This window comes from Phyllobates terribilis, unplaced genomic scaffold, assembly GCF_046119375.1.
Source record: "Phyllobates terribilis strain yellow unplaced genomic scaffold, ASM4611937v1 Scaffold_35__1_contigs__length_13245226, whole genome shotgun sequence".
In the NCBI taxonomy this organism is placed as follows: domain Eukaryota; kingdom Metazoa; phylum Chordata; class Amphibia; order Anura; family Dendrobatidae; genus Phyllobates; species Phyllobates terribilis.
This window is the reverse complement of record NW_027362795.1, coordinates 4,810,248-4,882,336: the sequence shown is the minus strand read 5'-3', so window position 1 is coordinate 4,882,336 and position 72,089 is coordinate 4,810,248. Positions and strand designations below refer to the sequence as shown.

The following is a 72,089-nucleotide window of genomic DNA, read 5'->3' as shown; positions in this document are numbered from 1 at the left end:
TTGATAACCACAAGAGAACTCACACAGGGGAGAAACCTTTCTCATGTTCAGAATGTGGGAAATGTTTTAACCAGAAATAAGATTTGATTAAGCACCAGAGAACTCACACAGGGGAGAAGCCTTTTTCATGTTCAGAATGTGGAAAATGTTTTAATCATAAAATTATTCTTGATAATCACAAGAGAACTCACACAGGGGAGAAACCTTTTTCATGTTCAGAATGTGGGAAATGTTTTAACCAGAAGTCAGATTTGATTAATCACCAGAGAACTCACACAGGGGAGAAGCCTTTTTCATGTTTAGAATGTGGAAAATGTTTTAATCGTAAAATGATTCTTGATAACCACAAGAGAACCCACACAGGGGAGAAGCCCTTTTCATGTTCAGAATGTGGGAAATGTTTTAACCAGAAATCAGCTTTGGTTAAGCACCAGAGAACTCACACAGGGGAGAAGCCTTTTTCATGTTCAGAATGTGGGAAATGTTTTAACCAGAAAGCGCATCTTAATAGCCACCAGAGAACTCACACAGGGGAGAAGCCTTTTTCATGTTGAGAATGTGGGAAATGTTTTAATTGTAAAATGATTCTTAAGAGACACAAGAGAACCCACACAGGGGAGAAGCCTTTTTCCTATTCTTTTTTTTTTAATCCAAGACATTTTTATTGAGATTTTTTCATTAGTTTTTTTTTGCAAAACAATAAACCAGTACATACAATAATAAAATAACATACCATAGGGATGACATACATGCATCTCTCCTGTATATCCTTTCAGCTTGCCCATTACCGCCTGATAACTTGCAGTTACTATATCTAACAATTAACATTCTACATTCTTGAAATCTCTTATATAACCATAATATTGTAATAAACATTATAATCCTATACACATATAGGTGTGCTATATTACCCATACCACATGTTAGAGAATTCCAATACACATTACAATGAAACATTAGACCTCGCCAATACCCCCCTTCCCCCATAAGTCATTGTCTCTCCTACAATATCCCCCTTGATGGCATTCCAGGTGTTTCCAACCATAAGCCCCATATTTTCTCATATGTATTCATTGAGTTTTGTTTTTTATATACCCCTTTTTCTAATCTGATAATATTATTTATCCTATTTTTGCGTTCACTAATTTCTGGAGGCGAGGGGTTAATCCATTTGGATGCAATATGTCTCCTAGCTTGAAATAAAATATGTGAAATCCCTATTGAAATTGGGTCAAATTCCATATCATCCTCTAATATACCTAATAGGCATTTTTTGGGGTCTGGTTGAATATCTATTTTATATACCCTCTTTATAATAGACAGAACTCCTTTCCAGTATTTACCTAACTCCCGGCATTCCCATAGCGGATGTAAAAGGCCCGCAGCATCCATTTTACATCCTGGACATTCAGCAGCAGTCCGGTATCCTATGTTACATAGGAATCTAGACGTCTTATATTTCCTATGTATTAATATGATCTGGGAAAATCTCTGCGCCTCATGTAAAGATAATTGGGGTACCAGTTCTAATACCGCTCCCCATTGATCCTCAGAAATTGGACCTATATCTCCATCCATTTTTGTCTAGCTGGAGAAGGAAATATTTTTAAATAATTATCAAGAAGGACTCAGTAAATATCAGAAATACGACCCTTAGGATTTCCCTTCTCTAATACCAACTTAACAAAAGTATTATTTTCTACCCAAAAGGGCGTCCATCTTGATTGTGCATTAAATGAATGCCGAAACTATAGATATTTATACAATTGTTTATTTGTCATCGCAAATCCCCCCTTTAATTGATCAAAGGACTTAAGTATTCCTTCAGACAATATGTTTTATATCATATATATGTGTTATATTGTATATATTCCTTTATCCACTCAACTCCGGAATCCCTCTAATTTATAGACCTCTGCATATTTATTATTAAACCATATAGGTGTAGATTCATTGCAGTCTCCTATTTCCATTATATCTTTACCCCTATCCCAGACCTTGTAGAGTAGAGCAAGTGTAGGGTATATTGATTTCTTGTGTGCGAGGTCATTCAGTTCCACTATATGAATAGGAATATTCCACGGTGTCCTGAGGTAATTAACCCCTTAATACTATTTGGGTTTGCAGCGCTTTGCCACCCACCCAAATGTTGCAATTGCGCTGCCATATAATACTGTGGGGCAAGAAATTCTTTAGTCAGCCACCAATTATGTAAGTTCTCCCACTTAAAAAGATGAGGTCGGCCTGTAATTGACATCATAGGTAGACCTCAACTATGAGAGACAAAATGAGAAAACAAATCCTGAAAATCACATTGTCTGATTTGGAAAGAATTTTTTTTCAAATTTTGGTGGAAAATAAGTATTTGGTCAATTACAAAAGTTCATCTCAATACTTTGTTATATATCCTTTGTTGGCAATGCCAGAGGTCAAACATTTTCTGTAAGTCTTCACAAGGTTGGCACACACTGTTGTTGGTATGTTGGCCCATTCCTCCATGCAGATCTCTTGTAGAACAGTGATGTTTTGGGGCTGTCGCTGGGCAATACAGACTTTCAACTCCCTCCAAAGGTTTTCTATAGGGTTTAGATCTGAAGACTGGCTAGGCCACTCCAGGACCTTGAAATGCTTCTTACGAAGCCACTCCTTTGTTGCCCTGGCGGTGAGCTTGGGATCATTGTCATGCTGAAAGACCCAGCCACGTTTCATCTTCAATGCCCTTGCTGATGGAAGGAGATTTGCACTCAAAATCTCACGATACATGGCCCCATTCATTCTTTCATATACACGGATCAGTCATCCTGGTCCCTTGGCAGAGACACAGCCCCAAAGCATGATGTTGCCACCCCCATGCTTCACAGTAGGTATGGTGTTCTTTGAATGCAACTCCGCATTCTTTCTCCTCCAAACACGCCGAGTTGTGTTTCTACCAAACAGTTCTACTTTGGTTTTATCTGACCATATGACATTCTCCCAAAACTCTTCTGGATCATCCAAATGCTCTTTAGCAAACTTCAGATGGGCCCGGACATGTAATAGCTTACGCAGAAGGACACGTCTGGCACTGCAGGATCTGAGTCCCTGGTGGCGTAGTGTGTTACTGATGGTAGCCTGTGTAACGTTGGTCCCAGCTCTCTGAAGGTCATTCACTAGGTTCCCCCTGTGTGGTTCTGGGATTTTTGCTCACCTTTCTTGAGATCATTTTGACCCAACGGGGTGAAATCTTGTGTGGAGCCCCAGATCGAGGGAGATTATCAGTGGTCTTGTATGTCTTCCATTTTCTAATTATTGCTCCCATAGTTGATTTCTTCACATCAAGCTGCTTGCCTATTGAAGATTCAGTCTTCCCAGCCTGGTGCAGGGCTACAATTTTGTTTCTGGTGTCCTTCGACAGCTCTTTGGTCTTCACCATAGTGGAGTTTGGAGTGTGACTGTTTGAGGTTGCGGACAGATGTTTTTAATACTGATAACAAGTTCAAACAGGTGCCAGTACAACAGGTAATGAGCGGAGGACAGAGGAGCCTCTTAAAGAAGTTACAGGTCTGTGAGAGCCAGAAATCTTGTTTGTTTGTAATTGACCAAATACTTATCTTCCACCAAAATTTGAAAAACAATTCTTTCCAAATCAGACGATGTGATTTTCAGGATTTGTTTTCTCATTTTGTCTCTCATAGTTGAGGTCGACCTATGATGTCAATTACAGGCCTCTCTCATCTTTTTAAGTGAGAAAACTTGCACAATTGGTGGCTGACTAAATACTTTTTCTCCCCACTATATATTAGTGCATTAAAAATCGCCAAAACACCAGATTCCTTGTCACTTTGTAGTTATTCACATTTTATCCTAGCCGATTTCTTTTTCCATATAAGAGAATGAAACTTGCTATGAATTTTTTGAAAATGGGAATTATGGATCCAAATAGGGGCATTATGCAGAATGTATAAGAGTTGGGGCATCAATATAATTTTTAATAAGTTCCCTCTTCCTACAGCTGATAATGGTAATCTCCACCACGCATCGATTTTCTTTTTATACTTTTCCAGAAGAAGATATACAGTACAGACCAAAAGTTTGGACACACCTTCTCATTTAAAGATTTTTCTGTATTTTCATGACTATGAAAATTGTACATTCAAACTGAATGCATCAAAACTATGAATTAACACATGTGGAATTATATACTTAACAAAAAAGTGTAAAACAACTGAAAATATGTCTTATATTCTAGGTTCTTCAAAGTAGCCACCTTTTGCTTTGATGACTGCTTTGCACACTCTTGGCATTCTCTTGATGAGCTTCAAGAGGTAGTCACTGGAAATGGTTTTCACTTCACAGGTGTGTCCCTTCAGGTTTAATAAGTGGGATTTCTTGCCTTATAAATGGGGTTGGGACCATCAGTTGTGTTGTGCAGAAGTCAGGTGGATACACAGCTGATAGTCCTACTGAATAGACTGTTAGAATTTGTATTATGGCAAGAAAAAAGCAGCTAAGTAAAGAAAAACGAGTGGCCATCATTACTTTAAGAAATGAAGGTCAGTCAGTGCGAAAAATTGGGAAAACTTTAAAAGTGTCCCAAAGTGCAGTTGCAAAAACCATCAAGCGCTACAAAGAAACTGGCTCACATGAGGACCGCCCCAGAAAAGGAAGACCACGAGTCACCTCTGCTTCTGAGGATAAGTTTATCCGAGTCACCAGTCTCAGAAATCGCAGGTCAACAGCAGCTCAGATTAGAGACCAGGTCAATGCCACACAGAGTTCTAGCAGCAGACCCATCTCTTCAACAACTGTTAAGAGGAGACTTTCTGCAGCAGGCCTTCATGGTAAAATAGCTGCTTGGAAACCACTGCTAAGGACAGGCAACAAGCAGAAGAGACTTGTTTGGGCTAAAGAACACAAGGAATGGACATTAGACCAGTGCAAATCTGTGCTTTGGTCTGATGAGTCCAAATTTGAGATCTTTGGTTCACAACCACCGTGTCTTTGTGCGACGCAGAAAAGGTGGACGGATGGACTCTACATGCCTGGTTCCCACCGTGAAGCATGGAGGAGGAGGTGTAATGGTGTGGGGGTGCTTTGCTGTTGGGGATTTATTCAAATTGAAGGCATACTGAACCAGCATGGCTACCACAGCATCTTGCAGCAGCATGCTATTCCATCCGGTTTGCGTTTAGTTGGACCATCATTTATTTTTCAACAGGACAATGACCCCAAACACACCTCCAGGCTGTGTAAGGGCTATTTGACAAAGAAGGAGAGTGATGGGGTGCTACGCCAGATGACCTGGCCTCCACAGTCACCAGACCTGAACCCAATCGAGATGGTTTGGGGTGAGTTGGACCGCAGAGTGAAGGCAAAAGGGCCAACAAGTGCTAAGCATCTCTGGGAACTCCTTCAAGATTGTTGGAAGGCCATTTCCGGTGACTACCTCTTGAAGCTCATCAAGAGAATGCCAAGAGTGTACAAAGCAGTCATCACAGCAAAAGGTGGCTACTTTGAAGAACCTAGAATATAAGACATATTTTAAGTTGTTCACACTTTTTTTATTAAGTATATAATTCCACATGTGTTAATTCATAGTTTTGATGCCTTCAGTGTGAATGTACAATTTTCATAGTCATGAAAATACAGAAAAATTTTTAAATGAGAAGGTGTGTCCAAACTTTTGGTCTGTACTGTATATTCAGTGCAATGTAATCCGGAGATCTTTTTGTTATACTTATACTTGGTATTAGAATTTCTCAACCATTTGTATTTGTGTATGTTCTAATATGCTTGAATCAGGGATATCCTCAAATGGTAGAATAACCGACTTATCCCGATTAATGGACAGTCCTGACCATTCACCAAACTCTCCAATAATGTTCAGAATAGGATCAATAGTCTTCTGGATATCACCTACTGTACATATAACGGTTTGTGTATTATACAATCACTGTATTTTATGTAGTGTGGGCACCCGCTTCTGCAGTGCCACCATGTAACCAATTGCTTGTGAAATAAAGGTTTTTGACCAAACTAGTGTTTGGTGTTTCTGCTTTGGGTTTCTGATTATTCCCAAATGGTCTGCCATTCATATCCTAGCATAGATATATCACCATCCTATTGGTACTAGACAATTGTCTGATACGTAGATACTTTCCTTTGGTTTGATATATATTACTTGCTTCGTTCAATTTTTATTTTTGTTGTGTTAACTCCTTTACCCCCTAACGTGATTTGCACGTTAATGACCAGGCCAATTTTTACAATTCTGACCACTGTCACTTTATGATGTAATAACATTGGAACGCATCAACGGATCTCACTGATTCTGAGATTATTTTTTTGTGACATATTGCACTTCATGATAGTGTTAAAATTTCTTCGATGTGACTTGCGTTACTTTGTGAAAAAATCTGAAATTTGGCGAAATTTTAATTTTCATGCCCTTAAATCAGAGATTTATGTCACACAAAATAGTTAATAAATAACATTTCCCACATGTCTATTTTACATCAGCACAAGTTTTGAACCCAAATTTTTTTTTTTGTTAAGTTATAAGGTGTAATTCAGCGGCTTGTTGCATTGCTAAAATGTCCAGGGGGTGTGTTCTGGCTAACCATTTTACCTCCCCCCTCAGGTGACTGATCAAATGACTGTGACATAATCACAGGTCCTGTGTGTACAAAAGGATATATAAATCCTGGTGGGTTTTTTTAATTAGTAGAGAGAGAGGGAGGCCTGGTGAGGCAAGAAGCCTGGTCCCTGTAACTGGGACACCATTAGCCTGGAAGGCAGAGGAGGGATCCCTGTGTCTGGGATACCAGTAGCCTTGGAAGGCAAGATGCCTGGTCCCTGTGTCTGGGACTCCATTAGCCTGGAAGGCAGAGGTTGGATCCCTGTGTCTGGGATACCAGTAGCCTTGGAAGGCACGTGGCCTACAGACTACGTCTGGGAAGCCTTAAAGCCACAGCTGTGGCAGAACCAAGCTGATAGAAGCAGTTGAGACCCGTCAAAGGTAAATCGGCGCTTTAAGTGAATATTGTTGCTGTACCTTGCTGAAGTCTGTATTTGAAGCCAAGCGGGCATAGCTGCCACTGAAAAGGCTCTAGGATACATGTGTAACATTCCCGCGAGCCACTGAGATGGACTATGTTATGATGTGTAATAAACTGCTGGTCTTCATATTACCGGAAAATGTTGCATGTGTGCTTTAATTGATCCGGTGAAGCGAGTACCCCCAGCGTGATGAATAGCGCTACCCTACAAAGAGTTAAAAGATGACCAGCGATTTCTCATATTTCCTACATAATTTAAAAAAACCTTTTTTTTAGGGACCACATCACATTTGAAGTGACTTCGAGGAGCCATTATGACAGAAAATACCCAGAAGTGACACCTTTCAGGTGCTTCACAAGAAGTTTTGGTATGCGGAAGAAAACAATGAACATTTAACTTTTTTTCACAAAAATGTTACTTTAGAAACATTTTTTTTTATTTTTGCAAGAATAACAGGAAAAAATAGACCTCAAAATTTGTAGTGCGATTTCTCCAGAGCACACCGATACCCCATATGTGGGGGAAAAACACTGTTTGGGCATATGGCAGGGTTCGGAAGGGAAGGAGCGCCATTTGACTTTTTGAATGTAAAATTTGTTTGAATAATTAGCGGATGCTATGTCATGTTCTGGGAGCCCCTGCTGTGCCTAAACAGTGAAAACTCCCCATAAGTGACACCATTTTGGAAACTAGACCCCTCAGGGAACTTATCTAGATGTGCGGTGAGCACCTTGAACCCCCAGGTGCTTCGCAGAAGTTTATAACATTGAGCCATAAAAATAAAATTTTCTCATTTTTCCCACAAAAATGTTTTTCATCCCCCAATTTTGCATTTTCGTAAAGGTAACAGGAGAAATTGCACAATACCATTTGTTGTGCAATGTCTCCTGAGTAAGCCGATACCCCATATGTGGGGCAAAACCACGGATTGAGTGCATGGCAGGGTTCGGAAGGGAAGGAGCACCATTTGACTTTCTGAATTTAAAATTTGCTTGAATAATTAGCTGATGCAATGTCGTGTTTGGGGAACCACTAATGTATCTAAACAGTGGCAACCACCCAATTTTGGAAACTAGACCCCTCAAGGATCTTATCTAGATGTATGGTAAGCACCCTGAACCCCTTGGTGCTTCACAGAAGTTTATAACGTAGAGCCGTGAAAATAAACAAAACTTTTTCCACAAAAATTATCTTTTAGCCCCAAATTTTTTATTTTCACAAGGGGAAGAGGAGAAAATGGACTGCAAAAACTGTTGTGCAATTTCTTCTGAGTACACCAATACCCCAAATGTGGGGAAAAAACACTGTTTGGACGCACGGCAGGTTCAGAAAGGAAGGAGCACTGTGTGACTTTATGAACGCAAAATTGGCTGGAATCGAGAGCTGACGCCATGTCGCGTTTGGAGAGCTCTTGATGTGCCTAAACAGCGGAAACCCCCCACAAGTGACCCCATTTTGGAAACTATACCCCTCAAGGATTTTATCAAGGGATATAGTGAACATTTTGAACCCAGATGTACGACACAGAATTTTGATAGCACTAGGTCATCATATTGAACAAGTTGTCATTAGTCTTGAGCGCAAGTGCTTGCTACTAGAGTTTGCACTGGGTACTCAGGTATGCACCAAGTATCGTGGGTTCTCGAGTGACATGCTTGAGTCCTCGCCCCGCATGTTTCACGGTTGTTAAACACCCAAAAAAACATGCGGGGATTGCTCGTGTATGTGTAAGGTGCCCCAGCGAGGTAGTTGTGGGCGAGCTGTAGCCCCCTCTCGCTATGGCACCCTACAGACAATACGTGTCCTCCCTCTGAAGTGTGGCTGTGTATGTAGTGCTCTTCACTTACTTCAAGCCATCCGATCGCGGCTGTCTCGAGGCAATTTCTTCTGGGACCAGGGCAGCAATAATTTCAGAGGACACGAGGTTCTTAACCAGAACTTGGACTTTACTTGGGGAAGAGGAATATATACAATATTTACAGTCAGATATAATGGATAAGACCTGACAGGCAATCATCTCTCTCACAGGCGCTGTTAACTGCTTCAGCCCTGGTTCCCTCTTTAAGCGGAGCATCTCTGTGGCTATAATTCCTGGCCCAAGAGACTCCTCTGTATTGACAGTGACCGGATCCGATATCTCTCCCCCACGTCTTAGCTTGGAGTCCTATTTAGCTTCCTCTGCTTCCTGCAGACTAGAAGTGCCCCGTGTCCTCACTACGCTTTGATGAGTTTCTCTGGCGAGCGAACAGGACTCGTGCTCTTGTGTGGGGAGAATTGCGCACTGGGATCTCACTGTCTGAGGGTTCGGAGCTCCCGTCTACCCTAGCAGCCACTATAGTCAGGCTGTCTGATCAACTTGCAATCTCAACTGGTACTGAAGAATCACTTCCTGATTCTGGAAACTAAACAGAGACTTTCCTAATATGCCCACCCTCAGTGAGCTGTCATCACAGAACTTTAACCCATCACTGTCTATAACTTTGCTGGCAGACTCAACCTGACATCTACACCCAGAACAGTGGCATCTTGTGGCTGTTTTCAGGTACTACAGCCCAGAAGGAATTATACCAGGAACAAGCTCTATATCTCTCTAGGCTTGCTAAGGGCACAAAGTTCCCCCTCTACTCTACTAACTGGACCGCTAAAGCTAACCCCCTTAGCTTGGTCTACCACAGTTAGGGAGGTCTGACCTCAGGGACACTTCCTTTAACTATCTCAGTACCAAGGGAAGGCTACGCCCTTCCCCACTATTACATATGGCCGGCAATCCCCAAGTGTTTTTTTTTTGCTGTATAACAGCCGTGAAACATGCAGGGTGGAGACTTGAGTATGTCACCACAGTACCCACGATACTCAGAGCATACCCAAGCACCTGATGCAAACTCAAGTAGCGAGCACTTGCGCTCAACACTAGTCGCCATATCCTCATTTTTTTTCTTTTACTTTTGAAAAAATCCCAACCCTAACCTTAACACAACCCTAATCCTAACCGTAATCCTAACCCCAATCCTAACCCCAACCCTAACACAACCCTAACCCTATGCAGAGGGATCCATTCACTATAAAGAGGCAGCAGAGTTACTCTGGACTCTATCTGGCCTCTGTTTAGTGCTGTCCTTTTTTTCAGAGGTTCACAAAACTGTGGCTAACGGCACTTTTATGCACATCTAATTAAAAGACAGACTCCGTGGGATCACAGGCCAGACTGCATCCACGGTGCCTCCATCTGACTCATTACAGGGAGTCTTCCGCCGGGGGTTCCGTCTGAATCACGTATTTCAGAGATTTACACAGAAACCCCAGTGTAAGAACTCAGTGCGGAAAGCAGGATAAATGTGAGCCGAGCCTTACTTCGATCTTTGGGAAGCAGAATGAACAAATGGCAGCAGGTGAAGAATTGATTTTATTTATTTTTTATGCCGTTCCTCATGTGGTATAAGTGATTAGATTACTTTATTCTTTGGGTGGTGCGATTACAGTGATACCAGATTTATATCGGGTTTTTATGTTTGGCTGCTGTCACAAACTAAAATACACTTATTTTTGCAAAGACTAGTTTTTGCATCGCCATATTTTCATAGCTATAATTTTTCCATATTTCGACCGACAAAGTCATGTAAAGGTTTGTTTTTTGCAGGACTACTTGACGTTTTTATTGGTGCCATTTTCGGGCATATGACATTGTTTGATCGCTTTCTATTCCAATTTTTGAGAGGCAGAATAAACAAAAACCAACAGTTCAGGAATTGTTTTTTTTTATGCTGTTCCACATGTAGGGTGACAGCACTGGACTTTTTTTGATATATGAATTATTTCTGTCGTTACAGAGTGTCCAAGTTAAAAAATGTTTGATTAAATTCAAAATAGATCGAAGGCTATAGAAATATTTAAAAAAGGTAGTACATGTGGTTTTAGTGACACCTCCACCTCAAATAAAGAAACCATACGTCAATACAAAAATCTATTATTCAAGAAAACCAAACTTTGGTGGACCAAAACTTCACTTGAGAATTATCTAGATCAAAAATTAATTCCTGGGAGTCTGAGAATCCAGCTTTTTCCCACTTTTGAACTTGAAGATGAAATCCTTGTTAGTAAAGGGATCACAGTAGCAACTACATGCTCCATGTTGTTCATTAAGATCAAAGTGGACAAAAATACCTCCTTATTGGTGGAAATAGATAATGAGATTTAAAAAATAGAAAAAGTCATGCATAAAGATATGTCAACTGAGAATCTTGAAAAATGCCATAAAGATATTGAGAAGGACTTGGAAAAAATGGGTACATAATATGAGTCAAGGCAAATTCAATAAATTCACCAGACATCAGGCGGATTATGAATCCAATAAAGTATACAGATGTCAATTCAAGAAATTGAATAGAAAAACATCCTTGACGCGAAGTATATCCTCAAATTCGCTGTCATCCGCAGCAGAAAGCACATCATCCAATAGGGACCAGGATGGACCGGATGGTGCCAATTATAGTGGTCAGAAAATGAGATAGTTTGATAAGAAAAAGACATTTGGAGCCCCTACTCATGGAGGAGGTAGAAACCAAAGGAATGATAAACTTAAGGTGATTAATCTCTTGACCAATATTCTCACTGAGGCACAAATAAATGTGTTAGAAAAATGATTAACCTTTTCTCCGTCTCAACCCTTAGACCCATTTCTAGCAATCAAAGATGTTCATTTGTTCACCAGAAAACTTATATTGAAAAAACTTCATCATAAAACCAACAATGAAGAAATTTTTACCACTAAAGAAGAAATTGAGGCTTTACAGATCTTGGAATCACTAGCAGTAGAAAACATGACTATTGCAGCAGAGGTACTTTCCCCATACAACTTTTCAATAAATCCAAAACATTTTCGGCTCTAAATTTATGTCCAGCAGTAGACATTTTCACCAAACTTGTATCAGCAGAAATTGAGCAACTTAACACTAAAAAAACTTACTCAAATTTGAGCAAAGCAGAAGGAACAGCATTAAAATAAATGCAAGATTGGAAAGATGTTGTATTTAAGGGACAGATAAAGGTGGTAATTTAGTTATCTGGCCTAATACTGTGCATGAAAAACAGGCATATAAATTGTTGAATGATACCAACTGTTAGAGGAAATTACCAGCTAATCCTATGTCGGCCTTTCAGATGGAATTAATCAACATTCTAGAGAGAGCTCACCAAGAAGGAATTATCCCTAAAAAAATGGTCGATGTGATCAAAGAACTAAATCCCAGATTGCCAACTCTATATCTAATTCCGAAAATTCATAAGGATCTAATGGATCCCCCTGGAAGACCCATTGCAGCGGGCATTGGAGGCCTTTGTGAGGTAATTGGGCAAACCATTGATTATTTTTTAAAACCTCTGGTAACCACTTTACCGTCTTATATTAAAGACACCACAGCGGCTTTACGGAAATTAGACCACATGCATCTGGCTGAGAACATGATTATGGTAACAGCAGATATTGAATCTCTGTATACCTCCATTAGGCATACCGAGGGGCTAACTGCAGTTGCGTGGTTTCTGAGAGAGGTTAACATTGAATATGACATGGCGGAACTGTGGCGCCCCTGCGGGTCCAGTTGCCACAGAGGTACTGCATCTCACCCAGAGGTGTGGTACCCCACTCTCAGGTAAGGACGGAATACTACCCCGGATCCACACACCCACATCCAATACACTCCACTTCAGGAGGGAAGTGCGAGATTGCTCCTAAGGGAGAGCACAGTCCCTGGTCCCTAGCTGGAGGGTGGAACTAGGTAGAGGAGGTGGGTGGAGGAATAAGATCAGTGGAGCACAGACAGAAAGGGTATAAAAGACAGGGAGAAATATCTAGAAGGGTTCAGAGGCTCAGAGGAGAGACAGTTGGGAGTGGGAGCTCAGGAGAAACTCCGTTCAGGAGAGCAAGGAAGGAGAGAGAGGAGTCGGGCCTAGTAAGACAGGCCCAGGAGGAGAATGAGAGAGGACAGGGGCAGAGTTAAAGGCTCCAGTGGGACAGAAGGTATCCCAGGGGCACGGTGAATGCAGGAAGCCACCCGTGCGCCCGAATTCACACTTACGTGGAGGGATCAGGCCGCAGAAGGCGATCGGCCCCAAACTAGTGGAGAACCACCAGGCTCAGCTAGCCAACCGGAGGCTGCAGCATTTTCAAGGTGTTGCAACCAAAACCCACAATTATATCGCTGAAAAGGTGGCCACATAGGGTCCAGGGGATTGCAAGTCGCCCGACAAGGCCCGAGGCCATTGGCTTGTGACACTGATTTTGAGGCGCGGGGCAGGAGGGTGAGAGCCAGCGCAGTGAGACGACCAGGAAAGGTACATAGAACGGGGTGCCGTCCAAGTGCTCCTGAGATACCTGAGAGTTTGCTGGATCACTACCCCGGAGGACACAGGACGACGGGGGCAGTTGCACACCAGTGACTGTAACCTGAGGAACTTAACAACTGTGAGTAAAACCTGAAGATTGCACCCCACTGTGTCCTTGAATAATTGCTGCGCCATCACCTGCACTACACTGCACCAACAACATCTACCTCATAAAATCACCATCTACTGCCCTGGAGCTAGGCACTGCCTGTGGAGAGCTGAACCAACTCTGCTACGTCACCATCAGCTCCAGTGGATCTGCACCGCAGCGGTGGCCCCATATAGCCGCATACCACAGGTGGCGTCACAAACATTATCTCTAAAAACTTTATTCCCCTTTTACTTTTCCTTCAATTATTTGACCGCCCAGGGCCAAGGACCGGGTCACTGCCACCTTGACATCCCCAGCACCGACCGGCCTGGCTAACGAGTACCCCACGGCCCCAGGGGGCGCGTCAGAACTAATCTTGATTCTCCTCGATTTCGTTTTAACCCATAACTGTTTAATTTTTAATAATAAAGTGCATTTAAAACTACAAGGTACAGCTACGGGGGCCACATGTGCCCCTTCATACTTGAACTTATTTTTAGGGGCATGGGAGCGAGAGATTTTTTTGGACGACTTGATACCAGGCATAGAAAATATACATCACTGGATGCGTTTTATTGACGATGTGTGGTTTATTTGGGAAGGGTCATTGTCCGCCCTGAATAAAGTAATGTCCAGACTCAACCATAACAAATTAAATTCAAAACTTTACTTATAAAACAGGTCGAGATGTTGAGTTTCTGGACATCAAAATCCACACTGAATCAGATGGAAATTTGTCAACGGAAGATTACAGAAAGAGTACTGCTACAAATTCATTACTTCATGCCAGTTCATCTCATCCTAGTTCTACCATTAGGGCAATCCCAGTAGGCCAGTTTTTACGGATTAAAAGAATTTGTCCTGAAGAGAAAGCCTTTGAGGAAAAATCAAGAGATCTACGATGTAGATTCCAGGTGAGAGGTTATAGTCGGAGAAAAATTAACCAAGGCTATTTAAGAGCTAAGAAGATCTCTAGAAACTAACTATTTCACCAAAATCAGAAAGTTAAGGATAGTGACATGGACAAAAAACAGGTACAATTGATTGCTAACTATAGTAACCAATGGTTTGAATTTGTAGTAATTATTAAAAAACATTGGCGAGTACTACAAGTTGATCCCGTTCTGAAGAATTACTTACCTGCAAACCCTGCAATAACAGCACGACGTTCCAAGAACTTGAGAGACCTACTAGTACACAGCCATTATGAGGGGGATCAGAGGAAAAAGAGTGAGACATGGTTGGCAACCAAAGGCTTTTTTCCTTGTGGCAGATGCAAAGCCTGTCCAATATGGTTAAAACTTAACAATTCCAAAATGCCGATGGCACTAGGGTATATGATATTCAGCACCATCTCACATGTACAGTACAGACCAAAAGTTTGGACACACCTTCTCATTTAAAGATTTTTCTGTATTTTCATGACTATGAAAATTGTACATTCACACTGAAGGCATCAAAACTATGAATTAACACATGTGGAATTATATACTTAACAAAAAAGGGTGAAACAACTGAAAATATGTCTTATATTCTAGGTTCTTCAAAGTAGCCACCTTTTGCTTTGATGACTGCTTTGTACACTCTTGGCATTCTCTTGATTAGCTTCAAGAGGTAGTCACCGGAAATGGTCTTCCAACAATCTTGAAGGAGTTCCCAGAGATGCTTAGCACTTGTTGCCCCTTTTGCCTTCACTCTGCGGTCCAGCTCACCCCAAACCATCTCGATATGGTTCAGGTCTGGTGACTGTGGAGGCCAGGTCATCTGGCGTAGCACCCCATCACTCTCCTTCTTGATCAAATAGCCCTTACACAGCCTGGAGGTGTGTTTGAGGTCATTGTCCTGTTGAAAAATAAATGATGGTCCAACTAAACGCAAACCGGATGGAATAGCATGCTGCTGCAAGATGCTGTGGTAGCCATGCTGGTTCAGTATGCCTTCAATTTTGAATTAATCCCCAACAGAGTCACCAGCAAAGCACCCCCACACCATCACACCTCCTCCTCCATGCTTCATGGTGGGAACCAGGCATGTAGAGTCCATCCGTTCACCTTTTCTGCGTCTCACAAAGACACGGTGGTTGGAATCAAAGATCTCAAATTTGGACTCATCAGACCAAAGCACAGATTTCAACTGGTCTAATGTCCATTCCTTGTGTTCTTTAGCCCAAACAAGTCTCTTCTGCTTGTTGCCTGTCCTTAGCAGTGGTTTCCTAGCAGCTATTTTACCATGAAGGCCTGCTGCACAAAGTCTCCTCTTAACAGTTGTTGTAGATATATGTCTGCTGCTAGAACTCTGTGTGGCATTGACCGGGTCTCTAATCTGAGCTGCTGTTAACCTGCGATATCTGAGGCTGGTGACTCGGATAAATTTATCCTCAGAAGCAGAGGTGACTCTTGGTCTTCCTTTCCTGGGGCGGTCCTCATGTGAGCCAGTTTCTTTGTAGCGCTTGATGCTTTTCGTAACTGCACTTGGGGACACTTTCAAAGTTTCCAAATTTTTCGGACTGACTGACCTTCATTTCTTAAAGTAATGATGGCCAGTCGTTTTTCTTTACTTAGCTGCTTTTTACTTGCCATAATACAAATTCTAACAGTCTATTCAGTAGGACTATTAGCTGTGTATCCACCAGACTTCTGCACAACACAACTGATGGCCCCAACCCCATTTATAAGGTTAGAAATTCCACTTATTAAACCTGACAGGGCACACCTGTGAAGTGAAAACCATTTCCGGTGGCTACCTCTTGAAGCTCATCAAGAGAATGCCAAGAGTGTGCAAAGCAGTCATCAAAGCGAAAGGTGGCTACTTTGAAGAACCTAGAATATAAGACATATTTTCAGTTGTTTCACACTTTTTTGTTAAGTATATAATTCCACATGTGTTAATTCATAGTTTTGATGCCATCAGTGTGAATGTACAATTTTCATAGTCATGAAAATACAGAAAAATCTTTAAATGAGAAGGTGTGTCCAAACTTTTGGTCTGTACTGTAGTTCTAAAGGGGTAATCTACCATGCTCTCTGTCCCTGCGGAAACATTTTTATAGGCCTCACTGCGAGAGAACTTCGAACACGTATCAGAGAGCATATAAGAGATATAGAAAAATCGAATATGGAAGGAGACATTGAGAATTTAAAGACATTACCCAAACACTTCCGCATGTGTCATAACGGGGATGCCAGTTTACTAAAAGTTAAAGGCATTGATCAGGTACATCTGGGTTCGAGAGGGGGCAATATTAAGAGGATACCGGCCAAATAGAAAGTAAGTGGATTTTTCGACTAGAGACCTTGGCACCATCTGGGTTAAACGAAAGTTTTGATTTTGGTTCATTTTTGTAAGGGTTGAGGCACTGTAACTTAATGATGTTGTTTTTAAGGTTTTTAATATGTTTTTAATCATGATTTTAATTACATCTTTTTTCTATACTATAATAGAATAATAATAATAATAATAATAATTCTTACCTGTCTCCCTGTGCCTCCTCCCTTCTATTCACATCTGCTTTCTTTCATGTGTAATTAGCTAAGAGGTATAAATTTAGAGGGCCTGGTCTCTGACCATGCATGGTCTCTGAGGAGTTATCCTAAGTAGCAGTTTCCAAAGTAGCTGACGGAAATATGCCCGAAATGGGACCAGAAGTGACCAGAAGGTACGAGTAACTATTTATTAAATGTGCTTAGTTTCTCCTTCTCATTCACACTTAAACCTTCATTATGCTTACATTTGCCCTTGCTGTCTTTGCACCACTAATCCTTACTCTCCTTCGCTATCCCTAAACCCCAGCACCCTCTAACCAAACAATCATCTCTCCTTCCCTCTTACCTCCCCACATGACCTCATCCGTAGACATGCTCCTCAACCTCAGATCTATCCTACCAAAACACAAAACAAGCCGGACACTCTACTTCTCCCACCTGCTCTCCCTCTCTCTGCTTCTCCTCACTGCTAGTGACATATCTCCCAATCCTGGACCCCCATAACTTGCAACTCCCACCAATTCCACCTCGTATTGCTTCCAACCAACTGCAAACTAACGCAACCTCTCCTACGTAAAACCCGTGCCCCTGATGGCCACCCCCATGCTCCCTCTCTCTGGAGCACTCTGGAACGCCCACTCTATCTGCAACAAGCTCCATTTTGTCCACGACCTGCAATATGTTTGTCAAGCGTTTTTGCATGCATTTCTGCATGCGGGTTATCAAGCGCTTTTCCAAGCGATTTTAGCATCACTTGGAAAGTTCTTGACAACTTGGTCACACTATATAAATCCATGCAACCGGCATGGATTTATATAGTGTGACCAAGTAATAGTTAAAAAAAAGAATAAGAATGGTAAAAAATAAATATTATACTCACCTTCCGATGGTCCCCAGTGTTTTCTCCAGTGCGTCCGGTGTTTTGTACTGCTCGCGGTGGTCTAAAAGGACCTGCGGTGACGTCATTTAGTCATGTGACAGGTCACACGAGCGCTGACGTCGGCAGTCGTGTGACCTGTCACATGACTAAATGACGTCTTCGCAGGTCCTTTTAGACCACCGTGAGCCGTACAAAAGACCGGAAGCACCGGAGAAAACACTGGGGGACATCGGAAGGTGAGTATATGTTTATTTTTTATTTCAAATTCTTTTTTTTACAGGTACTATGGTACCTGCGTCTGGAGGAGAGTCTCCTCTTCTCCAGACCCGGGTACCATCCGCACATTGAATCGCTTAATATCCGCATGTGCACATGTTGTCATGCGGATATTAAGCGATTCAATGCAAGTCAATGGCGGCAATTACGTTGCGTGTCCGCAAAATTAGTGGACATTTCCGCAGCATGTCCACAGCACATGCGGATTATCATTGGGGACCATGGGGCACGTATTACCAAGCGTTTTTTAAGCGTTTTCGCAGCGGAAATTCCCGGCAAAAACGCTTGAAAAACGCATAGTGTGCATGCAGCCTTAAGGTAAATAAAATGCCAAATTTGGTATTGATTTATTATTTCTAATGCATGCTACATAAATTTGATTGAAATACTCAGTCACTGTGTGTACAAGCATAAAGAGGAGCACAATTATGATAATATAGCACATTTTTATATATTTTCTGTTTTTTTTGTGTTTTATAACAATTCTTGGTGATGACATTTACTCACTATATGGCATCAAAATACACAAGACCGGTAATCTAACAATAGACTGCAATGCATACAGAACAGAGGTTTAGACAATGATTAAAAATTAGCGGGATAAGAAAAATCTCCTATTAGAACAACATGTGTGGAAGCCACACGCTAACAATCGCTGGGTATCTAAGGTGGAGACAAGTTGGCGTCAGCCATATGCTGCGGAAGGAGAACAGATCATTCGGGGGGAGACAGACTTGTCACAGCGTGGATTTACGGGCCGTCTTTTCAGTAAACTTGTATACAGCCCCCCATAAAGAACTGAATTTTTCCGTATATAAAGACCCGAGGCCGCAGTGTTTCAAGGCAGGTGGAGAGACTAATGGAGGCTCTAATCCTAGTGATCAAGAGATGGAGAACAGCAAATGGCGATAAGAAGTGTGAGAGGAAGAGGAGGGTGGAGATGAAGATGTAATAGAAAAGCATGATGTTCCTTCTCAGATTTACACCATGCGATACCCCGGTGTTTAGCTGACAGACCACCATGCCTCTTTGGTTCCCAGTATCTTATCCGTATCACCACCTCTAAGGGGTTTATGTGTTTTATCAATTACATAAATGATTAATGTGCCGCCGAGATGACTTTGATGTTCCTGTATAAAATGTTTGGAGATTTGTGATATGTTTCTATTTGCACCTTTGTTCTCAATATCATTAATACGTTCTCTGATTCCAGCTTGTAACCGGCGTTTTGTGCTGCCAACATATTGTAGATTGCCGGCCGTGCGTCCATCTTGTATATTACACTGCTCGTGTTGCAATTAAGAAACATTTTGATCTGATCGGTGTTTTTGTTACTTCAGTTAGTAAAATTCTGACATTTGTGAGTATTTGCATGTTTTGCCGGATGTTGTTCCACACTTGAAAAAACCCTTAAAGTGTAGAAAACTAGAGGAAGGAGCTTGTGTAGTTGTCAAAAATCTAGGGGAGAGGCTCGATCCAAAGATGGTGCTTTTCTGGATACTACTACACCCACCTTTGATTATTTTAGCTATATCTGGGACCTCCTTCAAAATGGATAAATTATTATAATCGATTCTTTTAATTATGAAAACTGACTGCTGTATTGCAGGACAAGTGTAGGGGGATGTCCTTTTGATCGAATTGATTAGATCTATGTTTGAACCGGGTTTTGTCCTCAACTATTTTTTCGGCTCTATTTAGCCTCCAATTGATATAACCCCTCCTGGATAGTCTATTTCTGATGTTTATTACTTCTCTTATATAGTCGGTTTCCATGCTACAATTACGTTTTGCCCAGATCATCTCCCCTACAGGTATACCCCTAGTTGTGTGTTTTGGGTGATGACTCTTTGTGTGCAGGATTGTATTACCTGCTATACTTTTCTGAAAGTTGAGGTGATAATAGCTTGAGGGAATGCCAACCAGATTTCAATACAAAAAATCTGTGTGTGTCCGTTCTTGATGGAAAGTAAACCTTAAGTTAAATGGGTTGCAATTGAAATAATTAAATTTGTACAGCAGATACATCGGAATTCCATATGATGATCATATCATCGATGTATCTGCCGCACCACCATATAAAGTCTCTATATGGATTGTCCACTAGAGATGAACGTTGTTCTACTCGAACTGTTCGCCAATTTCAAATTCGAGCTGTTTTGGGCGGTGCTCGAGCCGTTCGGCGAACACGAACAATTTGAGAAAAATTCAGCTGTTCGAGGTTATGTTCGATAACTGTTCGTGCACCAAAATCATAACTGGATTTTTTCTCAGTAATGATGAAAATTAATGTTAATACGCAGTTTGAGTGTACAGCGGGGCGGGGGGAGGGGCAGGGGATGGATCTCTGCAGGAACAATGAAGATCTCCATTTTTTTTTTCTCTTTCCCGCATTTACAGTGGGGAGGTGCAATCTGTCAGCCTATCAGCAGCGCACACACGGAGCGAAGTGCTTTTTTTCACACAAGCAAGGGCATGTGTCATTGGCAGTGTATGTCACATGTCCTTGCCCTATAAGACCAAGCCATTTTCCCCGTCGCCACCATTTTCTCACTGCTGCAGCTGCGTGTTAGACGGCACCGCTGTTGCTGTGTGCGCTATACCTTGTTAATTTCAAGCCAATTTTCGCACAAATCTACAGATAGCTTGGGAGTAGGGAACAGTTGTGATTGCAGTCCTTTTCAGGACTAGGTTACAGCATTTCCTACGACTTTTATCAGGCAGGTCTGTGCTCTTAAATAGATAGATTGTGGGAGTAAAGACTAATTGTAATTGGAGTCCTTTTCAGGACTAGGTTACATCAGTTCCTATCAGTTTTTGCCAGGCAGGTCTGTGCCAGTGCTGTGCAAGTTTTTTTCACAGCATTTGGCTGAATCTAGCAAAGCTAATCCTTTTTGGCCTATTGCAGAGTGTGTTAGTCAGTGGAGTAGCCTATCTGTGTTGCAAGATATACCACCTGTGTATAGAATACCAATTTTTTTACTGCACCTAGTGAAGTAAAATCTTTTGGGCATAGCATCATTCTATTAGTCCATCTATACTGACCTCCATCAGGTTGCAAATTGAATATAATTTTTTTCTGCATCTAGCTCTGAAAAAATATTGGGCTTCTAGCTGTGTGTGGGACTTGTTGTATTAGTCCATCTATACTGACCTCCATCAGGTTGCAAACTGAATATATTTTTTTCTGCATCTACCTCTGAAAAAATATTGGGCTTCTAGCTGTGTGTGGGACTTGTTGTATTAGTCCATCTATACTGACCTCCATCAGGTTGCAAACTGAATATATTTTTTTCTGCATCTACCTCTGAAAAAATATTGGGCTTCTAGCTGTGTGCGGGACTTGTTCTATTAATCCATCTATACAGACCTCCATCAGGTTGCAAACTGAATATATTTTTTTCTGCATCTACCTCTGAAAAAATATGTGGCCTTCTAGCTGTGTGTGGGACTTTCTCTATTAGTCCATCTATACGGACCTCCATCAGGTTGCAAACTGAATATATTTTTTTCTGCATCTAGCTCTGAAAAAATATTTGGCCTTCTAGCAGTGTGTGGGACTTGTTCTATTAGTCCATCTATACTGACCTCCATCAGGTTGCAAATTCAAAATAATTTTTTGTCTGCATCTAGCTCTGAAAAAATATTTGGCCTTCTAGCAGTGTGTGGGACTTTCTCTATTAGTCCATCTATACTGACCTCCATCAGGTTGCAAACTGAATATATTTTTTTTCTGCATCTACCTCTGAAAAAATATTGGGCTTGTAGCTGTGTGTGGGACTTGTTCTATTAATCCATCTATACAGACCTCCATCAGGTTGCAAACTGAATAAAAAATTTTTTCTGCATCTACCTCTGAAAAAATATTTGGGCTTCTAGCTGTGTGTGGGACTTGTTCTATTAGTCCATCTATACTGACCTCCATCAGGTTGCAAATTGAATATAATTTTTTTCTGCATCTAACCCAGCCAATAGTTTTGGCCTAATACCACAGTTTGGCCACTCAGCTCTGCTCGGTTCCCATCCATTGTTTTTTTGTGCAAACAACTCCAGAGTTGTGAATTAGTTAACCACCAAAATGAGTGGAAAAAGGCCTGCTGCTGGTGGAAAGGGGAATAGGCATGTTGGGAAGGGGAAAAAAGGTTGTGTCCGTGGGGTAGGTGTTAAAGCAACAGTAACATCTGCAGAAGAAAGACCATCTTCCAGCCAAACTAAAATGTCTACTTCTTTTAGCGGACAATGTGATAAGATCCCTTTCTTACGGCCACGCCAATCGCTACAAATTCCAGATGAGGCACAAAAACAGCAGGTGCTTCAACGGATATCAAGTGCTCCTTTAAGTGGGCTCTCCTCCACATCAACTTCAACATCACAAATACTCCAGTCCTCAAAGGTGTCACCCCAATCGCACTTGCTTCCTCACAGCTCCCAAATCTCCAGCTGCCCATCTGAGTATGAGGTAGAACAGATGGTTGAGTCTGCAGAGCTGTTTACTCATACTATAGCCTGGGAATCAGAGGTCGACTCCAGCGCTTCTGTGAATCCAGACGAGGAAATGATCTGCACTGATGCCCAGAATCATTGAGTCGGATCCAGGACCAGACGCAGAAGGTTCTGACCATAATGTAGACCCTCATTCCCAAACTGTAACTCCTGTTGGTGGAGACAATGAGGAAGACGATGATAAGACTCAAATACCTGATTGGAACGACAACTTTAGTTTTTTGTCAGGGCAGGAACAGGTTGGCTCTGAGGACGACGGGTGTGATAACGCACAGGGTGATGATGATGAGGTTGGAGATCCCACTTACTGTCAACCCACAGTCAGCCAAGAGATGAGGTCAGCAGAGGAGGTGGAGGAAGATGCTAGTGACGACGAGGTCAGGTTGCGCCTTCCTGGACAGAGACGTAGTACTGGAAGCACGTCAACAACTGCATCCTCAAACACAACTCTGCCTCTCACCACAAGTTGTGGTGGCTCTTCAGGTCGCATGGGTGCTAAGCCTTGCATAGCCTGGGCATTTTTTCAGATCGATAAAGGTGACCCAACTCGTGTTATCTGTAACATTTGTCAGCAAAAGCTAAGTAGAGGCCAAAAAATACATAGTTTGAGTACTTCATGCATGAACCGGCACATGGACTTGAAGCATAAGTTGCAGTGGGAAGCTCAGTGTGCTACAATGCGGCCTAGCCGGCCGGGCCAACCACCGTCTGCCATATCTTGTGCATCCGCGGCCTCCTCATCCTCTGTGACTGGGGGGACAGCAGTCACACCTGTTTTGGGGCGCAGACCTGCCACCTCTTTACCCGCAACAGCCAGCGTGATTGGCAGGTCATCATTTTCTTTGGAGGTGGTAACACCAGCTGGTGTTGAGCGCTGTCCGACATCGATAGCACCACCTTTGGATCAAGGCAACCTAACATGCCCGCCTGCATCTTCCTCACAGACCGGCAGTTTGCCGGGGACACCCTTATCAACCCCGTCTAAGCACAATAGCCAGCCCTCGGTCCCTCAGATGTGGACAAGTAAAAGACCATTTCCTCCTAGCCATGAGAAAGCTAAGAGGTTGAATTTCACCATCTGCAAGCTCTTGGCTACAGAAATGCTGCCTTTCCGCCTGGTGGACACAGAGGATTTTCGAGACCTTATGTCCGTCGCAGTGCCCCAGTACCAGATGCCCAGCCGGCACTACTTCTCAAAGAAAGGTGTGCCTGCGCTCCACCAGCATGTCGCACACAACATCACCGCTTCTTTGAGAAACTCTGTGTGTGACAGGGTGCATTTCACCACAGACACTTGGACGAGTAGGCATGGACAGGGGCGTTACATGTCGCGGACTGGGCACTGGGTAACTATGGTGACAGCAGGACAAGGGGCTGCTGTCCAAGTCTTGCCGTCCCCACGAGTTGTGCGTCAATCCTCTTTATGTCAAAGTTCCTCCACTGCTTCTGCCTCCTCAACCTCCTCTCGGTCCTCCACCTGCACCCAAAGCCTGTCTGGTCATGCCACAAGCTTTCTAACTGCGCAGAAGGGATCCTGCACACCTCCTTACTATGCTGGCAGTAGGGCTCAACGTCATCAGGCGGTTTTTACATTGAAATGTCTGGGAAATGTGAGTCACACAGCTGAGGAGTTGTGGTCAGCTCTGGAGAACCAATTTCATGAATGGTTGTCTCCACTGGACCTGAAACCAGGGAAGGCCGTGTGCGACAATGCTGCAAACCTGGGTGCGGCCCTTCGCCGGGGCAATGTCACACACGTGCCTTGTATGGCTCACGTGTTGAACCTGGTTGTCCAGCAATTTTTAGCCCACTATCCCAGACTAGATGGCCTTCTGCAGAGGGCACGGTCGCTGTGTGCTCACTTCCGCCATTCGCATCCCGCAGCTCAGCGACTTACATCTCTACAGAAGTCGTTGGGCCTGCCACTTCACCGGCTAAAATGCGATGTGCCTACCCGGTGGAATTCAACTCTGCACATGTTGCAGCGACTGTGGCAGCACCGACAAGCCCTGGTGCAATACGTTCTGACGTATAGCCTGGGCCAACGAGATCCAGAGGTGGGGCAAATCACGCTGGAGGAGTGGTCTCAGATCAGGGACCTATGCACCCTTCTGCACAGTTTTGAAATGGCGACGAAGATGTTTAGTGCTGACGATGCCATTATCAGCATGACTATTCCGGTGATCTACATGCTGGAGCACATGTTAAACAGAATTCGGAGTCAGGTGGTGGCACAAGAGGAGGTGGAGGAAGTAGAGGAGGAGGAGTTGTATGCGGAAGGGCTAACATCTGCAAGGTCCAGATGGTCGGCAGCACCAAGGCGGCAGGCATGTGAGGGTGGGGGAGATGGTTTTACCAGGGCGCATGGTAGCAGCCAAACTAGTGAGGAAGGTGCAGGAGCCCAGGAAGAAGTGGAGGACGAACTGATGGAAGACTCATCAGATGAGGGAGACCTTGATCACATTTCTGTTGTGCGAGGTTGGGGGGAGAGGACAGAGGAAGGAAGCATGATTGTTACCTCGCCACCAACACAACAGGGACTTGGTGCTCCTGGATGCGCAACACACATGAGTGCCTTCTTGCTGCACTACCTGCAACATGACCCTCGAATTGTGAGAATTAGAAATAATCCTGACTACTGGGTTGCCACACTGTTAGATCCCCGGTACAAAAGTAAATTTGCAGAAATTATTCCTGCCATAGAAAGGGATGCACGCATGCAGGAGTATCAGCAGAGACTGTTGCAGAATCTTACATGTGCTTTTCCACAAAATACCAGTGGTGCACGTAGTGAATCTCACAGTTCCAACTTGCCAACCGTGGGACCGTCAAGTGTTCAGCACTCAAACCGTAACAGAACCACAGTATCTGCTGGTAACATCAATTTTGTGGAATCATTTCACCACTTTTTTAGCCCATCCTTTGCAAGGCCACAGGAGACAAGAAGTCTGACACATAGTCAACGCCTAGAGACGATGGTACAGGAGTATCTCCAAGTAAACATTGAAGCCATGACTGTGTCACTGGACCCTTGCTCTTTTTGGGCTTCCAATCTGGATAAATGGCCGGAGCTAGCCACTTACGCCTTGGAGATCTTGTCATGCCCCGCAGCCAGCGTTCTGTCTGAACGTGTGTTCAGCGCTGCTGGTGGTGTGCTGACAGATAAGCGCACGCGGCTCTCCACTGATAATGTAGACAGACTCACGTTCATAAAGATGAACAAATCATGGATCCGAAACGACTTTTCTACCCCTGTGTCATCCTGGGGAGAGTAAAAGCTTGATGATTGGTTAAAATCACCCTACCAACCGTTTTAAGCTTTCAAATTACTAATCATGTTTATCTGTATCTTGGCTGGAAAATAATTTGGGCTTTGTAGCAGTGTGCAGCACTGATTCTATTAGGCCATCTATAATAAGCTCCACCAGATTTAAAATTACTAATCATGTTTATCTGTATCTTGACTGGAAAATAATTTGGGCTTTGTAGCAGTGTGCAGCACTGATCCTATTAGGCCATCTATACTAAAGCTTCACCAGATTTAAAATTAATAATAATTTTTAGCTGCATCTAGCCCGGAAAATAATTTTGGGGCTCCGAGATGCGCAAGACACATAAGTGCCTTCTTGCTGCACTACCTGCAGCATGACCCTCATATTGTCAGAATTCGAAGTAATCATGACTACTGGGTTGCCACACTCTTAGATCCCCCAAACTTTTCGATCAACCTTTTCATTTTAATAAAGACCAAAAAAATGGTCATTTTTGAAATTATAAGCATTAGCAGGTTGTTAGAAACTGAAATCAAACAGTTTTCAACTCAAAACTTTATTCTAGGTGATGTTACATTTTCACATACGACCCCTTGTTCGAAAGGAGCTTCTGAACTCTCTCGTCCATTGAATTTGTCAGGTTTTGGATGGTTTCTGCTTCAATTGTTTTGCATGAGGACAGAATACCCTCCCAGAGCTGTTGCTTAGATGTGAACTGCCTCCCGCCATCATAGACACTCCTTTTAATGATGCTCCAAAGGTTCTGAATGGGGTAGAGGTCAGGGGTGCATGAGGGTCACACCTTAAGTTTGTCCCCTTTTATGCCCATATCAGCCAGAGATGCAGATGTTTTATGTGCAGCATGAGATGGTGCATTATCATGCAAAAAATGATCTTGCTGTGAAATACACGGTTCTTCTTCTTGAACCATGGCAGGAAGTGCTGTTTGAGAAAATCCACATACATTATGGAGTTCATCTTTAGCGCCTTCAGGGATCCTAAAGGGGCCGACAATCTCTCTCCCCATGATTCCAGCCCAAAACATTACTCCACCTCCTCTTTGCTGGCGCTGTAGCCGTGTTTGCGTGGGGTGTCCATCAACCAGCCATCCTCCACTCCATCCATCTGGACCATCGAGCGCTGCACGGCACTCATCCGTGAACAAAACAGTTTTGAAATCAGTCTTCATGTAATGTTTGGCCCACTGGAGCCGTTTTTGCTTGTGTGAAGTGGATAGAGGAGGTCGACAGGATGGCGTATGCACAGCTGCAAACCTCTGAAGGACCCTGCATCTTGTTGTTCGGGGGACGTTGGAGGCACAAGCAGCTTCAAAAACTTGTCTGCTGCTATGACAAGGCTTTTTTGCCGCTGCTCTTTCAACCTGACGTAATTGCCTGTAGGAAAGAGTCCTCAATTTGCCCTTATCAGCACGCACACGTGTGTACTGTGAATCAGCTACATACTTCTTGATTGCCAAGACACTTCATCCTGATCATCGCACAATGTTGATTGTAGTCATGCCTTGACCTAAACACTCCACAATTTGTTGCTTCTCAGCAGCCGACACCTCCTTTTTCTTTCCCATTTTGGCAGAAAATGTAGGCTGCTTAATAATGTGAGACAGCCTTCTTAAGTAGTCTTGCCTTTCATTGGACACACCTGCCAAACTAATTAGCACAGGTGTCTGCAATTGCTTACAGTGATATAAAGAGCCCTGACACACATCACCATCAATGAGTTTAACTGACAAACAAACAAATTCTTCCCTTGTCACTCCTAAACACTTTTTGCATAATAATTTGGAACACAGTGTACATGTGCTTTTCCACAAAACACCAGTGGTTCACGTAGTGAATCTTACAGTTCTAACTTGCCAACCGTGGTCTGTATGGAGTTGTTCAATAAAGGGCCCAAAATTAAGATAACATAGATGGGAGAGGTCTCTATGAATAGGAATTCCTAAGTATTTGATACCCTGTGAGGGCCAGGCAAAGGGAAAGTTGGACTGGATGGAATCCTATATGGATTTGGGGAGGGAGACATCGAGGGCCTCAGACTTCGCTGCATTGATTTTAAAATTTGACCATGTAACAAAGTGATCTATTTCAGCCATAACAGCATGGATGGATATATGTGATTGAGTGATATATACTAGGACATCATCAGCAAATAGAGAGCGCTTGTACTCGGTGCCTCCCACCTCAATCCACCTAATATTGGGGTTATGGCGAATTGATGAGAGCAGGTGCTCCGTCACTAGGATGTATAAGCGAGGGGACAGAGAACATCCCTGCCTTGTCCCATTGGTGATTGTGAAAGGTGATGAAAATGTTCTGACGCGCCCCCTGGGCCTTGGGACACCCAGAGCCGGACCCTTTTTGGTGGATGCTGGTGGTTGTAGTCTCCGTGGCGGCGACCCGGTTCCCTGGCTCAGGGCGGTCAAACCAGTGGCGGAACTATTTATGTGGTTTTGATGTTTAAATGTCCGACTACGCCACCCGTGGATTGCGGTCAGAGTGAACCGCCGCTCCAGGGCAGACCGCTGAGGCTGGTGTTGTGGGTGCAGCAGAGCGTAACATAACTCCCCACGGGAGGAGTATAGCCTCAGGGCAGTGTATGCGGAGGATGGGGGTGATGGTGCAGGGCAGCAGCAGTAACGACACGGAGTCAGTGATGCAGTCCAGGGCCTTTACTCACAGTTCTTATTATCCAGACCACGTCTGCAGGTAACGGCTGCCCACGTCGTACTGTGCTCACCAGGTGAGGGGCTCAGACAACTCCCAGATAACTTTGGAGCGCTTCACAGGACCCCCTTTGTGTGTCCTTTGTCTGGCCTTTCTTACCAACCCTTCTGTACGGCTGCCTCGGGCCTCCTCTTGGTAAACTTGGCGCCAGTTTCCCTGACCCTATGTGGTGCCTTCCTAGCGGGTGTAGCGAGGGGCTGCGCCACATAAAATGTCACAGCCTCCTGTTTCTAGCTGAGGGTCGTTTCCTGCCTCCACTAGTTTCGGGGACCGGTCTCCCCCTTTGGCCTGACCCCTCCACGCAGGTGGATTCGGGCATGCGGTGGCGACTCGCCCGTCCGCACCCCTGGGATCCCTTCGTTCCTCGTTCCTGGAGCCTTCTCCGCTCCTCTTCCTTCCTTCTCCCTCTTCCAGGCCTGGGCCTCTGTTACTAGGCCCGCCTCCGGAGCAGAGCTCATGCAGAGCCCCTGCTCCCTGCCACTTCTGCTCAGACTTCTCTGCACTGAACTAAGATGGTGCCCACCTTTTATACTCCCTTCTCAATGCACCCAGGAACTGCTTCCTCCCTGCTCCTGCACTACAGGGTTCCCCTTCCTCAGTGTTCCCTCCCCCCACTCCAGCCAGGGACAGGGACTGTCGTGCCCATCTCAGGGGCATATTGGTCACCCTGCCCCACGGCAATGTGGTGTAATGCATGCAGGTGTCGGGTCCTGATCCACACTACATCCTTACCTGAGAGTGAGATATCACACCTCGGGGTGAGGTGCAATACCTCTGTAGCAACCGAGCCCTCAGGGTGCTACAGTTCCATTTATCTTCAGCCTAGGTGACGTATTGCGATACAGGGCCGTGATTTTGGCTATAAAAGGGTCCCCTAGACCCCTACCCCAAGCTTTTTAAGAGAATCATATATGGCGTGCCAGGAGACTCTATGGAATGCTTTCTCAGCATCCAACGAGAGTATCTAATTACAAATTTTTAACTGCATCTAGCCCAGGAAATACTTTGTGCCTAGTAGCAGTGTCTGCTAGTCAGCGGATTATCCCGGCTGTTAAGCAAGCTACACCACCTGTAGTTTGGACACTTAATTTTTTCAAAGGAAATGCTTCGGGACCACGGGATACTCAGTGAAGAGCATCAGGAGGCACCCCAAGGCATAGGGGCTGGGACTGGCAGTAGGATGCCTTGCTGTGGACAGCCGAGCTCGATCCTTATAAAAGCTTTTTAACTGCAGCAGCTTTAGTGGACGCTACTGGAGCTGGAATTACGCGGCTGCTGGCATGAGACTTGCCCTCCAATAGATCCTTGTAAATGGATTTAAAGTGTATTCATTCAAATTAGAGAGACAATTTAAATTAAAAAGCTTAGAGCTGCCTCCACATATGGGGGGCTCGCTCGACCCACCAGCGGACAGGCACCAGTATTGGGAGAGGGGGGCTGGCCGTCAGGGTTCACCGTGGCTCTGGCACAAACCCGGCGACGCGGAGGTGGCACGGGCAGGAGCGGACTGAACGTGTCGGCTTCTCACTTTTTGGATTTTAGAAGGGCATGACATGCCTATATCTGTGTCTCCCCCTCCCCCTCCTTTTACTCCTCCACCTCTTTTCTTTTCGCATGACTATATGTACTTGTCACTTTTCCATGTGTTAGTTGTGTCTTCTGAGCAGTTTGTCAGCTTTTGGACACCTTTGAAGGTGTTTTCTATGTGTTTCTATGTGTTTTTGTTTGCCTGCCATTGGTTTTAACGGTGTTCGAAGGTGTTCGACGAACAGTTCGGCGAACACACGGGTGTTCGACGAACCGAACCGAACTCGAACACTACGGGGGTGGCTCAACACTATTGTCCACGCTGTATACATATGACTCCTCATCTCAGCTCAAAACTAAGTTGGCTAAAGAGGGGGGAGTATTTTGCCCCCATTGAAACTCCATTGATTTGCATGTAATGTTTCATTAAATGAAAAATAATTGTTTTGTATGAGCAAATGTACAACATCCAAAACAAATAATTGTAAATCTGATGAAAAATTACTGTATTTTTTCATGTGAAAAGTGAAAATTTAGAGCATAAAGAGCTATTTTGTGGGGGATCGATGTATACAGTGAGAAACTATCCAAGAAAAATTTGGACCGCTCCTTCACTGTGTCTTTTACCAGCTCCTCTTCCCTTCCCCTTATTGTCGGGGTCCCTCAAGGATCAGTCCTAGGCCCCCTTCTTTTCTCCTTATACACTGCTCCTATTGGACAAACAATCAGCAGATTCGGTTTTCAGTACCATCTCTATGCCGATGACACCCAATTATACACCTCTTCTCTGGACATCACCCCTGCATTATTACAAAATACCGGTGATTGTCTTTCCGCTGTCTCTAACACTATGTCCTCCCTCTATCTAAAATTGAATCTGTCCTCCCTCCACTAACCTACCTGTGCCCGATATTGCCATTTCTGTTTGTGGCTCCATCATTACTTCCCAGCAACAAGCCCAAGAAGAATGGGCAGCACGGTGGCTCAGTGGTTAGCACTGCAGCCTTGCAGCACTGGGGTCCTGGGTTCAAATCCCACCAAGGACAACATCTGCAAAGACTTTGTATGTTCTCCCCATGTTTGTGTGGGTTTCCTCCCACATTCCAAAGACATACTGATAGGGAATTTAGATTGCGAGCCCCAGAGGGGACAGCGATGATAATGTCTGTAAAGCGCTGCGGAATATGTTAGCGCTATATAAAATAAAGATTATTATTATTTACCATCTGTGAAAATAAAGAAACTCATCTACAACAACTTTTATAGTTGTTTTTTTTTTCCACTTTTTCTACTTAGTCCCACTATGGGACTTTCATTTTCTGCTGTCTGATCTCAGCTATAATATATAGCAGTGCAGGATCACTGCTGTACATTATAACCTGTCAGTGCTGCAGACATAAGTTACTTTGATCATGCCCCGAGCATGATTCAAGTAACTTGCTGGTGTCCCGGATGTCGTCATGACGACATTGGGTCACCATGGCAACGATCGGGACCCTGTGCTGATGGCGCGGGGTGTCCGATCCAAGAGCAGAGGGGCTTCTGTCCCTCTGTTCGGTCTCTAAATGCTGCGATTGCCGGGGTTAAAGTGCCGGGAGCCGTGCGCGCACCACTCCTGGCACTGAGTGCCAGGTGTCAGCTGTCAGAATCAACTGACACCCGGCGTGATCGCCATGTTGTAATAATACGTAGGTGCCATTTAACGAGTCACTCTGACTTCCTGGCGCCTGCGCACAAGATCCCTGCAGTACAATGAACATAGACGGCAGGAAGAAGTGCGCCTTTGGTAAAAGGAGAAGTGCGCAGGTGTGTGGCTTGGCCGCGGCAACTGCATGTCACAGGGCACTAACGTGCAGGGCAGGGGGGAAACATTATAATTCACGCATGAGGCGGGATTTCTTGCAGGCCCCAGGACAGGAACGCATCAGAAACTTGTAGGAATAAAAAACATTTCACAGCAAACAGACCTGTAATATGAGGCATACAGGTAGGTATAGATTTACATTTCTATCACCTGTATCCCCATATTAGAGGTCAGATAAGTGCCAGGGGTGACAGATTCCCTGTAACTTATCTGCTACAGCCTCAACTGAGGACCGACACAGACTTGTCATATGGTGAGAACTTTGTACCCACTTACAATTTCAACCTTTTTTCCACAATTTGTGATGTCAACAAATCCATCAGGAATATCCCTCTTAGAAATCATTCTGACAATGATGGAATTAATGTACATTGTGGTGAATTGAATCCAGAAAACGCCTTCAGGTCATTACGCTTTACGGAGCAACTTTCACTGTTCTGCTTGGAAAAAGAAAATACTCATAACAGTACTGCTGATAATCTCATCAAGATGTCATCAATGTACCAAATCCAAATTTATATCCAGTACAAAAACACAAACCAGCTACGGATCGATTACAAAATAAGAGAATCAGAGCTGGAGACGCTTTCTGAAAAATTCCAAGATGGATGAATTTATACCAACAATATCCAACCCAGTTTACAGTGCGCCCTACAACAACTCCGAACCAATAACAACTTATCAAAACCTCGGACATAGGAGGATCAGCGGTTGTCACGGATAAAAGGATTATGTGAACTGGGCTGAAGATATGCTGTTTGACAATAATGTGTACAGGCATTTATCAGATAATCCAACTCAGTCTGTTAAAACTAACATTTCTACTTTGTTGGAACAAGGTTTCAGTTTAAGTTTTTTTGCAAGGAAAGAAATTGAGTATCTCAAAATAGAAAATCCTGTCATGCCAATATTGTATGCTCTGCCCAAAACCCACAAAGAAATATATCCACCCCCCATGAGACCAATCGTGTCTGGCATTGGCTCTCTGGGTGAGCGGTTGGGGGAGTGGGTTGCCCGGCTCCTCCAGCCCCTTGTCCAGAGGGCAACTGATTTCCTTCAGGATACTACTGACATGTTGCAGGCCATGAGTGACATCATATGGTAACCATAATAATAATAATAATTTTTATTTTTATAACGCCAACATATTCCGCAGCACTTTACAATTTTAGGGGGGGCTTGAACAGACAAAAAGACATTACCAAATAAGCATAACTCAGATATTATAAGGAGTGAGGGTCCTGCTCGCAAGCTTACAGTCTATGAGGAAATAGGGGAGACACAAAAGGTAAAATATACATATGTTGTATAATACAGCCATAATATGCTAAATAGGGTAAGTACATAACACTACATGAACTGGTCGCCAGCCAGTATGTGTACAGTACAGACAGAGGCTATTCAGTGCATGGATGGTATGAACATGATTTTGAAGAAAATTTTGATATTGGCCAAACTGGGACAGTTAGACAAGTGTGTTAATGCGATAGGCCAGTCTAAAGTAATGGGTTTTTACGGCACGCTTAAAACTGTGGATATTGGGAATTAATCGAATTGTCCTGGGTAGTGCATTCCAAAGAATTGGCGCAGCACGTGAGAAATCTTGGAGATGGGAGTGGGAGTCACTGGCAGAACAGAGGGCACGGGAAGGGTGATAGACTGAGATGAGGGAGGAGATGTAGAGTGGTGCTGAATCATGGGGAGCTTTGTGAGTAAGAGTGATACGTTTATATTGAACTCTGTATTAGATGGGCAACCAGTGCAATGACCGGCACAGGGAATGTAGCATCGGCGTCTCTGCCTCCTGCCGGGCAGAGACACCGTTCCTCTCACCGTCGTGGTCCCGGGTCTTCCTGCTCCCCTGCTCCTGCTGCTACTGTGGCGCGCAGCTTCCCGGGCACTGTGCTTAGGGCGTGCGCTCCCTCCCTCTTAAAGGGGCCGCGCGCGCTGTCCTAAAGTGTCCCCGGCCAATGGCCGGAGGACTTCTCCTATATAAGGCACCTCCTTCAAAATGGAGGTGCCTGTGCAAGGTTGTTGTTCCATGTGCTAACACTTGCTTCAGCCCTCAGGTCCCACCAGTCTGTCTATCAGTCCGGCCCGTCAGTCTGTCTATCAGTCCAGCCCGCCAATCTGTCCAAGGGTTCTGCCTGCCTTTCTGCCAATTACCAGCCGCGCCTGCCAGCCCACTCACCTGGAGCACCTGCCTGTTACCTGTTGTGTCCTCCAGCCTGCCTACCCGGAGCACCTGCCTGTTACCTGTTGTGCCCGCCAGCCAGCCTACCAGGAACACCTGCCTGTAACCTGCCGTGCCAGCCAGCCTACCAGGAAGACCTGCCTGTAACCTGCCGTGCCCGCCAGCCAGCCTACTAGGAACACCTGCCTGTAACTTGCCGTGCCCGCCAGCCTAGCTACCAGGAACACCTGCCTGTTACCGGCCGTGCCCGCCTGCTTGCCTACCTGGACCACCCATCAGCCTTCCTGCCGGGCTTTTCCGCTGTACCGGTCAGCTCCTGTCATCTGACCCGTGGGAGTCACCTGCTCTCACACAAGGTCGGTCCCAGAGTGGCACCTGGTCCACCTGCCCGGTCCCTCCCTGGTTCACGGAGTCGACTAAGCGGCCATGTGACCTGGGTCGGTTCGAGTAGGCACTTAGTTACGCCCCTCTGGCCCCTCCTTGCACTGAAGCACAGAAATTCCACCACCCGGACCCGTAGCAGTTTGCACAGGCCATGGAACCCGGTGGCCCCCAGGCTCCTTCGCTCTCTGACCGGTACCAGGAGGTCTTACGTCAGAGATCCCAACAGGAAACTATCCTGTCCTATCTGCGGACTGTCAACTCCCGCCTGGACATGCTGTCCACCCCGTCTGTGTCCGTCTCTAGCCAAGCGGCACCCGCTCTGGCGGCACCTCAACCCAGTGGCGCTGTGGCACCCGGCTTTGGATCCCGGCTCTCTGCGCCTCCACGTTTTGGTGGTGACCCCGTCTTATGTCGGGGCTTCATAAATCAGTGCACACTGCACTTCGAACTCCTGGCACACCAGTTCACCTCCGACCGGGCCAAGTTGGCGTTCATCATGTCTCACCTCACTGGGGAGGCATTGCCGTGGGTAAACACGAAAGAGGGGATCCCCTGGTATCTTATTTCCTGGCTTTCCTCGTTGCCTTCCGGAAGGTCTTCGATGAACCCAGACGAAGTCTCTTCTCCGTCTCCTCCAAGGGAGTCTCACTGTGGGCCAGTATGCCATACATTTCCGAACCCTCGCATATGAACTTGCCTGGAACAACGAGGCCCTGGTGTCCACCCTTTGGGAGGGTCTTTCCGGACGGATTAAGGATGAGCTAGCCGGTCGTGACATCCCTTCCACCCTGGACGACCTGGTGTCATTAGCTACCCGGATTGACATCCGTTTTCTGGAACGTGCTGTGGAGACTACCTGGGAGAGAAGATTTCCACGTCTTGCTCCAACATTCCAAAGGCCAGCTTCACAACCAGATATTCCCCGGGCATGTTAGCCTGAGCCTATGCAAATTGACCAAACCAAGATGGTCAAGTCTCGCCTGGAGACACGAAGAGTCGAGAAGAGTTGCTTCTACTGTGGCAGTATAGAGCATCTGATCCATTCTTGCCCGGTGAGGTCGGGTAACTCCAGTGTCTAGGACCACTTGGAGAGGTCGTCCTAGGCAAGAGTAAATCCTCTCCGTCTTTGACTCTGTCTGTTTCTACCTCCAGTGGAGAGACCCGCTTTATCAAGACTAGAGATGAGCGTTGTTCTACTCGAACTGTTCGCCAATCTCAAATTCGAGCTGTTTTGGGCGGTGTTCGAGCCGTTCGGCGAACACGAACAATTTGAGAAAAATTCGGCTGTTCGAGGTTATGTTCGATAACTGTTCGTGCACCAAAATCATAACTGGATTTTTTCTCAGTAATGATGAAAATTAATGTTAATACGCAGTTTGAGTGTACAGCGGGGTGGGGGGAGGGGCAGGGGATGGATCTCTGCAGGAACAATGAAGATCTCCATTTTTTTTTTCTCTTTCCCGCATTTACAGTGGGGAGGTGCAATCTGTCAGCCTATCAGCAGCGCACACACGGAGCGAAGTGCTTTTTTTCACACAAGCAAGGGCATATGTCATTGGCAGTGTATGTCACATGTCCTTGCCCTATAAGACCAAGCCATTTTCCCCATCGCCACCATTTTCTCACTGCTGCAGCTGTGTGTTAGACGGCACCACTGTTGCTGTGTGCGCTATACCTTGTTAATTTCAAGCCAATTTTCGCACAAATCTAGAGATAGCTTGGGAGTAGGGAATAGTTGTGATTGCAGTCCTTTTAAGGACTAGGTTACAGCATTTCCTACGACTTTTATCAGGCAGGTCTGTGCTCTTAAATAGATAGGTTGTGGGAGTAAAGACTAATTGTAATTGGAGTCCTTTTCAGGACTCGGTTACATCAGTTCCTATCAGTTTTTGCCAGGCAGGTCTGTGCCAGTGCTGTGCAAGTTTTTTTCACAGCATTTGGCTGAATCTAGCAAAGCTAATCCTTTTTGGCCTATTGCAGAGTGTGTTAGTCAGTGGAGTACCTATCTGTGTTGCAAGATATACCACCTGTGTATAGAATACCAATTTTTTTACTGCACCTAGTGAAGTAAAATCTTTTGGGCATAGCATCATTCTATTAGTCCATCTATACTGACCTCCATCAGGTTGCAAATTGAATATAATTTTTTTCTGCATCTAGCTCTGAAAAAATATTGGGCTTCTAGCTGTGTGTGGGACTTGTTGTATTAGTCCATCTATACTGACCTCCATCAGGTTGCAAACTGAATATATTTTTTTCTGCATCTACCTTTGAAAAAATATTTGGGCTTCTAGTTGTGTGTGGGACTTGTTCTATTAATCCATCTATACAGACCTCCATCAGGTTGCAAACTGAATTTATTTTTTTCTGCATTTACCTCTGAAAAAATATGTGGCCTTCTAGCAGTGTGTGGGACTTTCTCTATTAGTCCATCTATACCAAGGGTCTCAAACTCGGCTGGGTATATGGGCCGCACATGGAAAAAATTTGAATTTGGGGGGCCGCATTCTTTGTTCAATGTGACATTTTTAGTGATACCATTTTTTTTGTATACACCTTTTGAACATTTTTGCCGTGTTTATTTTTTTATGGCTTGGGTCGTTATGGATGTGGCGATAATAAACGTGCACTTTTTTGTGTTTACTTTAGTTTACATATAAAACAGCATTTTTAGTGCCCAATATTTTTTCATGCTTTATTTTATTTTTTATTTTTTTTACAATTTTATTTCCCCCAATTGGCCACATACAGTAATATTGTCTTACAATTAGCATCATATAGTAATAATGGAAAACATCTTGTAGTAATGTTCCCCATCCAAGTCCCCATCTTGTACTAATGTGCCCCATCCAGGTCCCCATCCTGTGGCTATGTGCCTCATCCAGGTCCCCATCCTGTAGCAACGTTCCCCATCCTGGCGCCCATCTTGTACTAATGTGCCTCATCCAGGTCCCCATCTTGGGGCTATGTGCCCCATCCAGGTCCCCATCCTGTGGCAATGTTCCCCATCCAGGTCCCCATCTTGTGGCTCTGGTCCCCATCCTGTGGCTCTGTGCCCCATCCAGGTCCCCATCTTGTGGCTCTGTGCCCCATCCAGGTCCCCATCTTGTGGCTCTGTGCCTCATCCAGGTCCCCATCTTGTGGCTCTGTGCCCCATCCAGGTCCCCATCTTGTGGCTCTGTGCCCCATCCAGGTCCCCTCTTGTGGCTATGTGCCCCATCCAGGTCCCCATCCTGTGGCTATGTGCCCCATCAAGGTCCCCATCTTGTGGCTATGTGCTCCATCCAGGTCCCCATGTTGTGGCTCTGGTCCCCATCTTGTGGCTCTGTGCCCCATCCAGGTCCCCATCTTGTGGCTATGTGCCCCATCCAGGTCCACATCTTGAGGCTCTGTGCCCCATCCAGGTCCCCATCTTGAGGCTCTGTGCCCCATCCAGGTCCCCATCCTGTGGCTATGTGCCCCATCCAGGTCCCCATCTTGTGGCTATGTGCCCCATCCAGGTCCCCATCTTGTGGCTATGTGCCCCATCCAGGTCCCCTCTTGTGGCTATGTGCCCCATCCAGGTCCACATCCTGTGGCTATGTGCCCCATCCAGGTCCACATCTTGTGGCTATGTGCCCCATCCAGGTCCCCTCTTGTGGCTATGTGCCCCATCCCGGTCCCCTCTTGTGGCTATGTGCCCCATCCCGGTCCCCTCTTGTGGCTATGTGCCCCATCCAGGTCCCCATCCTGTGGCTATGTGCCCCATCCAGGTCCCCATCCTGTGGCTATGTGCCCCATCCAGGTCCCCTCTTGTGGCTATGTGCCCCATCCAGGTCCCCATCCTGTGGCTATGTGCCCCATCCAGGTCCCCTCTTGTGGCTATGTGCCCCATCCAGGTCCCCTCTTGTGGCTATGTGCCCCATCCAGGTCCCCTCTTGTGGCTATGTGCCCCATCCCGGTCCCCATGTTGTGGCTCTGTGCCCCCTGTGTTGTTCTTCACACACATAAAATAGAAAAAAAAAAGATGATTCTCACCTGTCCTCCGTTCCCTCGGCGTCCTTCCTGCAGATGCGGCCCGCAGGCACCACAGAGTCAGACCCCTTGACGATCCCGACCTGGTCCAGGAGGAGCCGCTGACAGCAGCGCTGAATTGCCGCACAGAGACTGTCTCCCAGCACAGCATTTTCAATGTCAGCCGCCGGCCAATCAGAGGCCAGCAGCTGACATCTGCATATGGCAATGACGTCATACTCGCTGCGCCGACACGCAGATATCAGCTGCTGGCCTCTGATTGGCCAGCAGCTGTCATTGGAAATGCAGTGCTGGGAAACAGTCTCTGTGTGGCAATTCAGCGCTGCTGTCAGCGGCTCCTCCTGGACCAGGTCGGGATCGTCAAGGGGTCTGACTCTGTGGTGCCTGCGGGCCGCATAAAGCAGCCTCAGGGGCCGCATGCGGCCCGCGGGCCGCGTGTTTGAGACCCCTGATCTATACTGACCTCCATCAGGTTGCAAATTCAAAATAATTTTTTGTCTGCATCTAGCTCTGAAAAAATATTGGGCTTCTAGCTGTGTGTGGGACTTGTTGTATTAGTCCATCTATACTGACCTCCATCAGGTTGCAAACTGAATATATTTTTTTCTGCATCTACCTCTGAAAAAATATTGGGCTTCTAGCTGTGTGTGGGACTTGTTCTATTAATCCATCTATACAGACCTCCATCAGGTTGCAAACTGAATATATTTTTTTCTGCATCTACTTCTGAAAAAATATTGGGCTTCTAGCTGTGTGTGGGACTTGTTGTATTAGTCCATCTATACTGACCTCCATCAGGTTGCAAACTGAATATATTCTTTTCTGCATCTACCTCTGAAAAAATATTGGGCTTCTAGCTGTGTGTGGGACTTGTTGTATTAGTCCATCTATACTGACCTCCATCAGGTTGCAAATTAAAAATAATTTTTATCTGCATCTACAGTACCTCTGAAAAAATATTTGGGCTTCTAGCTGTGTGTGGGACTTGTTGTATTAGTCCATCTATACTGACCTCCATCAGGTTGCAAATTAAAAATAATTTTTATCTGCATCTACAGTACCTCTGAAAAAATATTTGGGCTTCTAGCTGTGTGTGGGACTTGTTGTATTAGTCCATCTATACTGACCTCCATCAGGTTGCAAATTAAAAATAATTTTTATCTGCATCTACAGTACCTCTGAAAAAATATTTGGGCTTCTAGCTGTGTGTGGGACTTGTTCTATTAGTCCATCTATACTGACCTCCATCAGGTTGCAAATTAAAAATAATTTTTATCTGCATCTACAGTACCTCTGAAAAAATATTTGGGCTTCTAGCTGTGTGTGGGACTTGTTCTATTAGTCCATCTATACTGACCTCCATCAGGTTGCAAATTGAATATAATTTTTATCTGCATCTAGCTATGAAAAAATATTTGGCCTTCTAGCAGTGTGTGGGACTTTCTCTATTAGTCCATCTATACTGACCTCCATCAGGTTGCAAATTGAATATAATTTTTATCTGCATCTAGCTCTGAAAAAATATTTGGCCTTCTAGCAGTGTGTGGGACTTTCTCTATTAGTCCATCTATACTGACCTCCATCAGGTTGCAAATTAAAAATAATTTTTATCTGCATCTACCTCTGAAAAAATATTTGGGCTTCTAGCAGTGTGTGGGACTCATTGTATTAGGCCATCTATACCAAGCTCCACCAGCTTTGAAATTAATAATAATTTTTAGCTGCATCTAGCCCTGAAAATAATTTTTCCCAATAGTGGTAGCAATAGAAATATGGGGCGCGCGCCTGGCTAACAAAAATATACGCTTCATAACACAAAACACCAGCCTAGCGCACTGCATTAATAAGATGGCATCATCGTCTCTCCCAGTGCTAGGCCTACTATGCAGGCTAGTATTCCTGTGCCTAAAACACAATGTATGGGTCCGCGCTAGCCACTATGCTGAGGGGTATAAAGCTGCTGCTAACGCTTTATAACAATTCAATTGGCAGATTTTCACAGAGCTCTTCCACAACGCCCACCCATCGGGCAACAGTTGCCCACCCTCCCTATGGGATCTAGTGGCGAATAGTTGATGCCATTAATCAGAGCGTCAGTTGCCCCGTCAACGTGGCAAGCATACGGTAAGGCATGGGAAGAGTGGACACGACTAGTAGCAGGCAGACGGGTTGACCAATGTGAACAAGCCAGATCACAAGTCACCATAGAATTTCTCCACCAGCTAATGATGAGGGGCATATCAGGGGCGTCAGCGCAGCAGTGTCTGACCGGAGTAGCATTTCACTTCCAACTACTGAATTGGGGAGATGTGACAAAGATTCATCATCAGACAATCCATAAAAGGGTGGAAAAGGGGTCAGCCAAGTCAGGAATGTAGACGTCCCGTCCCGTGTCACTAAAACTGATTTCTCACATCTTATCCCTAACACCATTAACATGACACTCACAATTTGAAGCAACACTAATGTCTACTGCATTTGTGATCGCCTTCTTCGGGGCGCTATGTATAAGTGAATTAGTCCCTCAATCCAAAATTACCACTAGTGGACGCTTATTACACCAGGAAGTAGTCATAGCCAATAATGCAATACGTGTACGCATACACCAATCGAAAACGGTTCCAGCGGGCAGGGGTACTTGGGTACTTCTACAACCCACAAACGGTACACTGAGTCAGGTAACAATAGTAAAAACATATCTAACCATCAGATCACAAAGTAATTTCTTCGTATCACACATTGATGGAACGCCATTATCAAGATACCTGTTCCAAGCTATATTTAATAAATGCATAACATCGGCAGGGAACCACCCCAAAGATTACGGGACACACTCATTCCGCATAGGTTCGGCCACGGAAGCAGCAAGAGCAGGACTGTCAGAAACGGAAGTTCAGAGGATAGGGAGATGGCGATCCACGTGTTTGGCGAGATACATAAGACCGGACTTGTTATCCTAACGTGGTTTGTTTCTTTTACAGGTGACGCTAAGCCAACAGTGTGAGTGATAGGCCACTCGTATATATATTGGGCACAAAAAAGGGCGAAAGTCCGCCCAGGCGGGAGGAAATTAGAGTTTCATAACACATATTTCAACTGGAGAGGTATTAGAGGCCTGCTATGGCCACAGGTACTAATGGAGGTAATCAAGGTAGGGAGAGAGGCAAGAGGTCCGGTCATCTTAGTTATACAGGCCGGGGGAAACAACCTAGGTCATCACAAGAGCGCATAACTAATGGCAATAATGAAACTAGACACTGAGCGCTTCAGAGAATTTTTCACAAAATTAGCTATAGTATGGTCAGAGATTGTGCCGATAGCGGTATGGCAAGGTGCGCGAGACATCACGGCCATCGAATGGACAAGGCGGGTAATAAATATTCGGATGGCAAAATTTAGAAGAGACAGAGGCGGTGTAGTGATACGACACCGACAACTGGAAGGAGATAAAGCAGGCCTCATACGGCCCGACGGTGTTCACTTAATAGATATTGGACTGGACATATTCCTGTCAGGACTCCAGGACGGAGTGGAACAAGCGTTAAGAGTGATGGGTGGGGGTCAGAGTCCTGCATACGAGTACGCTGGATCCTCCGTGGCCTGGAAATAGAAAGGACATGTTGGAGAGTTACACTTGTTGGCCAACTTGCCGGAGTGGGGACCCAGGGCATGCTGCAACAAGCTGAATTATTTTAGAAATAAAATGCCTTTCTAATGGAATGAGTATAAAGAGTTAATAAAGCTGTGACCGATCCTCACCCATCCAGTTGTAAGAGTTACATTATTGTATTGTCCATGAAAGGGGAGCGGTAGGGGGGCTGAGCGTCTGGGTTTGGTTGGGGGTCCCCACAGTCTGCCTAGGCTAGATTCATTTAAAAATTCTTATTAGATACACAGGCGGTGCAGCTTGCTTCGCAGCTGGGCTACTACGCCCAAAGTATTGCCTAGGCTAGATGCAGTTAAAAATTCTACGCTGACTAGCAGACACTGAAGATTTGGAGCAGACCTCTGAGTAAACAGCTCTTCAGACTCAACCATCTGTGTTACCCCAAGCCATAGTGTATGTAGTTTCTTACAGTTAAAAGGGGGGGGTGCGACCCAACCCACCTGGAATTGACGATGCCGTCACGTAAGACACAGCAAGGGGACTCCCAAAATTGTGGCACAGACACCACTTAACCCTAGAACGCATACCTGTGGCCTTGCAGGCCCGCCCTGTTAATTGTTTTCCATTTTCTGCAAGATTGCTTTAGTTAGAATTTTGAAACTCTAGGTATTCTTCATGTATATAGTTGTTTGTCATTTGAGTTTGAGTTATTCCATGTTATTTGCACACGGGCCTAAAGGGCCCCAGGTATGTGAAAGTGTAGATTTTTATGGTCATACGTTCTAGGGTTAAGTGGCATCAATTGCCCCACTGTTGCTTAAAACGGTTGGTGAGGTGATTTTACCAAATCCCCAAGCTTTTAGTCTCCCAAGGATGACACAGGGGTAGAAATGTCCTTGCGAATCCATGATTTGATCATCTTTATGAACGTGAGTCTGTCTACATTCTCAGTGGACAGCCGCGTGCGCTTATCTGTCAGCACACCACCAGCAGCGCTGAACACACGTTCAGAGAGAACGCTGGCTGCATGGCATGACAAGATCTCCAAGGCGTGAGTGGCGAGCTCCGGCGATTTTTCAAGATTGGAATACCAAAATGAGCAAGGGTCCAGTGACACAGTCATGGCTTCGATGTTCACTTGGAGATTCTCCTGTACCATCCTCTCTAGGCATTGACTATGTGTCAGACTTCTTGTCTCCTGTGGCCTTGCAAAGGATGGTCTAAAAAAGTGGTGAAACGATTCCACAAAATTGCTGTTACCAGCAGATACTGTGTTACTGTTACTGTTTGAGTGATGAAGACTCGACAGTCCCACCGTTGGCAAGTTAGAACTGTGAGATTCACTACGTGCACCACTGGTGTTTTGTGGAAAAGCACATGTAAGATTCTGCAACAGATACTCCTGCATTCGTCAATACCTTTTTATGGCAGGAATTATTTTGGCAAATATACTTTTGTACCGGGGATCTAAGAGTGTGGCAACCCAGTAGTCGGGATTACTTCGAATTCTGACAATCCGGGGGTCATGTTGCAGGTAGTGCAGCAAGAAGGCACTCATGTGTCTTGCGCATCCAGAAGGACCAAGTCCTTGTTGTGTTGGTAGCGAGGTAAGAATCATGCTTCCTTCCTCTGCCCTCTCCCTCCAACCTCGCACAACAGAAATGTGATCAAGGTCTCCCTCATCTGATGAGTCTTCCATGCCCATTGCCAGTTCGTCCTCCACTTCTTCCTCGGCTCCTGCACCTTCCTCAACAGTTTGGCTGCTACCATGCGCCCTGGTTAATCCCTCTCCCCCACCCTCCCATGCCTGCCGCCTTGGTGCTGCCAACCGTCTGGACCTTGGAGATGTTATCCCTTCCGCATACGACTCCTCCTCTACTTCCTCCACCTCCTCTTGTCCCACCACCTGACTCCAAATTCTGTTTAACATGTGCTCCAGCATGTAAATCACCGTAATAGTCATGCTGATAATGGCATCGTCAGCACTAAACATCTTCGTAGCCATTTCAAGACTGTGCAGAAGGGTGCATAGGTCCCTGATCTGAGACGACTCCTCCAGCGTGATTTGCCCCACCTCTGGATCTCGTTGGCCCAGGCTATACGTCAGAACGTATTGCACCAGGGCTTGTCGGTGCTGCCACAGTCGCTGCAACATGTGCAGAGTTGAATTCCACCGTGTCGGCACATCGCATTTCAGCCGGTGAACTGGCAGGCCCAACGACTTCTGTAGAGATGTAAGTCGTTGAACTGCGGGATGCGAACGGCGGAAGTGAGCACACAGCGACCGTGCACTCTGCAGAAGGTCATCTAGTCCGGGATAGTGGGCTAAAAATTGCTGGACAACCAGGTTCAACACGTGAGCCATACAAGGCACGTGTGTGACATTGCCCCGGCGAAGTGCCGCACCCAGGTTTGCAGCATTGTCGCACATGGCCTTCCCTGGTTGCAGGTCCAGTGGAGACAACCTTTCATGAAACTGGGTCTCCAGAGCTGACCAAAACTCCTCAGCTGTGTGACTCACATTTCCCAGACATTTCAAAGTAAACACTGATGCGTTGAGCCCTGCTGCCAGCATAGTAAGGAGGTGTGCAGGATTCCTTCTGCGCAGTTAGAAAGCAGGTGGCATTACCAGACAGGCTTTGGGTGCAGGTGGAGGACCGAGAGGAGGTTGAGGAGGCAGAAGCAGTGGAGGAAGTTCGAGATAAAGAGGATTAACACACAACTCGTGGGGACGGTAAGACTTGGACAGCAGCCCCTTGTCCTGCTGTCACCATAGTTACCCAGTGCCCAGTCAGCGACATGTAACGCCCCTGTCCATGCCTTCTCGTCCAAGTGTCTGTGGTGAAGTGCACCCTGTCACACACAGAGTTTCTCAAAGAAGCGGTGATGTTGTGTGCGACATGCTAGTGGAGCGCAGGCACACCTTTCTTTGAGAAGTAGTGCCGACTGGGCATCTGGTACTGGGGCACTGTGACGGACATAAGGTCTTGAAAATCCTCTGTGTCCTCCAGGTGGAAAGGCAGCATTTCTGTAGCCAACAGCTTGCAGATGGTGAAATTCAACCTCTTAGCTTTCTCATGGCTAGGAGGAAATGGTCTTTTACTTTTCCACATCTGAGGGACCGAGGGCTGGTTGTTGTGCTTAGACGGTGTTGAGTAGGGTGTCCCCGGCAACTGCCGGTCTGTGAGGAAGATGCAGGCGGACATGTTAGGTTGCCTTGATCCAAAGGTGGTGCTCTCGATGTCGGAGAGCGCTCAACACTAGCAGGTGTTTCCACTTCCCAATGAACTGACGACCTGCCAATCACACTGGCTGTTGCGGGTAAAGAGGTGGCAGGTCTGCGTCCAAAAACATGTGTGACTGCTGTCCCCCCAGTCACAGAGGATGAAGAGGCTGCGGATGCACAAGATGGGGCAGACGGTGGTTGGCCCAGCCGGCTAGGCCGCATTGTAGCACAGTGAGCTTCCCACTGCAACTTATGCTTCATATCCATGTGACGGTACATGCATGAAGTACTCAAACTATGTATTTTTTGGCCTCTACTTAGCTTTTGCTGACAAATATTACAGATAATACGAGTTGGGTCATCCTTATCGATCTGAATAAATGCCCAGGCTATGCAAGGCTTAGAGCCCATGTGACCTGAAGAGCCACTACGACTTGTGGTCAGAGGCAGAGTTGTGGTTGAGGATGCAGTTGTTGACGTGCTTCCAGTACTCCGTCTCTGTTCAGGAAGGCGCAACCTAACCTCGTCGTCAATAGCATCTGTGATGCCCCGCTGCGCTTGGTATCACAGATCCTACAAGAGTGCATTGATGGAATCCTCCACAAGAGGCCCCCATAAACATTCACACATCTCCACCTTCCACCTCAGACCAGCAGAGGGAGCCCGTTAGGGATATAAATAGGGAAGGTGGAGCTAGGCAGTTCAGTTCCTCTGAAGAGTTCCTGCAGTAGAGAAGCCTAAGAGAGGTCAGTCTGCAGTGGAGCTCAGTCTAATCTAGAGAACGCAGTTAATAGTTCAGCAGTGGAGCACGAGGCTCCTGCTTGCTAGATTCAGGGAGCCCAGATAGAGCTTAAGGTGTGCCGGTGCCGTAAGATCAGTGAAGCGCGGCAAGCTGCCGTTAGTGTGTATAGCCTAGTGAGGGCCCGAGTAGGCCGAAGGCGAGTGGCGAGTTAGTACATAAGGGGCAGAGGAGCTTAACCAGCTCACCCCGAAGCATTTACCGGACACAGGATCCGAGCTTACCGGTATCTCTATGACCCAGTAAGGCATAACCGGAATCCCTGGAGAACTACAAGTCCCAGGATCGCTAAGGTGCTGATATGTAACAGAGCCAGGAGACGCTTAAGCCCCGCATACTGGGAGCGTGAACTCCAAGAGAAGGCCCTACCACAAGGTCAGCCAGCGCAGGACAGAGACAAAGTTAGGCCTAGCTCCAGGCAGGTCAGAAACTTACTACGCAGAGGCAAGAAACAGGAGGCCCTACACCCGCTCATTGGGGAGGATCCTGATATGCACCCTTCACCCTACAGTGCTCCGGGATGTGCCCGAATTTCCACCAGTAAAAGGTACTGAAGTGACTACCGTGTCCGTTCCCGTTCTTGCTCTGACCCAGCTGGGTCTCGCCTGTCCTGCATTCCCCCTGCATACGCTGCCCTGAGACCTAGCTCCACCTGTGGGGAGCTATACCATCGAGCTGCCTTATCACCGACCTCAGTGGACTGCTGCAGCGCTGGTGCTTGTCATCAGATACCACAGGTGGCGTCATGAACTCTTATAAAATTAACAATTATCCACCCTTTTAAAGAGAGACCCCAGGGTACGGGCCAGGGAGCCGACCACCGCGACATCCCCAAGGCCAGGCAAATGCCCGGGTACCGAGTCATCCCCATCCCCAGGGCTAGTCACATCCTCCTCCACCTCCTCTGCTGACCTCATCGACTGTCTGACTGTGGGTTGACAGTAAGTGGGATCTCCAACCTCGTCATCATCACCCTGTGTGTTATCACACCCGTCGCCCTCAGAGCCAACCTCTTCCTGCCCTGACCGAAAAGTCAAGTTGTCGCTCCAATCAGGTATTTGAGTCTCATCATCGTCTTCATCATTGTCTCCACCAACAGGAGTTACAGTTTGGGAACAAGGGTCTACATTATGCTCAGAACCTTCTTCATCTGGTCCTGGATCCAACTTATAAAGATTCTGGGCATCGGATCAGATCATTTCCTCATCTGGATTAACAGAAGCTCTGGAGCAGACCTCCGTTTCCCAGGCTATAGTATGAGTAAACAGCTGGGCAGACTCAGCCATCTGTGTTACCCCATACTCAGACGGGCAGCTGGAGACTTGGGAGCTGCGAGGAAGCAAGTGTGATTGGGGTGACACCTCTGAGGACTGGAGTATTTGTGATGTTGAAATTGAGGTGATGGAGAGCCCACTTGAAGGAGCACTTGATATCCGTTGAAGCACCTGCTGCTTTTGTGCCTCATCTAGAATTTGTAGCGTTGAGTCTGGACATTACTTCATTCAGGGCGGACAATGACCCTTCCCAAATAAACCACACATTGTCAATAAAACGCATCTAGTGATGTATATTTTCTATGCCCGGTATCAAGCCGTCCAAAAAAATCTCTCGCTTCCATGCCCCTAAAAATAAGTTCACGTATGAAGGGGCACATGTGGCCCCCGTAGCTATTCCTTGCAGTTTTAAATGCACTTTATTATTAAAAATGAAACATTTATGGGTTAAAATGAAATCAAGGAAAATCAAGATTAGTTCCGCCATGTCAGATTCAATGTTACTCCCTCTCAGAAACCAAGTAACTGCAGCTAGCCCCTCGGTATGCCTAATGGAGAGTACAGAGATTCAATATCTGCTGTTACCATAATCATGTTCTCAGTCAGATGCATGTTGTCTAATCTCTGTAAAGCCGCTGTGGTGTCTTTAATATAAGACGGTAAAGTGGTTACCAGAGGTTTTAAAAAATAATCAATGGTTTGCCCAATTACCTCACAAAAGCCTCCAATGCCCGGTACAATGGGTCTTCCAGGGGGGATCCATTGGATCCTTATGAATTTTTTGGAATTAGATATAGAGTTGGCAATCTGGAATTTAGTTCTTTGATCACATCGACCATTTTTTAGGCATCATTCCTTCTTGGTGAGCTTTCTCTAGATTGTTGATCAATTCCGACATTGGTTTAGCTGGTAATTTCCTAGTTGGTATCATTCAACAATCTATATACCTGTTTTTCATGCACAGCATTAGGCCAGATAACTAAGTTACCACCTTTATCTGCCCCTTAAATACAACATCTTTCCAATCTTGCATGTCTTTTAATGCTGTTCCGTCTGCATTGCTCAAATTTGAGTAAGTATTTTTAGTGTTAAGTTGCTCAATTTCTGCTGATACAAGTTTGGTGAAAATGTCTACTGCTGGACTTAAATTTAGAGCTGAATTTTTTTTGGGGATTTAATGAAAAGTTCTATGGGGAAAGTACTTACCTCTGCTGCAATAGTAGTGTTTTCTTCTGCTAGTGATTTCAAGATACGTAAAGCCTCAATTTCTTCTTTAGTGGTAAAAATTCCTTCATTGTTGGTTTTATGATGAAGTTTTTTCAATATAAGTTTTCTGGCGAAGAAATGAACATCTTTGATTGCTAGAAATGGGTCTAAGGGTTGAGATGGAGAAAAGGTTAATCATTTTTCTAACACATTTATTTGTGCCTCTGTGAGAATATAGGTCAAGAGATTAATCACCTTAAGTTTATCATTCCTTTGGTTTCTACCTCCTCCATGAGTAGGTGCTCCAAATTTCTTTCTCTTATCAAAAAATCTCGTTTTCTGACCATTATAACTGGCACCATCCGGTCCATCCTAGTCCCTATTGGATGATGTGCTTTCTGCTGCTGAGGACAGCGAATTTGAGGATATACTTCGCGTCAAGGATGTTTTTCTATTCAATTTCTTGAATTGCCATCTGTATACTTTATTGGATTCATAATCCGCCTGATCTCTGGCGAATTTTTTCAATTTGCCTGACTTATATTATGTTCCCATTTTTCCAAGTCCTTCTCAGTATCTTTTTGGCATTTTTCAAGATTCTTAGTTGACATTTTTATGCATGACTTTTTCTATTTTTTCAATCTCATTATCCATTTCCACCAATAGGGAGGTATTTTTGTCCACTTTGATCTTAATGAACAAAATGGAACATGTAGTTGCTACTGTGATCCATTTACTAACAAGGGTTTCATCTTCAAGTTCAAAAGTGGGAAAAAGCTGGATTCTCAGACTCCTAGGAATTATTTTTTGATCTAGATAATTCTCAAGTGAAGTTTTGGTCCATCAAAGTTTGGTTTTCTTGAATAATAGATTTTTGTATTGACGTATGGTTTCTTTATTTGAAGTGGAGGTGTCACTAAAACCACATGTACTACCTTTTTTAAAAATTTCTATAGCCTTAGATTGCCAGACCAGTTCTCTGGCTTTAAGATCCATTTTGGATTTAATCAAAACAATTTTTTACTTGGACACTCTAACGACAGAATTAATATATCAAAAAAGTTCAGTATCACCAAAAATTTAAATTCAGTGGTGTTACCCTACATGCGGAACAGTATAAAAAAAACAATTCCTGAACTGTTGGTTTTTGTTTATTCTGCCTCCCAAAAATTGGAATAGAAAGCAATCAAACAATGTCGTGTGCCCGAAAATGGTACCAATGAAAACGTCAACTTGTCGTGGAAAAAACAAACCTTCACATGACTTTGTCGGTCGAAATATGGAAAAATTATAGCCATCAAAATATGGCGATGCAAAAACTAGTCTTTGCAAAAATAAGTGTATTTTAGTGTGTGACAGCAGCCAAACATAAAAACCCGATATAAATCTGGTATCACTGTAATCGCACCGACCCAAAGAATAAAGTAGTCTAATCATGAAGAACGGCATAAAAAATAAATAAAATCAATTCTTCACCTGCTGCTGATTTGTTCATTATGCCTCCCAAAGATCGAAGTAAGGCTCTGCTCACACATATCCTGCATTGTGCACTGAGGCCTTACACCGGGGTTTCTGTGTAAATCTCTGAAATACGTGATTCAGACGGAACCCCTGGCGGAAGACTCCCTGTAATGAGAGAGATGGAGGCACCGTGGACGCAGTCTGGCCTGTGATCCCACGGTGTCTGTTTTTTAATTAGATGTGCATAAAAGTGCCGTTAGCCACAGTTTTGTGAACCTCTGAAAAAAAGGACACGGCTAAACAGAGGCCAGATAGAGTCCAGAGTAACTCTGCTACCTCTTTATAGTGAATGGATACTTCGGAGTAGGGCTAGGGTTAGGATTAGAGTTACGGTTAGGATTAGGGTTGTTTTAAGGTTAGGGTTGTGTTAGGGCTGGGATTTTTTCAAAAGTAAAGAAAAATATGATGATGATATAGCGACTAGTGTTGAGCGCAAGTGCTCGCTACTTGAGTTTGCATCGGGTGCTTAGGTATGCTCTGAGTATCATGGGTGCCTGCCATACATGAGCAATCCCCGCATGTTTTATTTGGGTGTTTAACAACCGTGAAACATGCGGGGCGAGGATTCGATCATGTCACTTGCGCACCACAATACTTGGTGCATACCCAGGTACCCGATGCAAACTCTAGTAGCAAGTACTTGTGCTCAAGACTAATGATAACTTATTCAATATGATGACCTAATGTTATCAAAATTTTGTGTCGCATGTCTGGGTTCAAAATTTTTTACTATACCCCTTGATAAAATCCCTGAGGGGTCTAGTTTCCAAAATGGGGTCACTTGTGCGGGGTTTCCGCTGTTTAGGCACATCAGGAGCTCTCCAAATGCGACATGGCGACCGCTCTCGATTCCAGACAATTTTGCGTTCATAAAGTCACACAGTGCTCCTTCCTTTCTGAACCTTCCATGCGTCCAAACAGTGGTTTTCCCCACATTTGGTGTATCAGCGTACTCAGAAGAAATTGCACAACAGTTTTTGAGGTCCATTTTCTCCTCTTACCCTTGTAAAAATAAAAAAATTGGAGCTAAAAGATCATTTTTGTGGAAAAAGTTTTGTTTATTTTCACAGCCCTATGTTATAAACTTCTGTGAAGCACCTAGGGGTTCAGGGTGCTCACCACACATCTAGATAAGTTCATTGAGGGGTCTAGTTTCCAAAATGGGGCGGTTTCCACTGTTTAGGCATATCAGGGGCTCCCCAAACACGACATTGCATCAGCTAATTATTCAAGCAAATTTTACATTCAGAAAGTCAAATTGTGCTTCTTCCCATCCGAACCCAGCCATGCGCTCAATCCATGGTTTTGCCCCACATATGGGGCATCAGCTTACTCAGGAGAAATTGCACAACAAATGGTATTGTGCAATTTCTCCTGTTACCTTTATGAAAATGTAAAATTGGGGGATAAAAAACATTTTTGTGCGAAAAATGTGAAAATGTTATTTTTATGGCTCAATGTTATAAACTTCTGTGAAGCACCTGGAGGTTCAAGGTGTTCACCACACATCTAGATAAGTTTCCTGAGGGGTTCTTTTTCCAAAATGATGTCACTTATGGGGTTTTTTCACTGTTTAGGCACATCAGGGGCTCCCAGAACGTGACATGCCGTGACAAGCAAATTTTACATTCAAAAAGTCAAATGGCGCTCCTTCCCTTCCGGACCCTGCCATGTGCCCAAACAGTGGTTTTCCCTCACATATGGGGTATCGGTGTGCTCAGGAGAAATTGCACAACAAATTTTGTGGTCCATTTTTTCCTGATACTCTTGCAAAAATAAAAAAAAATAATTTCTAAAGTAACATTTTTGTGAAAAAAAGTTAAATGTTTATTGTTTTCTTCCACATCCCAAAACTTCCTGTGAAGCACCTGAAAGGTGTCACTTCTGGGTATTTTCTGTCATAAAGGCTCCTTAGCGTCACTTCAAATGTGATGTGGTCCCTAAAAATTTTTTTAAAATTATGTTGGAAAAATGAAAAATCGCTGGTCAACTTTTAACCCTTATAACTTCTTAACAAAAAAAAAATTTGGTTCAAAAATTGTGCTGATGTAAAGTAGACATGTGGGAATTGTTATTTAGGAACTATGTAAAGTAGATATGTGAGAAATGTTATTTATTAACTATTTTGAGTGACATATCGCTCTGATTTAACCGAATGAAAATTAAAATTTCGCCAAATTTCAGATTTTTCACAAAGTAACACAAGTCACATCGAAGAAATTTTAACACTATCATGAAGTACAATATGTCACGAAAAAACAATCTCAGAATCAGGGGGATCCGTTGAAGCATTCCAAAGTTATTACATCATAAAGTGACAGTGGTCAGAATTGTAAAATTGTAAAAATTGGCCTGGTCATTAACGTGCAAACCACGTTTGGGGGTAAAGGGGTTAACACAACAAAAACAAAAATTAAACGGAGCAAATAATATATATTAAACCAAAGGAAAGTATCAAAAGTATCAGACAATTGTCTAGTACCAATAAGATGGTGACATATCTATACTAGGATATGAATGGCAGAACATTTGGGAATAATCAGAAACACCAAACATGAGTTTGGTCAAAAACCTTTATTTCACAAGCAATTGGTTACATGGTGGCACTGCAGAAGCGGGTGCCCACACTACATAAAATACAGTGATTGTATAATACACAAACCGTTATATATGTACAGTAGGTGATATCCAGAAGTCTATTGATCCTATTCTGAACATTATTGGAGAGTTTGGTGAATGGTCAGGCCTGTCCATTATTTGGGATAAGTCGGTTATTCTACCATTTGATGATATCCCTAATTCCAGCATATTAGAACATACACGAATACAAAGGGTTGAGAAATTCTAATACCTTGGTATAAATATAACAAATAGAACTCCGGATTACATTGCACTGAATCTATATCTTCTTCTGGAAAAGTATAAAAAGAAAATCGATGCGTGGTGGAGATTACCATTATCAGCTGTAGGAAGAGGGAACTTATTAAAAATGATATTGATGCCCCAACTCTTATACATTCTGCATAATGCCCCTATTTGGATCCATAATTCCCATTTTCAGAAAATTCATAGCAAGTTTCGTTCTCTTATATGGATAGGCTAGGATAAAATGTGAATATCTACAAAGTGACAAGGAATCTGGTGTTTTGGCGATTCCTAATGCACTAATATACAGTGGGGAAAAAAAGTATTTAGACAGCCACCAATTGTGCAAGTTCTCCCACTTAAAAAGATGAGCGAGGCCTGTAATTCACATCATAGGTCGACCTCAACTATGAGAGACAAAATGAGAAAACAAATCCTGAAAATCACATTGTCTGATTTGGAAAGAAATTTTTTTCAAATTTTGGAGTAAAATAAGTATTTGGTCATTACAAACAAGCAAGATTTCTGGCTCTCACAGACCTGTAACTTCTTCTTTAAGGGGCTCCTCTGTCCTCCACTCATTACCTGTAGTACTGTCACATGTTTGAACTTGTTATCAGTATAAAAGACACCTGTCCACAACCTCAACAGTCACACTCCAAACTCCACTACGGTGAAGACCAAAGAGCTGTCGAAGGACACCAGAAACAAAATTGTAACCCTGCACCAGGCTGGGAAGACTGAAGGCAGGCAGCTTGGTGTGAAGAAATCAACTGTGGGAGCAATAATTAGAAAATGGAAGACATACAAGACCACTGATAATCTCCCTTGATCTGGGGCTCCACACAAGATCTCACCCCGTGGGGTCAAAATGATCTCAAGAACGGTGAGCAAAAATCCCAGAACCACACGCGGGGACCTAGTGAATGAGAGAGCGGGGACCAATGTTACACAGGCTACCATCAGTAACACACTACACCGCCAGGGACTCAGATCCTGCAGTGCCAGACGTGTCACCCTGCTTAAGCCATTACATGTCCGGGCCCCTCTAACGTTTGCTAGAGAGCATTTGGATGATTCAGAAGAGTATTGGGAGAATGTCATATGGTCAGATGCAACCAAAGTAGAACTGTTTGGTAGAAACACAACTCGTCTTATTTGGAGGAGAAAGAATGCCGAGTTGCATCCAAAGAACACCATACCTACTGTGAAGCATGGGGGGTGGCAACATCATGCTTTGGAGCTGTTTCTCTGCCAAGGGGCAAGGACGACTGATCCGTGTACATGAAAGAATGAATGGGACCATGTATCGTGAGATTTTGAGTGCAAACCTCCTTCCATCATGGGCGTGGAGAGGGGGTGAATATTCATGCCCTTTAATAGCGGGCACACGCGATCGCTCAGCAGCAGCAGCAGCCGCGCTGCTGATACACTGTGAATATAGAATCCGGCACTCATTCAGTAGTATGAAATATAATTATTAATCAAATAATTAAAGTTCCTTTAGAGATTCATGAAAAATGCAATCCACAACATGTGATGTTTCGGTCGTTCAGCCACGACCTTCATCAGACTCTAATGCATACAAAAAAACAAAATATATGTACAGAAACATTATGTGTATAAAAAATAAGGGAAAGGGTAGAATTCAAAAACATCATACAGGAAAGACGGACAATAAATCATTTCATTAGAGCATGTGGAGGATAATCTCTACTATAATCACAATGTAATACAATATTCAATGATATAGTACAATGCAGCGTGATGATCAAGCCTCATCAAAAGCAAAGGTGTAAGTATATATGGTTTACCCGAAAATACTCCATAGGGAGCCTAAGAATCATTATATCAAAAGAGAAAAAATTGCCCAAAAAAAAAACAGGGGAAAAGTTTATAACCCACTCGTGGTGTCATATAATAAGATCTGGACCCTTAAAATAGAAAAAAACTTTGGAAAGAGAGAAAAAAGGGGAATAGACACTGAGTTGTTGATACACTGTGTGCAGCTATTAAGGAGCATGAATATTCAGTGCTCCCCACGCCTATGGGCGTGGGGAGCAGTGAATTTTCATTTTCTTCAGCAGTGGGGACCGTGCAGGCTGCAGCAGGCGGCTGCTGCCTCCTGTGCCCCACTCCTCCGCCACGACTGCTCCCCCCAGCACAGTATTATATATATATATATATATATATATATATATATATATATATATATATATATATATATATATACCCCCCCCAGCAACATTCGGACTATAAGACGCACCCCCCATTTTCCTCCAAACTTTTGGAGGAAAAAGGTGCGTCTTATAGTCCGAAAAATACGGTAAATACTGGAAAGGAGTTTTGTCTAATATAAAGAGGGTATATAAAATATATATTGAACCAGACCCAAAAAATGCCTATTAAGTATATTGGAAAATGATATGGAATTTGATCCAATTTCCATAGGGATTTCACATAGTTTATTTTAAGCTAGGAAACATATTGCATCCAAATGGATTAACCCCTCACCTCTAGAAATTAGTGAACTCAAAAATAGGATAAATAACACTATCAGATTAGAAAAAGGGGTATATAAAAAACAAAACTCAATGAATAAATTAGAGAAAATATGGGGCTTATGGTTGGATACACCTGGAATGACATCAAGGGGGTTATTGTAGGAGAGACAATGACCTATGGGGGAGGGTGGTATTGGCGAGGTCTAATGTTTCATTGTAATGTGTATTAGAATTCCTTAACTTGTGGTATGGGTAATATAGCACACCTATATGTGTATAGGATTATAATGTTTATTACAATATTGTGGTTATATAAGAGATTTCAAGAATGTGGAATGTTAATTGTAAGATATAGTAACTGCAAGTTATCAGACGGTAATGGGCGAGCTGAGAGGATTTATAGGAGAGATGCATGTATGTCATCCTATGGTATGTTATTTTATTATTGTATGTACTGGTTTCTTGTTTTGTAAAAAAAAAAAAAAATGAAAAAATGTCAATAAAAATTTATTGGATTAAAAAAAAATAGAATAGGAAAAAGGCTTCTCCCCTGTGTGGGTTCTCTGGTGCTTAATCAAAGCTGGTTTTTGGTTAAAACATTTCCCACATTCTGAACATGAAAAATGCTTCTCCCCTGTGTGGGTTCTCTGGTGCTTAATCAAAGCTGATTTTTGGTTAAAACATTTTCCACATTCTGAACAGGAAAAGGCTTCTCCCCTGTGTGAGTTCTCTTGTGACTATCACGAATCATTTTACGATTAAAACATTTCCCACATTCTGAACAGGAAAAGGGTTTCTCCCCTGTGTGGGTTCTCTTGTGACTTTCAAGAATCATTTTACGATTAAAACATTTCCCACATTCTGAACAAGAAAAAGGCTTCTCCCCTGTGTGAATTCTCTTGTGACTATCAAGATTCATTTTACGATTAAAACATTTCCCACATTCTGAACAAGAAAAAGGCTTCTCCCCTGTGTGAATTCTCTTGTGATTATCAAGAATCATTTTACGATTAAAACATTTCCCACATTCTGAACAGGAAAAGGGCTTCTCCCCTGTGTGGGTTCTCTGGTGGCTATCAAGATGCGCTTTCCGGTTAAAACATTTCCCACATTCTGAACATGAAAATGGCTTCTCCCCTATGTGGGTTCTGTGGTGCTTAACCAAAGTTGATTTCTGGTTAAAAAATTTCCCACATTCTGAACAGGAAAAGGGCTTCTCCCCTGTGTGGGTTCTCTGGTGGTTATTGAGATATGCTTTCTGGTTAAAACATTTCCCACATTCTGAACATGAAAAAGGCTTTTTCCCTGTGTGGGTTCTGTGGTGCTTAACCAAAGCAGATTTTAGGTTAAAACATTTCCCACATTCTGAACAGGAAAAGGGCTTCTCCCCTGTGTGGGTTCTCTGGTGGTTATTGAGATATGCTTTCTGGTTAAAACATTTCCCACATTCTGAACATGAAAAAGGCTTTTTCCCTGTGTGGGTTCTGTGGTGCTTAACCAAAGCAGATTTTAGGTTAAAACATTTCCCACATTCTGAACAGGAAAAGGGCTTCTCCCCTGTGTGGGTTCTCTGGTGGTTATTTAGATACGCTTTCTGGTTAAAACATTTCCCACATTCTGAACATGAAAAAGGTTTCTCCCCTGTGTGGGTTCTCTGGTGGTTATTTAGATATGCTTTCTGGCTAAAACATTTCCCACATTCTGAACATGAAAAAGGCTTCTTCCCTGTGTGGGTTCTGTGGTGCTTAACCAAAGCTGATTTCTGGTTAAAACATTTCCCACATTCTGAACAGGAAAAGGGCTTCTCCCCTGTGTGGGTTCTCTGGTGGTTATTTAGACACGCTTTCTGGTTAAAACATTTCCCACATTCTGAACATGAAAAAGGCTTCTCCCCTGTGTGGGTTCTGTGGTGCTTAACCAAAGTTGATTTCTGGTTAAAACATTTCCCACATTCTGAACAGGAAAAGGGCTTCTCCCCTGTGTGGGTTCTCTGGTGGTTATTTAGATATGCTTTCTGGTTAAAACATTTCCCACATTCTGAACATGAAAAAGGCTTCTTCCCTGTGTGGGTTCTGTGGTGCTTAACCAAAGCTGATTTCTGGTTAAAACATTTCCCACATTCTGAACATGAAAAAGACTTCTCCCCTGTGTGGGATCTCTGGTGATTAACAAAAACTGATTTCTGGTTAAAACATTTTCCACATTTGGAACAAAACAATCTATTGTCCGCTGTGTGTATTTTTTGATGTTTTAGAATAGACTTTTCGAGGGTAAAACTATTTCCATTTTCTGAAAGTGAAAATGATTTCTTTGCTTTAGGAGCAGTTCGTTTTTTAATGCTTATTTTATTTTGATTTTCCTTAGTAGTCGGTAATGAATCATAAGACAGGACCTGTTTCATAGGATCAGATGACAGATCTTTGCTGAGAATGGATGATGGTATATCTAGAGTAATGGCATTCAATTCAATTGTATCCTGTGGGATCTCAAGATCGTCAGATTTAAAAATCTCCTGTCCCTCTGATCTTCTGGTACAGTCATCTGCCAAGAAAAAAACAATTTTTAATTTTGAATAAAATGTCTTTGAAATTTATATTTTTGAACATTTCTACTTAAAATGTCTAAACACAAACATCCCTGGGCTACATGCTAATCCAGGGAAATGAATAGATATATGCTCAAGTTTAAATATTTCTCTATTTTTTAGATTTGTGTCTAATAAAATTGATTTTTAAACCTGAGCATATAGCTCTTCATTTTCCTGGATTAGCATGTAGCCCAGGGATGTGTGTGTTTACATTGATTTAGAAGTGGTATGCAATCTTTATTTATTTTTCTATGGGATTCTTGTGTTAATTGTACTTAAAATGCCTGTAGGAATGGCAAGTTATTGACAGAATGACAGTTCACAGTCTAATAGAAAACCTCATAGGATGAACCAGTAGAGCGTGGTGTCCAACTGTTTGTTCATTCTGCCTTCAAAATATGGAATAAGAAGCCATCAAACAATGTTATGTAGTGTAGGGTTCGGTACTCACTTAGCCACGTTAGAGGTAGGCACGGGACACTGTACTGTCTCTTTAAAAATGTCCAAGGCAGGTTTATTATGCTGCATAAACCGCACTTCCAGAAGTAAGCAAAAGAAAACCTTGTCCGGCACAGTGTAACAAAACAGAAAGGAAACAGTCCATCCAATATGGCGGGTTCACCCGCTCACAGTCAGTGTCTTTTTACCCTCAAACACTCTGGAGGTCTCCACACTTCCAGCCACAGACACTGAATGAGACACTTGGTCTCTATTTTATACACACGCCCTGGGGTGGAGATATGTGAGTAGCCAATCCCCCTATCTCTTATGACTGCTCGAAAAAAACGGCCCTGATACGCCCTATTAAAACTCTCAGCACTAAGTGTGCTGGAGCATGCTTTCCCGGTTTCACATCACTGAAGCTGCCAACTTCAGCGACACGTATCTTCCCTCAAGGACATGTCCGGCGGCCCTCTTACAGTAGGCAAAAATGATACCAATAAACATTCCACATTATTAGATTCTCAAAGGGTCTTGAGAATCAACATGGCTTCTGTGGCGCCCCTGCAGGTTCAGTTGACTGCATCTCACCCAGAGGTGTGGTACCCCACTCTCAGGTAAGGTGGGAGTACTACCCGGTACCCACACACCCGCATCCAATACACTCCACTTCAGTAGGGAAGGGCGAGATTGCTCCTAAGGGAGAGCACAGTCCCTGGTCCCTAGCTGGAGTGTGGAACCACGTTGTGGGTGTGGGAGGAGGAAGTAGATCAAGGGAGTACTGACAGAAGGAGTATAAGAAGAAGGGGAACCATCTAGAAGGAGTTCAGTCAGTCCAGTTCAGAGGAGAGAGAGTTGGGAGCAGGAGCTCAGGTCAGAGGAGTGGAGAAAGGAGCAGGGCCCAGTCTCAGAGGCCCAAGAGGAGAGACTGAAGAGAATAGAGGAGCGGTGAGGAGGGCTCCAAGAGGAAGTGAGGGTATCCCAGGGGCACGGCGAGTGCCACCTGTGCGCCCGAATCTACACGGACGTGGAGGGATCAGGCCGCAGAGAAGGGACCGGCCCCTAAACTAGTGGAGAACAACCAGGCTCAGCTAGATAACCGGAGGCTGCTGCATTTTCAAGGTGCTGCAGCCGACAACCACAATTACATCGCCGAAAAGGTGGCCGCATAGGGTCCAGGGGACTGCACGTTGCCCGACAAGACCTGAGGCTACTGGCTTGGGACACTGATTGTGAGGCGCAGGGCAGGAGGGTGAGAGCCAGCGCAGTGAGACAACCGGGAAAGGTACATAGAACGGGGTCCCGTGAAAGTGTTCCTGAAATACCTGAGAGTTTGCTGGATCACTACCCCGGAGGACACAGGACGACATGGGCGGTTATAATCCGGAAAGTGCAACCTGAGGAACTTAACAATTGTAAGTAAAATCTGAAGACTGCACCCCACTGTGTCCTTGAATAATTGCTGCACCAACAAACATCTACCTCCTAAAATCCCCATCTACTGCCCTGGAGCTAAGCTCTGACTGTGGAGAGCTGAACCAACCCTGCTGCGTCACCATCAGCTCCAGAGCATCTGCACCGCAGCGGCGGCCCCATATAGCCGCATACCACAGGTGGCGTCACGAACATTATCTCTAAAAACTTTGTTTCCCTTTTACTTTTCCCCTTTAATTGACTACCCTGGGTCACGGACCGGGTCACAGCCACCGTGACCTCCCCCAGCATTGACCAGGACGGCTACCTAGTAGCCCACGGCCCAGGGGGCGCGTCACTTCCATAAACCAATCCAGCAATATCCGCACTCCCAAAGTCAGATTTCCCCCTCGCTTCTGAGCCTTGCAGTGTGCCCAAACCACATTTAGCATCCATGTATTTGACATTACTATAGTGAGAAGATCCCACTTAATTTATGGTGTGTGTGTTTCCTGGAGCACAATCTGGGCACTATGTGTTGGGTAATAAAATGGCAAATTTGCAATTTTCACTCTCCAACACCCACTGTGTGCTAATTTCTGGAAAGTGCCTGTGAAGTCAGAAGAGTCACTTCTCCTATAGATTAATTCACTGAGGGTTATAATCTCCAAAATGTAGTCACTTTATTGGGATTTCTACTGCTCTGGTTTTCTACCATTTTGTAATAACAGGGCTTTTGCAAATGGTGGGTCCCATCTCCTCTGGGATCTGCTCCTGTTACGTCTGCTTCTGTCACCAGGAGCCGCCTTATTTATTCTGCAGGCAGTGCTGGTGATGGAGGAGACGTCAGAACCAGAAGCTCTGGGCGGCCCAGGCCCTGTCCAGCCACTAAGATTAGGGTTGCTGGGACCAGTAGTACCATCCAGTCTGGCAGTATGGGTGTGTGTGCTGTCCAGCTGCAGTAATCTGCTCCCTGCTTCAGCCAACTGGAAAGCACCGCACCCTACTAAAGCTGGAAGCATATTGCCGGAAGCTGCCAGATACAGCCTTGTTCTCCTCTGGTTCAGTCCTCTGTGCTCAGCTCCCGGCTTGTGTATTTGTTTCTGTTGTGATCCCAGCCCGTTTACTGACTACTCTTGTGTCTTCTGATTTTGTATTTTCTCTGCCCTCCTGGTTCTGACCCGGCTACCTGACTATTCGTCTTGACATTAAAGGGTGATGAGAAAGGCAGTCCCTGGGATCTAGAGTATATAGCGCAAAGCCTGTTCGTGGTGGCCATCTTTTGAGCTGCCAGGTGACCATGACCAGTGCCCCCAATACATTGTGTCTGCAAACTATTCCAGCAAGATCTGCATTCAAATAGCTAAATGTCGCTTCTCCCCTTCTTAACCTGCCATGCGCCCACACAGTAGTGTACAACTGTATATAGGGGATTGTCAGATTCAAGAGAAGTTGGAAAATAATTTGTAAGGTCCATTTGTTTCCTATTATCATTTGTGAAGAATTCCAAAGTTATCACCATATAAAGTGACACACGTCAGATTATGAACATAAAACTGGCTGCAGGAAGAGGTTAAATCAGAGCATTTTGAGCACTAACTGCTGTAGTCAAAAACTGACTATAGACAATAATACATTTACTGAAATGATCAATCTCAACAGTCTTCATCAGTAATAAATGAGTAACTAGTGGTGAAACCTCTCTGGGGTAATTAGAGTATGGGGATCGGTGGCTCTTGGCAATCTAAACTATCGTAAGGGACAATATTTTCTGTCAGATGAGTTTCAAGAAGAAATATTAGACGTTCAAAGAGAACTTTTTATAATAGTGCAGAGCTGAGGTGTCTTAAATTTAGCCCTCGGACATTGGGAAGACGTAATGGAGACCTTCTTTTAAAGACTACCAGGGAGATACAGAGGCCAATCCCACCACAATAAAGGTATTATTCAAAATGAACCTGGAAAAAAATACAGAATAAAAGATATGTTACATCCCTAACAACAACGTATGTATGAGGGGAGAGCTCCAACACTAAACCGAACTTGCACTCATTTATGATGGACCATTGGAGCTACTATGAGTCCTGAGCAGAGGAGTAGAGAAAAGATCCTAGTTACTTACCGGTAACGGGATTTTACAGAGCCCATGACAGCACCACCTGAGAGAGGGTATCCGCCCACCAAGGACAGGAACCTACTGAATAAAAAGGCGGTACCTCTCCTCCGCATCAGTTTTTTGTTTCAGAGCATGAGAGGGCCTCCGAAGACAGGTTAATACATAACCACCACCTCAACATATGTACTAAACACCTTAAAAAAAGTGCACACCACAGTGATAAAGGGGAGGGAATTAATAGGGTGCTGTCATGGGCTCTGTAAAATCCCGTTACCGGTAAGTAACTAGGATCTTTTCCCCTTCTCCCATGACAGCACCACCTGAGAGATTTATAGAGATTAAATACCAGAGGGAGGGATCACCGTTTGCAACACCCTTCTACCAAAGGACAGATCAGTAGAAGAGGAAAGGTCAAGACGGTAATGTTTGTAAAATGTAGCAGGGGATGACCAAGTTGCCGCCTTACATATAATGTCGATGGGCACATCCGCCTTCTCAGCCCAGGAAGCAGCTACCGCTCTGGTGGAATGGGCCTTCAGGTTCTCAGGAACCGGCAGATTGCTAGAAGAGTAGGCTAAGGTAATAGTATCCCTGACCCATCTAGCTATGGTCCCCCTTGTAACCTTAAGTCCTTTCCTAGCCCCCTGAAAGGATATAAATAAAGCGTCACTCTTTCTCCAGGCTTTTGTCACTTCCAAATACTGGACTAACACCCTCCTAACATCTAAGGTGTGAAGCTTATATTCCTCAGAATCCCTAGGATTAGGATAGAAGGAAGGGAGAGTGATTACTTGCGTCCTATGGAACTTGGAGGCTACCTTTGGAAGATAGGCCGGGTCTGGTCTTAAGATTACTCTATCCATACATACTTGAGTGAATGGATGGTTAATGGATAGTGCGTGTAAGTCACTGACTCTACGAGCTGATGTCAGGGCCACCAATAGCGCAGTCTTTAAAGTTAAGATTTTTTCTGAAACCTTCTCTAAGGGCTCGAAGGGAGGTTTGGTTAATGCTTCCAGAACTAAATTAAGGTCCCAAGGAGGCATTCTTGGAACAGGAATAGGTCTGGATCTATGACAGGCTTTAATAAATCTAATGATCCATCTATTTGCTGCCAAGTCATAATTATACAGTGCCCCCAGAGCAGATACCTGTACCTTAAGAGTACTGGTAGCTAGTCCCATGTTTAACCCCTTCTGGAGGAATTCTAGTATGGCCTCAATAGGAACCTTCCCTTTGGCAGACTGACCCGAGGTAGACAAGAACTTAGCCCAGGTTCTACCATAGATTCTAGTTGTTATCGGCTTTCTACTTGCTAGAAGGGTAGTAACAAGATCTGGAGAAAACCCCCTTTGCGTCAATAGCGACCTCTCAAAATCCAAGCCGTCAAATGCAGGCCCGCTCTTTGGGGATGACAGACTGGGCCCTGCCTGAGGAGATCCGGGATGTCCGGAAGAACCCATGGATCTGCTTGGGACATTCTCTTCATCCAAGTGAACCATGGTCTCTTGGGCCAGAACGGGGCGATCAATATAACCCTCGCCCGTTCCTCTCGGATCTTCCTCAGGATAGTAGGGATCAGTACTAAAGGGGGAAAGGCATAAGCTAGAGTGAAATCCCACTGAATCTGCAGCGCGTCCACCGCAAACGCCCCCTCTTTTAGATTCAGGGAGCAAAAGGTTTCGGTCTTCCGATTGTGTCTGTTTGCAAACAGATCTATCTGGGGCTGTCCCCACCGATCCACAATCTGCTGAAAAACGGCTGGATTCAACTCCCACTCTCCTTGTTTCAAGATGTGACGACTCAAGAAATCGGCCTTTATGTTCTCTTCCCCTTTTATATGCAGTGCCGAGAGCGTAACCAGCCGACTCTCGGCAAACCTGAAGATCTGATCCGCTATTAACATCAGAGGGAGAGACCTGGTACCCCCCTGATGATTGATGTAGGCGACTGTTGATCTGTTGTCTGACATTATCCTGACGTGAGGACCCTGAAGAACAGAACTGAATTCTTTTAGCGCGTTTCTGGCTGCCAACAGCTCTTTCATGTTGGAAGAGAGGCTTGTCTCGCTGTCCGACCAGAGGCCTTGTACAGAACGATCCCTTAGGTGAGCTCCCCAACCTTCCGCACTTGCGTCTGTTGTAATTGTATCCGACACCTGGAAGGTCCAAGGAACCCCCAAAGATAGGTTGACCGGAGATGTCCACCAGTCCAGGGAGTTGATCACAACATCTGGAAGAGATATTTTCCCATTCAGGCGACCTTTGAGCCGCCTGTCCGCTGCCAGAATCTCCTGTTGAAGACATCTGGAATGGTGCTGGGCCCACTGAACCGCCGGAATGCAAGACGTCATTGTACCCAACAGAGACATTGCACTCCTCAGGGTGATGGTCGGATTGCTGACAATCTGAGATGTTAGGGATCTGATCTTCAGTTTCTTTTCCTCTGGCAGAAGACAGGTTTGGTTTTCCGAGTCCAGAATGAGACCCAGGAAAGACTGAACCCTCTTTGGTTCCAGCCTTGACTTCTCCAGATTTAACAGCCAACCTAGGCGTCTTAGACTGGCCATGACGTCCGCCAGGGCTAGAGCACAGAGTTGACTTGATCTGCCCACTACTAAGAAATCGTCCAGATAAGGGATGACTAAAATATCTCTTTCCCTCAAGTGCGCTGTGACCTCCAGAATGATTTTTGTGAAGACTCTCGGCGCCATGGAAATGCCAAAGGGAAGAGCTGCGAACTGAAAATGCCTTACGTGCCTGACGAATTGTACAGCTACTCTTAGAAACTGTTGATGATCTGGCAAAATCGGGACGTGGTAGTAGGCGTCCTTCAGATCGAGGACGCACATAAAACAGTCCGGAAATAACATCTTTATGGCTGATTTTATTGTTTCCATCTTGAAAGGCCTGTAGATTAAATGGTCGTTCAGTCTCTTTAAGTTCGCAATGGTCCTGAAGGAGCCGTCCGGCTTCTTTATTAGGAAGAGGGTCGAATAGAATCCTCTTCCTTGCTCGGGTGCAGGTGTTTCCACCAGAACTCCTTTCCTGAGCAGAGAGAGAACTTCCTGCTGTAAGGCTATCTGTTCCACTAAACCTCTGGGGGCTGATATTTTGACAGTGTTCTTGGGCCTGCTCTTGAACTCTAGTGTGAGCCCCCTCCTGATTATCCCTAAGATCCAAGAATTGGATGAAATTTTCTTCCAGGCAGGCAGGAAGTGGGACAATCTTCCTCCCACCTGGGGGGAACTGTCACTTAGGGGCTTTCTTATTCTCGGAGGAGGGACCCCCAAACATGAAGCCTCTGCTATACGGCTTTCGGTCTTTCCAGCTACCTTGGTCTCTGGGAGCTTTACTGCGGCTGTATTTTCTCTTCCGAAAGGAACTGTTAAATCGGGAACCAGACACCATGGGAAATCCATGTTTTTTGTCTGCGGCTTTATCTAGGATGTCATCTAGACCTTTGCCGAACAAGAAGTCCCCCTCACAAGGGATTGAGCACAGTTTAGACTTTGACTGCACATCTCCTGGCCAGCTCTTGAGCCATAGCGCCCTACGGGCTGCATTAGAGAGGTTTGCAGACCGGGCAGCCAGCCTAACTGAATCTGCCGATGCATCTGCCAGGAATGCAGCCGCTCCCTGCATAAGAGGAAGGTCTGATAGAATTTTCTCCCTGGACACATTCCCCCTGATCTGGTCTTCCAATTGTTGAAGCCAGATCATCATAGATCTAGCAGTGCAGGTCGCTGCTACTGCCGGTTTAAGGGCCCCTGCTGACGACTCCCAGGTTTGCTTAAGGAAGGACTCCGCTTTTTTATCCAGCGGGTCTTTTAAGGCTCCTAAATCCTCAAAGGGCAGAGTGGATTTTTTTGAAGATTTTGAAATGGCCACGTCAATCTTAGGGGTTTTGTCCCATTTAGCCGCATCCTCATCCTCAAAGGGGTACCTCCGCTTGGAGGATGACGGCAGCTGACCCTTCCTCTCCGGTTTCTTCCATTCCCTTTCTATCAGAGATTTAATCCTGTCATTGACCGGGAATGAGCGTCTCCTCCTTTGGTCTAAGCCCCCGAACATAACATCCTGGACTGTTCTGGGCACTTTGGTATCGGTAATACCCATAGTCCCTCTGACGGCTTTAACTAGTCTCTCAGTATTATCAACCGAAAAACAAGGTCTGCCCCCCCCATTATCATCCGAAGACTCCGATGACGATGAGGAGTGATTAGAGGAGGAAGGCAGTTCTCTCGTAAAACGGGACTCCACTGATTCCTCTGATTCTGAAGAAACTAGTTTTCGCTTCTTCTTTTTGAGTGAGGTTAAGCCTCTTAAAGACTCTCTGACCTCTGTCTGGATTAGATCCTTTAATTCTAAAGAAAACCTGGGGGACTCCTCTGCAATGGTTTTCTGAATACAGTCTGAGCATAGGTTTTTGGCATAGGAGGTGGGAAGACCGATTTTGCATAAAGCACACTCCCTGTTTTTATTTTTAGCACTACACTTCTTCGCCTCCTGCCCCAAGAAATAAAAGGAGAAGAAGGAGGAAAAGAGAGAGAGAGAGAAGAGCACATTATTCAAGGTGAGACTTTCACGAAGATCACTCACCACACTGCCGTTCAGACTAGGGTACCGGAGGCGGTGGTTGCCGTTCACATGAGGGCTCCCATCTGGCGGAGGTGGACTGACGAAGTCTTTTCTGACCAGTCTTGCCGGAACTCGTACGCCCCTCACTGCTGTGACTTTGTCGATGGGAAGATTCCTGTTCCATTTGTTTGAGCTGCTTGCGCTGCTTTGATGGCTGTGGCTGCTGCTGTACTTCCTGTGGCGGTGACAGCTGCTGCCCAGGTGACTGCGGTTCCTCATTCATCATGGCGGGGATGCAGACACCGCCATCCTGATTGCTCCCCATCCTTAAAAGCAGTAGGGCTCCACCTCCTTTAGGCTCCTCCCCTTCCGGCAGCGTGCTCATCTCTCTTTTTCCTTTTTTTTTTTTTTTTTTTAATTTTAGCCAGCTGGCGCGCTACCCGCAGATCCACCTGCCTCTGCGCGTGCGCAGCCCAGCGGCACCCGGCGCGCTTGCAGCGGGATGACAGCTTCCCACCCGCGCATTCCGGCGCGCTCCGTCAGAGGGTGCGACGCGACCCCCACGTGCGCAGCCCGGAAGACCTGCCGGCCGGCGCGCTCAGTTCATCTTTGCGAGGCGCAGACCCGGCCACAGGCCCCGGCGCACGCGGGGAGGCATCCGAAGGAAAACAGCACCTCCTCCCCACACGCAGACCCGGGCAGCAGCCAGACGGGCTGGGAACAGGGACCATCTGCTGCTTCCACGGCCTCCAGGCCGCACCGTCCATAATCCAGGTACGTGAGGTACCACCTGGTGAGGCTCCCATCAGGGACAGGAACCAAAAACTGATGCGGAGGAGAGGTACCACCTTTTTATTCAGTAGGTTCCTGTCCTTGGTGGGCGGATACCCTCTCTCAGGTGGTGCTGTCATGGGAGAAGGGGAAAATATTAGTGCCCCCATTTCAGGAGAGATTGTGCAGTAATCTGAATTCCTTAGGATCGAAAACATAATGGAATTTATGACGTGGAGTGAATCCATGAAACCAGGGCTCGAGCCAACACATCTCCTGCAGGCGTGAATAAATGTATATTACAGCCATCAGCCACGCACAGCTTAGAGAGATATCATGGCACAGGTGTAATGTTTTCTGTATAGTTTATCACAATCCTGTTTGTAGTTAGTTGGTTTGATAAGAAATTTAAAAGTCAGGATAAAGGGAAACTCTGTTGTTATTGTACAGAAATTCACACTTGGCCCTCACTGCACATTTAATGTTGTCGATCATAAAAGTGAAGTTTGGCCAGAAAGTCTGGACCTGGTCTTGTAGGGACCATATGAGCACATTCAGCAGCAGAGAAGGGAGAGAAGGTAGATTCATCCAATAAGATATCAGGGTTCTAGGAAGCCAACAGCATCATTACCCTCCGCTTTCTCTTATAGGCCCATCATAATATTTTTCTTCAAATGATTTTCTCACTTGTCAGCACATTCTACGTACGTTGTCATTTGGTTTTGTAGTTTACAGATCTGGGCAGGTAACGGTCAGCGTCATCTAATCCCAGGGGGTAGGTGGATCCTCCAGGTTGTAAGTTTTACAGAAAAGGTCTTTTACAATTACACAAAGTAATGTGAACATTTTTGGATGGACTAAAATGTTGTGATCTAGAGGTAAAATGGTGATCACACGATTCCGATACGTCCGGACTACACCACCAATAAAGCAGCCACAGCCGGTGACTGAGAAGAATCTGACTTCTCTGCATTTAGTGGTTACTACTCACCTGGGTAGTCATATGTAGGAATCTCCTCTTTACACCGCTCATCACCCCTCACATATGTCTCTGTAGTATTAATATGGGTCAGATCTTCACCCTGAAACAAATATTGTAAAAGTCACAGACAGATGGAGAAGTCCCATCTATGATCAGCTCTAATCCTACAATCTCCACCGTTCTCATTACAAACAAATATAAAACATATAATACTGGTGGATAAAACAAGACTGAGCACAAGACCTTCACAGCCGTCTACACATCATAGGGGAGATCTCATGACACCTTCTCTCCATCTACCTGATGATCCTGAGGAACATTGGGGTCTTCTTGTTTACAGTCCTGTGGAAGAAGAGGACGGGGACATATCTCTGGTGTTGTCCTCTTACTAGATATATCTGGAGGAAACACATACAGGGACTGAATTCATTCTTTACATGCAGATAATTATAGGCCGTGTGTATTTAGTCCGGTCTATTACCTGGTGATGTGAGGGGCTGGGGAACCTCCATCATGACGTCCTTGTACAGATCTTTGTGTCCTTCTAAATACTCCCACTCCTCCATGGAGAAATAGACAGCGACATCCTGACATCTTATAGGAACCTGACACATACAATGATACCATCATCCCCCCGATCCCTCCATAGCGTTACTGTATAATGTCCCAGCATTCCCAGCAGTGTCACCTCTCCAGTCAGCAGCTCAATCATCTTGTAGGTGAGTTCTAGTATCTTCTGGTCATTGATGTCCTCATGTATCAGGGGGTGAGGTGGAGGCTCTGTGATTGGGTTCAGGGGTCTTCTCCATCCCTCAGACACAGGGTCCTGACAGCGCTCACTAGAGGTCTTCTTCACTACTGTGTAATCCTGGTTATGGAGAGACACATTAATAAATCTCCCTCCAGACATTTCCAGAGTCCTCACCTCTCCAGTTCTGTCCATCTGTTATTCCCATAGATAAGAATGATGTAATGTGACGTCATCAGAATCTCTCACCTCTCCAGTAAGCCGGAAGAGGATCTCTAGGGTGAGGTGTAATATCCTCTCCGCCATCTTGTCTCTATCCATATACATCTTTGATTGGTAATTCTGAAAAAAAATTTTTATATAGAAGATCTTCACTGAGAGGATATGATATTGTAGAGACCTGAATGAGAAGAAGATGAGCCTATGTAACATCATAAAAATCCTGTGTAATAATACAATTACTGGAGATAATGAGGGGAAACATATAAGAAGATTTATTATTTTACACTATTTAGTTTTTTCTTTACATCTACTAATAAAACCTATATATTTTAGGCCACAGACAACAAGCAGTTTCTTCCTCGGAGTCTGCAGCTGAATACGTTTCTCATAGACTCATCTTCCATAAAGCTAATTCTCACCTAATTCTCTGACACTAGAATTGACATTGAGAATAACCTCGGCTCTCAATGGTTCTTATAGAAATTTTTTTTTTTAATGCAGTCCAAAAACAAAAGTAAACGTTTCGGTCGATCTGACCTTCATCAAGAACTATTGGAAATAGCACAAAGAACAAAACAATAAATAAAAGAATAATAAATAATAAAATAAAAAAGCATATACAAATGGATCATAGCACAATAACATGATAATATCTCTTGTTTAATCTGAACAATAAACATGCTGTCAAACAGTGTATAATATTTCATCAAACCCCATTAATGCGGATACAACATCATAGTATAGAGCAAGTATATATACAAATTGAAGCGAGCTGACACCTACTAGACTGCTGGATGGTGTTCAAAGGTAGGAATTCAAAAGTGTGGAGATATGGTGACACTGGTTACTTGGGTCTGCAGAAAAGAGCAGAGAGTGGCAGACTCAGAGTTATCAGCTGAGAGGGACTGTGGAGGCAGAGATAGACAGAATAGAGCTGGACGTAGCATACCTGTGACCCAGAGTTCCTGGTTATAAAGCGGTGCTGCACGTAGTGGCTTAGAGGAACGCGGTGTCCACCGCTAGTTCCTGGTGCTGTGCGCGTTGTCATGCAAAAAGCAAACATGGCATCTAAGAAGGCGTGACAGAGTTCGGCTGAATGCCCCTCCTCCCCCAAGTACTCAATAGTATGGGGCTGCCTAGTTCCTATAATACTGAAATGCCTAATAATGGTGTCTGGGCCTGCAATGTACGAAAGTCTATTAGGCCGGGCCAGAGGTAGCGCCCAATAAGATACCTTTTAAAGCCCCCATACACATTAGACTAAAGTTGCATGGAAGCACTGATTTTGGGGGTTTTGGTTGACTATATAATGTATTTGGGGGCCCCCCGACAGTACCAGTCAGTCATACAAACCACAGGAAAGCTGGAATATTTGTGTGTATGGAGGAGTCTGGAGAGATAGCCGTCTGCCAAATGACCGCTCAGCCAACACTTATCTCATGTATATGGGGACATTACTATTGCACAGGCAGTGATAATACACGGCACTACAGTAGTACAGTGCATCACCGGAGCAATCAGAGGCTTCTGTGTTGTATGATCGCACTAAGGAGAGTTGTTTAAAAACGTTTATAAAAAAAGGTTTAAAAAAAAGTTTTAAAGTGAAAATATCACAGTTTTAGCAAAAATAAATATTCGTCACTATAGGGAAAACATGCATGTAATGGGAAAATGGAGAGGGAGGTCAGCTCACTGTTTATTCAATGTATCTGGTCTGAAGATCACCGCATGGAGCCGCCCTGGTCAGGGACATTTCAAGGTGCAAGTAGAGAAAGAAGGAGAGATGGATTCTCCAGCATTGTCTATATTGTTAAAAAGTCACATTTATTGTGAATTCATAAAAACTGTTGTGATGGCATAACACCAAGTGCCGACCAAACCAATGCTTATTCCTGATTTACAACATGTGAGTCTCTCTGATACTTTTATATCCTTCCATTTCCTGGGTGTCCATTGATTACTGAGTACTTCTCAGACAATTAACCCTGTATTGTATGGAAGAAAAAGATAATACACAAATACAACTCATGCATGAGACATTCAATAAAATCACTGGAAATCAAAGACAAATACAATTAATTGTACTGTAATATTAATCCTGTCTGATGCCCATTCCCTGTGGGGCTCTAGTGTGTAAATTAAATATCCAATATGACTTTCTATTTAAGATTTTTCTTTTCTATCTCCAGCTCTTAATGGTTTCTATTCCTAATATCTGAAGGATCTGATATCCCCTTTATGTTTTTGTGAAAAGTGTCTTGAAACCAGACAGGTTTAATGTTGTGGGATTGATTGCGTCAGATAAATGTCTTCTAATACATGTTTATAGCGCATCTGACGTCCATCCCACATATTGCAGGTAACTCTCTATACACTCTATTATATAGATGACCCCTATAGTGTTACAACTGATGAAATTGTATATTGCAAATTGTTGTCCCGTTAAGTTTTCTTCAAATGTGTCGGTTTTATTAACATAGTTGCATGCTTTACAGGGTGTATGTTCACATGTAAAAAAAAAACCCTTATAGGATAACCAAGTCACCAAATACTGGCCCATTAAGACACACTTTGTCA

General features: G+C 44.5%; 2 pseudogenes; one reads left to right on the top strand and one right to left on the bottom strand.

Moving 5' to 3' along the window:
* The window catches only part of LOC141182609 (uncharacterized), a 272,324-nt pseudogene extending 270,103 nt beyond the window's left edge, over nt 1-2,221 (top strand).
* Nucleotides 2,222-52,842: 50,621 nt separating this feature from the next.
* On the bottom strand, nt 52,843-71,401 carry LOC141182611 (uncharacterized; annotated as a pseudogene).
* Between the last annotated feature and the right edge of the window lie 688 nt (nt 71,402-72,089).